Raw genomic sequence first — 72,089 nt, forward strand, 5'->3', positions numbered from 1 at the left:
GGGAGATAAGAACAAACACCATGGAAGTCCAGAAAATCATCAGAGACTACTTTGAGAATGTATATTCAATAAATTCAAAAATCTTACAGAAATGAACAGATTTCTAGACACATACGATCACCCAAAAATGAACAAAGAGGAAATTAATCACCTGAATAGAGCTATAAAACAAAATGAAATTGAAGCAGCAATGAAGATTCTCCCTAAAAAGAAAAGTCCAGGACCTGATGGATTCTCTGCTGAATTCTATCAGAACTTTAAAGAAGAACTGATACCAACCCTCCTTAAACTGTTCCATGAAATAGAAAGGGAAGGAAAACTGCCTAATACATTTTATGAATCCAGTATTACATTTATCCCCAAACCAGGCAAAGACACCTCCAAAAAGGGGAACTATAGGCCAATCTCCTTAATGAACATTGATACAAAAATCCTCAACAAAATAATGGCAAACCAAATTCAACAATACATCAGAAAGATTATTCACCACAACAAAGTAGGCTTCATCCCAGGAATGCTGGGTTAGTTCAACATACAAAAATCAATAAACGTAATAAACCGCATTAACAGAAGCAAAGACAAAAACCACTTGATCATCTCAATAGATGCAGAAAAAGCCTTTGATAAGATCCAACACCATTTCATGATAAAAGCTCTAAGAAAACTAGGAATAGAAGGAAAGTACCTCAACATTATAAAAGCTATATATGTCAAACCTACAGCCAGCATTATACTTAACAGAAAAAACTGAAACCATTCCCTCTAAAATCAGGAACTAGACAAGGATGCCCACTATCTCCACTCCTATTCAACATAGTACTGGAATTCCTAGCCAGAGCAATTAGGCAAGAAAAAGGAATAAAAGGAATAAAAATAGATAAAGAAACTGTGAAAATATTCCTTTTTGCAGATGGCATGATCCTATACCTTAAAGACCTAAAAAACTCTACTCAGAAGCTTCTAGACATCATCAATAGCTACAGCAAGGTAGCAGGATATAAAATCAACATAGAAAAATCATTAGCATTTCTATACACTAATAATGAACAAACTGAGAAAGAATATATGAAAACAATTCCATTTACAGTAGCCTCAAAAAAAAATCAAACACCTAGGTGTAAACCTAAGAGAAGATGTGAGTGACCTCTACAAGGAAAACTATAAAATTCTGAAGAGGTTGAGGAAGACTATAGAAAGTGTAGAATCAACATAGTAAAAATGTCTATACTCCCAAAAGTAATCTACATGTTTAATGCAATTCCCATCAAAATTCCAATGACATTCATTAAAGAGATTGGAAAATCTACCGTGAAATTTATATGGAAACACAAGAGGCCACGAATAGCCAAGGCAATACTCAGTCAAAAGAACAATGCTGGAGGTATCACGATACCTGACTTCAAACTATATTACAAAGCAATAACAATAAAAACATCATGGTACTGGCACAAAAACAGACATGAAGACAAGTGGAGCAGAATAGAAGACCCAGATATGAAGCCACACAACTATAACCAACTTGTTTTTGACAAAGGCACTAAAAATATACAATGGAGAAAAAGCAGCCTCTTCAACAAAAACTGCTAGCAAAACTGGTTAGCAGTCTGCAAAAAACTGAAACTAGATCCATGTATATCACCCTATACCAATATTAACTCCAAATGGATCAAGGATCTTAATATCAGACCACAAACTCTAAAGTTGATACAGGAAAGAGTAGGAAATACTCTGGAGTTAGTAGGTATAGGTAAGAACTTTCTCAATGGAACTTCAGCAGCACAGCAACTAAGAGATAGCATAGATAAATGGGACTTCATAAAACTAAAAAGCTTCTGTTCATCAAAAGAAATGGTCTCTAAACTGAAGAGAACACCCACAGAGTGGGAGAAAATATTTGCCAGCTATACATCAGACAAAGGACTGATAACCAGAATATATAGGGAACTTAAAAAACTAAATTCTCCCAAAACTAATGAACCAATAAAGAAATGGGCAAGTGAACTAAACAGAACTTTCTCAAAAGAAGAAATTCAAAATTCATGTGGCCAAAAAACACATGAAAAAATGCTCACCATCTCTAGCAATAAAATAAATGCAAATTAAAACCACACTGAGATTCCACCTCACCCCTGTTAGAATAGCCATCATTAGCAACACCATCACCAACAGGTATTGGTGAGGATGTGGAGAAAAAGAAACCCTCTTAAACTGTTGGTGGGAATGTAAACTAGTACAACCACTCTGGAAAAAAATTGGAGGCTACTTAAAAAGCTAAACATTGATCTACCATTTGATCCAGCAATACCACTCTTGGGGATGTACCCAAAAGAATGTGACACATGTTACTCCAGAGGCACCTGCACACCCATGTTTATTGCGGCACTATTCACAATAGCCAAGTTATGGAAACAGCCAAGATGCCCCACCAGTGACGAATGGATTAAGAAAATGTGGTATCTATACACAATGGAATTTTATGCAGCCATGAAGAAGAACGAAATGTTATCATTCGCTGGTAAATGGATGGAATTGGAGAACATCATTCTGAGAGGTTAGCCTTGCCCAAAAGACCAAAAATTGTATGTTCTCCCTCATATGTGGACATTAGATCTAGGGCAAACACTATAAGGGGATTGGACTTTGATCACATGATAAAAGCGAGAGCACACAAGGGAGGGGTGAGGATAGGTAAGACACCTAAAAACTTAGCTAGCATTTGTTGCCCTCAACGCAGAGAAACTAAAGCAGATACCTTAAAAGCAACCGAGGCCAATAGGAGAAGGGGACTAGGAACTAGAGAAAAGGTTAGATCAAAAAGAATTAACCTAGAAGGTAACACACATGCACAGGAAATCAATGCGAGTCAACTCCCTGTATAGCTATCCTTATCTCAACTAGCAAAAACCCTTGTTCCTTCCATTATTGCTTATACTCTCTCTTTAGCAAAATTAAAGGTAAGGGCAAAATAGTTTCTGCCTGGTATCAAGGGGGTTTTGGGGAGAGGGAGGAGGCAGAGTGGGTGGTAACGGAGGGAGTGGGGGCAGGGGGGAGAAATGACCCAAGCATTGTATGCACATATGAAAAATAAAACAATAAAAAAAAGCAAATGTTGCAAAAGCACCAAGCAGGTGACCAAGGGCATGTTTTGTAGCTTCCTCTGTGTGGGCTGTGGCAAAGAGGACACCAGAGTATGTGTTCACTGTCACATGAACATATTTTAAGGTGCCAAACTGGGGACTATGAGTGACATCAGTTTGCCAGATATGGTTTGCTTTAAGACCATGAAGGTTGATGCCAGTATTAGGGCCCAAAGGTAGAAGAGTACTGCAGGTGGGGCAGCCCCTAATTATATGCCTGCATTGGTCTCAAGTCAAGGTTGGGGATTGTTTGTGTAACATGTTAGTACTCTGAGGTAATAAAGAGTGGCTTTGTAAGGCCTGTTAAAAAATGGAAGAAGGATTTTGTCAGTTCTCAACAGCAGCGAAGGAGATGAGCTGATCTACTGCTTGATTTCCCTCATCCATAGGGCCAGGCAGGCCTGTATGTGAACAGATATGAGTAATAAAAAATGGAGAAGTACAAGCCTAAATGACCTTTTGGGCCTGTGTGAATAACTGAAAAATGGTAGAATTAGGATCTACCATTTTAGTCTGTTTTAATAGAGTTAGTGGCTTTAATTACATATTGGGAGTCTGAAACTATGTTGACTGGACCAGGGAGAGCTTGCAGGGCTATAAAAACCACTAAGATTTTAGCATGTTGTGCAGTTGCTCCTGGAGTTACAATGTTTATTTGTTCTGTACATGTCCCTGAAGGGGAGTAAATGATATAACCTGCCCTCCCTTTATTGGTACCCTCAGTATGTACTGTGATTGTATTGGCTAGGTGTTTGGTGGTTGTGATGTGAGGTAGAATCCAGGCCTGAGAAGTTAAAAATTTTATGGTGGGGTCTTTGGAATAGTGATTGTCAAATTGTCCTGAGTAATTACTAATTGCAATTTGCCATAAATAGTTTTGTTGATGAAGATAGTCTATCAGTGAAGGGAGTAACTGAGTGACAGATCATTGCCAGACAACTGTTTGCATCTTTTCCTTCCCTTCATAATAAGACATATTATCTCTTGTATATAGGGAATAATAGTCTTAATGAGTATGTTATGGGTACAGAGCATCTCTATCATTTTATTTGGCCATTGTATTATAGCTCCTGTTGGAGTATTTGGAGTACCCCATGTGATTAGCTGGAGGGGCTGGCTGGGGTTTATCCTGTTGATGAAACTATGTTGAAGATTGGTTTCAACAAGTTGTATAGCTTGTTGTGCTTCTGGAGTTAATTTTCTTGATGAGTTCAATTGTGAGTCTCCTTTTAATAGTTCAAATACAGGTTTTAAAGAGTCTGAGGGAATCTTAAGAAAAAGCTGAATCCAAATAATGTTTCCTAAAAGAGTCTGTAATTCATTTAATGTCATAACCTCTTTTATATTTAATTTTAGTTTAGGAGGTTTGATTATATTATTAACTATATTGTGTCTCAAATATTTGAATGGTGGATAGAGCTTTGTTTTGTTAGGAGGTAAGCTTAAACTTCCTTTGGTTATGCATCTTTCTAAGTCTCTGAGGGCCTGCTGTAATAGTGTAAATGAGGGATGAGCAACTGAAAGATCATCCATATAATGAAAACATTTAATTTGTGGCCATTTTTTGTAGAAGAGTATAAGAGCAGCATGGACATAGGCCTGACATATGGTGGGACTATTTTTCATGCCTTAAGTTAATACTTTCCATTGATATCGTTGAGCTGGTTTTTCATTATTAATGGATGGCAATGTAAAGGCAAATTTTTCCTTACTATTGTCATGTAATGGGATAGTAAAAAAGAAATCTTTTAAATCCATAATTATAATTGCAAATCCTGCAGGAATCATGGTAGGAGAAGGGAGGCCAGACTGTAAAGCTCCCATGGTTTGCATAGCTTTATTAATGGCTCAATGGTCATTGATTAATCTATATTTTTCTTTGGTCTTTTTTTCTATTACAAAAATAAGACTATTCCATGGACTATTTAAAGACTCCACATGTCCAGCTTTTATTTGTTGTTTTACCAAAATATGAGACTGTTGTAATTTTTGTCCTGAAAGTGGCCACTGATCAACCCATATAGGCTCATTGATCAACCATTTAAGTGATATAGCTATGGGCTGAGACTTCATGTCAGTGGCCCCTAGGAGGGGGGGTGGTTACAAGAATAACCAAGGCCACAGCGACAGGAAGAACATTGGGAAAGGGCCTCCTCCCATGGTCTTATTGTCCTATCTTGTTGAGCCTGGGAAAGAGCCTCCTCCCAAGGTTAAGCTTTGTGCATGGTAAGAGTCATGCACAAATGTTGCATGATGTCTCTCCCCCATAAGCACAATTATAGTCCTGTAATTATGAAAGGTTGAAAAGTCCCTGAATTGCCTTTTTCATCCTCCCATTGGAGTATCTCTGTACTAATTTTGGCTAATTGTGGTCCCCCTATTCCTTGTACTGTGGTTCCTCTATTTATTCCCCAATGTTTAGGCCATAATGATTGAGGGATAACACTTTGATATGCTCCTGTGTCTCGGAGACCTCAAAAAGCTACTCCCCTAATATTGATAGTAGTTAAGGACCTTTAATCTAAAATCGGTTGAGTCCAATATATTTGAGGAGAGGTCTCAGATGGTAAAAGCAAAAATATTGTAATCTTTGCCTCTTTCTCTAATACTAACCATTGCCTAGAGCTAGAAACATAGACTATTGCTGGAGACTTGGATTGCAACACAGTATAATAAGGATGCACAGTTAGTCCTTGAAGAAGATACTTCTCATTCCCCATGATTATTCCTATTAATTCTTTTACAGAGTTGTAGAAATGACATGTTACAGGGACTGGTGTATTACCTGGAGAGATGGTTAGTGCCTCTAAGACCAGGAGATTAAATCCTGAACTCCAGGGGTTTTCCCACTGGACACAGGAAATTGTTCCTTCTTGGGGTGAGGCTGAAGGTTTCCCCCAGTCCTGTTTAAAGATCTCCCATCAGCATATTTGGATTTACAGTCTTTAGTCCAATGATAACCTTTATTGCATCGTGGGCACATTTTAGAAGGTTTTCCTTCTGGTGGGACAAGCTTTGGGTCCTGGTAACCTTTGCCCTCAGGGCAGTCCCTTTTCCAATGGCCTTTTTGTCCACATCCAAAGCATGTAGTGTGGAAGAGAGTAGGACTCCCTTTAGTTAGGGTGGCCGCAAGAGTGGTGGCCATATAGGTTTGGGTGCCAATATCCTGGGTAGCAGAAATCCAAGTAGAAAGATCTCCATTCTTTACAGGTCTGATAGCTTGTTTGCATTCTTTGGTAGCCCCCTTATATGCAATTTTGTGAACCAAGAAACTTTGTGCATCTGTATGTTGATTTTTGCGACTGATAGCATGTTGTACCTGGGCCAAGAATTCAGCCCATGGCTCATTGGCCTTTTGCTTTAGTTGTAAGAAACTTTCAGTTGATTCTTTGCCAGAGTCAGGGAGGATACTCCAAGCTCTCTTGGCACAAAGTCTTACCTGATCAAAATGCTGAAGGGCATTGGCAAATGGGCCAACACCCTGCAGTTGGTCCTCAGTTAAAGGCACCCCTACATCTCTATTTTTTTGTGCCTGTTTATCACATTCATCATAATAATTTGCTTTCTATATAAGGAAATCACCAGGGCTAAGGCAAACTCTGGCTAACTGCTTGTAGTCCCATGGTGTACAAATTTCTCAACTCAGATTTTCCAACAGAGTAAGAGTGTAGGGACCATTAGCCCCTTTCTCCCTGACTGAATCTCTAAATCTTCTAAATACCTCAAGAGAAATGGGCTCATGCCTTCGTTGTCCCTGAGACCCCAGGGTGACTGGAAGGGCCAGAGTGTTCTCTGAAAATGAAGGAGCCAAAGGCAGAGGAGAAGGGTCATTATTCCCATCCTCCAATAAGAGTTGCCTGAAAGTTGTTTCTAGGGAAACTTCTTCATTTTCCTCTTTCCATTTTGTTTTTGCCTTAGGTATGGTACTGGTCTGAGGATCAACCTGAAGTGGGGCCAATGATGGATAAAGCCCAGTATAAGGTGGTGCAGAATCCTCCATAGAGGAAAACCTAAATTTTACATGTTTTTGTGGGGGAGGCTTTTCTTCCTCCTTATTGTCCTTCTTATTATCCTTCTTATGGTCTTCCTTATTGTTCTCTGGAAGACTTGATTAATGAGCCTCTTTAGAAGGATCTGCTAGAGGTCCCAAGCAACAATGAATAGAGGACCACATGCCAAAAAAAAAAAAAATAAATAGGAATATTTTCCCTCTTTGGTGAGCTCTTTTTACATTTTCTCCTATCTGCTTCCAGCTATCAGGATCCAAATTTCAATGCTCAGGAAACCAAGGATTAAATCTGATAACTATTGCTATAAAATCTTCAATTTGTCCTTGGGTGTAAGATATACCCTTAGTTTTTAGCAAACAGTGCAGTAGCTGTAAGAAATGGCTATGTTCTGAATTCAGTGAGTTCCCCATTCCGTCCCTGAACTTTTGGCTCACAACACCTTGGGTTGGGGCTCCACAGTGAGCCTTCTCTCCTTGAATATACTGCCAAGACGTTCAGAGCGGATCTGAGTCATGGCACCACTTGCCTCAGTCCAGCTGCAGCAGGGGCTCCAACTCTGGCCTTGGGTGCTCGAGCGGTGAATAACAACATGAACTCAGAGTTGTGATGGGCAGCAATGGCATAGTTTATTTTCTAAAGAGAGTATTTAATCAGTGCAGACAAGCAGGAAGAAATACGTGGCAGTCCCCAGGTTTCCCTTGACCTCTGTACTGGGATTGGCTGTCATGTTGCTATGGCTACCAGCCCAAGTGCCGGAACATCAGGTTCTGGGCAGAGTTTTCCCAGTCCCATGCAGAGAGAGAACAGGGTTGTTCAGCAACTATCCTTTTGGACTGTTGCAATCTCTCTTAGGGCTTTTGCACAAAAGCTACAGTGACTCCGCCCCTTTCCAAGAGGCTTTGGGGGTCCTGAGGTTTTTCCCACATTTAAAATCAAGCATTCCAGATAGAACATGGGAAAAGTACTGGAAGAAACACAGTCTTGCCCAGAAGAGTATACACACATGACAAGACACAAATGAAGAGAGGTTGAACATCATTAACCAAGAGTAAGTTCACAGTTAATATTACCATGAGAGACACTAAGGGGCGAAGAGGGTGGGACTAGGCTGCACATAGAACATATGAAGACGCCATAACAAAACCCACCAAATAATGTTTGAAAGAAGGAGGATAAAAGAGGGAGAATGAGAATATTAACAGAGGAGTGAACTTGCTCAAGATATACTGTACACAAGTATGTAACTACCTTTAAATTATTCCTTTAAATTATTAATATTAATATTAATTTATATTAATTAAATTAATTAATATTAATATTCCTTTAAATGATATCCCTTTAAATTATTAATGAAGGATAAATCAAACATAAAATTATCATGTCACTACATACTTATTAGAATGGCTTAAAAAACGAAGCATCAAATGCTGGCAAAAATACTGAGAAACTGGATCAATGGCTTTTTACTGGTGGGAATATAAAAACGATACAACACTGTGGAAAACAGTTTTTTGTCTTCTTATAAGACTAAATATGCACTTCACAGATTACCAACAATTGCCCTCGCAAGCATTTATTCCAGAAAATTGCCCATAAATCTCACACAAAAATTGTACATTGCTATTCAGAATAGCTTTCTTCATGATGAAAATAACTGAAAACAACTTTGATGGCCTTCAATAAGGTAATGGTTTGATAAAACTATGGTATGCCCATCCCATAGACTACTAATCAATAGTATTAAAGGAGAAAACTATTGACATACACAAAAACCTAGACAGATCTTTACAGAATTCTGTTGAATAAAAAATATACAAATTCTTAAAGGTTATATACAACATGATTGCATTGCTACAACATTCATGAAGTTAGAAAATTTTAAATATGGAAATAATATTAATGGTTGTTCAGCAATGGGAATGCAGGCATGGGAGGGTGTCTGGTATGATTACAAATGGTTATATGAGAGATCTCTGAGGTAATGGAATTGTTCAACATTTTGATTATGGCGATTGCTACAGTAACATACATATGTAGGACTAACAGTAACACACATGTGTGGGAAAAGTGGGTAGGTCTAACACACACAAAAAACCCCATGAAACTAAAATCTGAGAAATTCTGGATAATATTAGAGGATTATGTCAGTACCAATATCCTGGTTGGGATAATGAAGTATAATTTTGAAAAATATTACCTTTGGGCAAAAAAGAGAAAAGATTGGATCACTTTGCATAATTCTTACAACTATGTGTGAATATTTAAATTTTGATTAAAAGTAAACTGCTTACTAAGACTAGAAACTAAAAAACAGAAAAAGGCAAACAGATAATAGATTTCTGAAGACATTTCCTAATGTTCCAGCTTAGTTCTATAAATTATTTCCCAAAGCTCTTAGATCCCCTATGATGTAGCTCTTCATAAAGGCCACCATGACTTATCCTGATGTCAACCAGGCACTGCAACATTTTCTCTAACATCTCTGTTCATTGCATTTGCATTCATATGTTTGAATACGATATTTACAATGCATAAGTATAAACAAAGAAGAATTTGTATACCATATACACACAATTCCATATCCATATGCTAAAAAAGTAATATTAATATAAACAAAATACGGGAAAAGTAATACAGAACATTGGCTGACCACATGAGCAAATATATTAACAATTGTCCAAACTAATAATTGGGAAAAAATTAAAGCCATAATAGTATACTGTTAAACACCAATAAACCTGGAAATTTGAGCGTATACTATGAGAAATATTTGAAGTAATAGAAACAGGAATTAAAATGTAGGACTCAATGAGACTTAATAATTTAAATATATCCCCCCTTATAAAACATGACTCTGAAAGCTATGCTCTCACTTTTATTGTGAAAAAATAATAAACTCTTCTTATAGAAGAGTTTCACAAGTAAGCTTGATTCTTAATAACTTGACACTTATTAGGGGGAGAAAATTTCCCTTGAGAAATAACCAAGAGTTGGCCATTACCATGATTTGAAATCAATATTTAATAACTCATGATACAAATGTGGTCTCAAAAACAGAAGCCAAGAATTTGCATACAGAAGTTCCTAGGTGTCATAGCTATACATAACTGGCAGAAGCAAACCAAAAGCTATAAGAATTCAACTTCAAACAGATTTCATGGAATTTCAACTGATAAGTTATTAAGGAAAATGTATGACTAAATGACTCTGAACACCAAGAACAAAATAATTTGGAACTAATAGTAGAGGCAGATAAAGAAAAATATTTTAGTTATTGATATAATCAGATGCACATTGTGAATCAAAAATACCTAAAGTGTTTGAGGAAGTAAAAAGTAAATATATGAATTAGTTCAAGCAAATTTGAGAAAAAGTCAAACTCATTATCAGGAATGGAAAAATATACTAATTGCAGTTAAAAAATCTCAGTAAGTGAAACAAAGAACACATTAGATTCAGTCCAGAATTTGTAAACTGGAAGGTAGGGAGAAGTAGTCATCAAGATTTGGGGGCAGAAATAAAAGAGATAAAATATATATTTATGTTTAAGTGACAGGAGCTAGAACAAATATTCTAACATTTATTTAATCAAACTTTTAAAAAGAGAAAACAATGTGAAAAAATAAGGCAATATTTGAAAACATACTGAAAGAGATCTGTCTAAAAATCTTCAAGGGAATAATCTTTAAATCAAGGAAGACCATTTAATTACCCCAGAAATAAATTTTAAAAAGCCCCCGACATTAACATAATATAGTGAAACTTCAGAACAGAGAAAATTCTTTAGAGCTGGAGAGAAAGATACGATACACACTACAATATTGGTAACCGTAGGATATAAAATGGTAAGAGAGAGAAAAAAATTAACTGATGGAATGTTGAATAAGCATCCAAAGAAAGGCTTTGGAATATATAACTTCCAAATAAGTAGAATAGAAAAATAAGAAGGTCTTGTGTTTATCCTCAGAAGCAAATAGTCAACAGATTGTTTCCAGCTCTTCCCTTCCTTGGAGGTTGCTTCTACAGCAGGGAGCCATCTCTCTTGGGGTTACACCCTTTTCTTCTTAACTCACTTGGTAAAGGAATAAGGTGGAACAAAAAACCCCACAATGTTGTCCTGACACAGAATTCTCTGATGGACAAAATTTACATGATTCTAGCATCTGGCACCAGAGAATTCTATTGATGAAAAAAACAAAACAGTAATAAGATAGCCTTTTGAAACCAGATCACTCTTCACCAAGCTGACGTTGATGATCCATCACTGGTGATGGCTGAAGGTTAAAGAGGTCTGACACAAAGTTATAGTTCATTGTTAAAGTTTCACTGGTGGTGGAATGAGGGGGTGTCCTGGTGTAAGGGAATGTACTAACTGGTGCAATATTTGCAAAGAAAATTGAATTTGGATGACTATTGCTAAGCATCATTGTTGCTGTAGAAAATTATAGTGAAGATTTTCAATTTTACCAAAGGCCAGAGAGTATTCCTTGTCATATATAAAGAAGCATCTATGTCCTGTACCATAAGGTCAGAGAAACTCAAGGACCAATGTCATAAATTAGTAATTTCAGTGTCTGACTTATGGTTAAACTTTCAAATGAGGCTGATCTGTTATCAGGTCTTGATTGGGAAAAGCTGGAACTTTGATAAATGAAATAGGGACATGAAGTAGTAGGGTCTCAAGATTTTGAAGCCTCAGAAATTTTTTGAGTCTCTTTAAATGGCCAGGGTCCTTTCTATTAGGACCTAACATTCTCCTATTTTTCCACTCCCCAACTAAAGGGAAGTAGTGCAGATATCACTCTATGTCATTAGGCAACATGTGTCTGCCTCAGGACTTGCCACCACTTTTCTTTCTGGCTGTTAGACCTATAAATAAGATTGAGTCCTAGCTGGAGATGGACTGACACTGATAAAAGAGTCCTAAATAGCTTAATGAAGTGAACATGCTGGAATAGATAAGACACACCAAATGATTGTTTCAAAGGAAGACTGAGAACTCATACTAGTCACCAAAGCCAAAAGGGATGTACTAGTAAGAGCAACAAGAACATCACCAAAATTTTCATCAGCATGTATTAAAAAAAAAAAAAACTTAACTTATTCATAGCAATGAGTTCAAGAAGATCCTGAAATTGTAAAGGTAAGGTAGTGACACAAAAAAATCAGAATCCAGGGTCACAATTACTTAATGAGCAGCAAGGTCAGAGTGGCAGCCAAAGATGACCGACCCACAGAAATTCTTGGAGATAGTTAATAGAATACATCATCCCAGAGAGCAAAAAAGACAACTAGAATACTGAGAGTTGTAAATAAAAGGTCATAATTTATTACTCAGTTTCCAAACTTGAACCAGTTTTCAGAGCTCAAATTGGAAAAGGTGGCTGGGTCCTGAGGAAAAGGGGCTTTGCACCATACCAAATGCCTATGGTCGTGATTCTCTAGTCTTTGTTCAAGGGGTCCTTAGTTCATTTAGTTCGAAAGCTGTACATTTGAAAAGTGTTCTCATGACCCTTATTATTGTGGAAGTATATGAGGACCACGCAGTAAATGGAATCCTTGCCAAAGTCCAGTTACAGTGGCTCCCCAGGGTCTGCAGGCATACCTGCTGGTCATCTACCTAGTCTTAAAATGAATGCTTGAGAGTAACATAATCAACCACTTACACAAACTTCAAATTAGTTCTTTGTTTTCTAAAATAATAGCTATTATGAGGGGGGAAGACAAAATAGAAATGTCTGAAACAAGCACCTCTAGTCAACATAGTAAATAAAAAAACTGTATCACTGCCTGGTCTGGCATGAGATGCCAAGTATCAGTGCCACCCTGAAGAATCTATAAAGTGCAGAGGTGAAGGCCTCCTTTATATCACCAGGTAGTCACCAGCATGACCCCTGAAAAAACTTGATGGTCCTGAAAAAGATAACTGCAAACTACTGCATGTATTACAAATTGAACTGTGTCTTGAAACAAGAAATGTCAACTTCCTGATCCCTCAGAATCATATACCCTCATATACCTCAGAATATGACCTTATTTGGAAACAGGCTCATTATAGAAAAAATTAGTTAAATTATGATGAGGTCATACTAGAATAAGGAAGTCTTTTATTAAAGTATTGTTGAACTTATAAGACAAGGAAAAGAGACAGACACAGAAGAAGGCTGGCCATACAGACACAGGAGGAGAGAACTACATGTGATGGTGGAGACAGAAATCGAATTTCTGCATTCAGACAACAATTACCATAGATTGCTGACAAAATACCAGAAGTTAGGAAGGAAAATGGAAGGGCTCTACTAAAAGTTTCAGAATGAGCATGGCCCCATGACACCTTAGTTTCTGTCTTCTAGCTCCAGAACTGGAAAAGAATAAATTTATCTTGTTTTAAACAACCAGGTTTATGGTATTTTGTGGTAGCCTGAGAAAATGAAAATAATAAGCTTAAGCAAGAAATAACCCATATCACAGCTGCTGTAGTAGATATTGGCTCATAAAATATGGCCAATGATTATAAAAATAATTTCTTTTTTATACCAATAAAATATAGAGTAAGAACAGTTCATATCTGCATGGATGAGACCCAGTATAGAATTAACATTTCCCCCCAAAAGTGTAATAACTCTTTTGTCCTCTGTCATAATACAGAATAAAGAAATAGAAAGAGCAGTTTCTTATATGTATAATACATGGGATTCTGACTAAATTGACCAGGTTGGAAGGGCAAGAAATCACTGGTATGCTTGAGTAGGTAAGACACATGTTGTTTTAAGTGTAAAAGATAAACCCCATGCTGGTTCAGGGGCCTGCTAAATCTATAACATGTAGAATTTAAGTTGTAGTGGAATAGGGGATATTCTTTCCCAAGTAAAAAGTAGACCATTCATCATGTATCTCCTATCATGAAAAAAAACCACATTTTATGGTAGGCTTATTCAGGCTTTGTGGCTATAATCTTTTACCTACACTTGAGGATGCTGCATTGGTTTATATAGAAGAAAATGTGAAGTGAAGATATGCCAGTTAGGAATGGTACCCAAAGCAAATAAAAGCTATGCATCAAACAGGCTACCATCAAATATTCTTCCTGCTTGATCCCAAAAATCCATCCATACTCTATAGTGTTGAGGATAGAAGAGTTGATAAATTAACATATCAGTTTTTAGGGAGTATATAATTGGAGAATCTTAACCCAGGCCAAAGGTCAGTAGAAACAAACTATGCCATGTGCAGTAATGAACTATATGCACATTGAAAAAAACCCACAACTTTTAGCATACTAATAGGCACTGGTAAAAATGAATTTCAATCATAAGATTTTATGTTCAGAATAGCCCATCATAGGCTGGGTCCTGTCAGTCCCAACAATTTAAAAGGTCAGATCAAGAAACAATCCATTGTATTATTGAGCATAAGGAGGATTAGAAGGCACAAGCAAGACACCCATAACCTCAGCACCACTGCCTCTTTCTCAGCTCATGTCTGTGAGTATATGAGAATCTACTACAACTGATGGAATAAAAGGGAAATGATCTAGTTTTGTCTGTCTTTAATTTGTCTTTTATTTAATTACCTTAGTACAAGTTGAAAATGAATGATGGCTGCACCTAAGATCTACTCAAAGGTGGCTTTCAAGAGTGGCAAGGAGGAGGTTTTTTCTCAATTGGGCAATACACCTTATCACCCAGCTTGTCTGAGAAGAAAAGTAGCATGCACACACATATGCATTATATATGTGTGTATTATTTTTTCTCATGAGACATGACAAATGGGTTGGCTATTTGTCAGGGATCTGAAAGGAAGAAGATCAGGAGTTAACAAATAACACAGCAGCAGTAGAGCCATGGGCTTAGATATTGAGTGTCCACCAAAGGCCCATATGTTAGAGGTGTGGTTCCAGTTTGACTCTATTGGGAGGTGGTGAAAACTTTAAGAGGTGAGGCCTAACAAGAGATCTTTCAGTCACTAGGGATGTAGCCTTGTAGAACTGGAACCCTAGGTCTTTTCTGGTTCCTCTATCTTTTGCTGTCTAACCACAGAGTGAGTGGCACATGCTTCTGCCATGAAGTGTCATCACAGGACAAAAGCAATAGGGTCATCCAATAGTGGGCTTAAATCTCCCAAGGTGAACCAAATTAAAACTTTTCTATTTATAAGTTAATTATCTAAGATATTTGTTATAGTAACAGAAGGCTGATTAACAGAAACTATGTGGAATGATACATGGGATTGGGAAGAAAGTGTGGTCTTTTAACAGTATATGTACACTTCCTGAAGCTAAAATGAAATTGGCACTAAATAACCAAGTAAACAACATGTCGGGTCTGTTGGCCAGTGCCTGTCATAGACCACTCCCAATAGTCCCAAGGAGTCTCCAGAGGTTTCTCACATGCATAGCAGCATGGACTTCTGCTATTAAGGCTGATTTAATCATAGATGTTGTGAATTTCTAAACTGCCATCACCAATGCTGAAAACTTAATATGGCACCTAGCTCAATGAGACCTATGTAAACTTGGGAACAAACTTACTACACTATGCATTTTCCATGATGGAGATGTCAATAATATATTCTCATATAGACAAAGTCTCTGTTTGTATTTTCTGTTCCTGCACATTGGGCTTCAGTAGCACTAATATCTGAGAGCATAGAGATATTTCATCTACTCATAACTGTTATAACAGTAGCACTGCATTGGATCAGAATGTCCATCATTCAGTGCCAAGGGGATGTGGGCGTGAATCCATGACTATGGACATGAAACAATCAGTATTGTATCATACTAAAAATGATAAAAATTCTAACATCCTACTGAAGGAACTGCTTGAAGCAGTAGTTCAGAAGAAAAACTGCAAGTAGAGACTTCCATTTTTCAGGATGCAGTATATGATTAAAACAAATATGTTTACATACAGCTGCCCACAGTATGAAGAGAACCAAGAGTGGAAACCAATGTGGCACCATTTGCTTCTAGGTTCAAACTATGCTTACCCACAACTCTGGGATCAAATAACTCAGAAGTCTGGTTAAAAGAGGAGTCACTAGGAAACACAATAGGAATTCTATTGAATAATAAGCTACGCTGCTATCTGAGCACCTTGAGCTCCTGTGTCCAGACACCATCAGGTGCTTGACTATGATCATTAGGTATAATATTAGAATCCATTTGGAAAAGAGACAAGTATAGAAGAAAATGAGTTTATGCATTTGGGAACCTCTTACCACTGTCTTACTCACTGGTGACTATAAATGGAAAAGTGCAACAACAGTGAGAAGGACATGGTAATCAGGATTTTCTAAATCTCAGAAATGGGGGTCTGAGCTACTCGACCAGGTCAGCCCTTGAGGTCAACAGAAGTAGTAGCAGAGGGTGTGGCAGAATCTAGAATAGATAGTGAAGAAAAGGGGCCATGAGTATCCATTGCAGTCTAAAAAGCAGATTAATTGAAGCTATGAAAGCTAAAATTCATCCCACTCACCTCCTTTTCCTAAATTTCTCCTTAGGAAGAAATCACTGCTGGAGTCTTAGAGACATATGGAGAAGTAGAACTCTTTTAATCTTTATATCAAACCTAGGGGAATGCCATTTTTATATCCAACTCATGAATGGTAAAATACTGAGGAGGGGAGCACAGGTGCAAAATACAGGAGCCAGGATTCAAAGTCTGCTTTGTCTCCAAAATGGGTGTTCCTAGGAAACTGTAGACATATCACTTCTTAGAAAAAGGTTAATTTTATTTGTTTTGCTGCCTCTTCATGGATACAATCACTGATCCATGGAATATATATGTATATAATTCAACACTGGTGACTATTTTAGTTCCTGAATTTTCAGTTATGCTCCATTTTATGCAGCTGACTGGTATGTGTGTGAAATGTGCAAATAATAAATTCCATCAGCCATATCTGAATTTATTTTTATTTTACTTTTTGAAAGTCTTTGTCTTTGCCATGTAATCAAAAATTTACAAAATTGACACAGGAATATATTGAACATATTGAATTAACCAGGATGATTTCTTTTTCATGTGTAGATGAAGCTAATATAATTATAAATTCCTGAGCATGGCAAAGTCCTGGTTATAGCAACCAACTTTCCTGTATTTCATTCATGTCTTACTTTCTTAGGCACTTTCATTTCACATCAAATTAGACTAATTTGTGTATTTGTGCATAGAATTCCATTTTATCATTTGTGAATATCTTTCTAACCAGGTCACAGACGAAAGAGAAGAACTTAAAAGCCTCATTTTATAACTTGATAGAAAATTTGAGGGACAACTTAATAGAGTTGACTATTCAAACACTCTGACATTCTATTTTTGAATTGCTAGTGAATATTAATAAGGGTTTAAATGATTTTTCAGAAAAACTAGAAAAAGGCAACAGATTGCAGCATCATGGATATGTAGTTTAAAATAAAATTAGTTTATCTTCATATTCAAGTATAAACAGGACTGAAGTACTATCTACTATATTGATTTTTAAAATTCAAACTAAGAAGGCTTAAAATAAAACCTATGAATTTTCATTAAGTGGGGTTTGGGGCTCAATTTTCCAAGACGCATACATATAACATACACAAACATATTTTTAAGTTGCTAAAAATTTTAGGGGTTAAATAGCTTCAATGTGTTTTTTTTTTATTATTGTTAGCCATTGATTCACGTGTGTACATTGTTTGGGTCATTTCTCCCCCCTCCCCTCCCCCACTGTTTTCTCCCCTCCCCTACTGTTTTCTCCCCTCCCCTCTCACTTCCAGGCAGAACCTGTTCTGCCCTTATCTCTAATTTTACTGAAGAGAAGATATAAGCATAATGAGGAAGACAAAGCATTTTCTAGTTGAGTTAAGGATAGCTGTACAGAGAGATTCTTAGCATTGCTTTCATGTACAAATGTGTTACAACCCAGGTTGATTCATCTCTAACTGATCTTTACACTGGTTCCTGATCGATCCCCTTCTCACGTTGACCTCTGTCATTTTAAGGTTTCTATATTAGTTCCTCTGTGCTCTCCCCTTGTCATGTGGTTTTAATTTTGAAATTCACATAATATGAACCCAAATCCCTTTTCTTTCATTCTCTTTCACAGGTTCTTGCTCCTCTCCTGTCTTAGAATTTCCTTCTCTCCCACTGAGGCTCTATGTATATGATCTCAAGATAGTTACCAGCAAATCAGCAATACCACACTTCTTTGTGCAAGTTCATATGGGGAAGGAAAAAAATCTATTTCCTTATAGTTTAACTTAAGTGACTTTAATTGAATCTAAATAATTTTGAATGACCTATTTTGGGTCTTGTGTTCATGTCTGAATATATGGCTGTGGCCCAAAAGGTAACATAAGTTGACTAACTTAAGTAAGCTAGGTCAAATCATGGCACTAGGAGTGAAATCAATTCCACTCATGTGCTTGCCCAGCAAATTAATAGTTCTGCTAGCAAGAAGAAAGGGAAATGAGTAATAAAAAATGCAAAGATTAAATGACCATTGAAATATTCATGTAAAAAATCAAGTAAAGTATTGAGAAATAAAAACTATTAGCTGGGTCCATCCACAGTGGGGAAAAACTATGATCAGGTCTCTGAAGGTGGCACAGAGGAACAGTGTTAGGACACTGTTTGGTAGTCACAATGCCCTCCTCAGAGACCAGGGTTAGTCTCCTAGCTTCACATGAATCAACTTTTTGTCTTGAATTTAGCTCAACTACATGTAAATAGTCTTTTTATCCCTTTTTTTAACTAGTGAACTTATTTGAAATAAATTTTAATTTTTTATTCCTAGAATCTTTACTGGATTCTCTGGTTAAAAACCTAGTGATAAAGTAAAAATGGGCTCATTTTAGACCAGGTTGAATCAGCTGTATAATCTATGAAGGATAAAAATACATTAATAAAAATTAATGCTGGCATTCATTCTGTATGTGCCCCAGTGTTAAGTAAAGAGAAAAATCAGGCAATTGGTGCTCCTTATGAAACTGCCATGTGTGAAATTCTTCCCGTTCTTAATGAACCCCCTTATACTCCAATGAAGGAGATAGATTGTCCAAAAAATTTAATGCAAAAATAGCATACTGACACAATTATTTTTTAAGCTAGTATAGGACAAAATACATCACCCATTTTGGAAAATATCTTAGAAACTGGGCAATTATGATATAGAATTAATTTATTATAAATGAAAAATAACAGCCAATCTCTCTTTCTGGACAAGAGTGGATCTCAAAAATTTCCTTCTCTATTTCATTTACTTACTCAGTAGTTAATTGGTTTTGGTTCTGTTTTTAGTTTTGGTTTTGGGAATATGGAGATGGAACAGAATAATGAACACATTCACCATTGAAGTTGGATAACTCTTTTAAAGCAATTCGAAATTCTAGGCAAGTAATATTTTTCAAGGTAGTGGCAATTGTACTTCTCTATCAGTTTTCTGAAACTTATTTATGATAAAATCAATAATACTAAAATTCTGAACCATGGACTTAAAATGTTTGATGCTGCATTTCTTCTCACCCTACTTCACACATGAGATTCAACAAGTTCTTTAATCTTTACAACTAATAATTTTCTCTTTTAGAAATAAAAAATAAAACTACTTCACTAAGGGTTTTCAATTAAATGAAATCTAATATAGATAAAAGGTTGAGCAGAATCTATACAAAAGAGTATGTTCAATAAACATCAGAGATAATATTTATGATTATAGTTATTAATTTTATTATGGTTATTTTTATGTATCAATTTGCCTGGATTAAGTGATGCCCAGATATCTGGCAAAACATTATTTCCAGGTGTGTCTGACACTGTTTCCTGAAGAGATTATCACTTTAAATGGTGAATTAAACATAGCAGATGATCTTCCTCAACGTGGGCAGGTTTCATAAAATCCATTGAGGGCCTGAATAGGACAGAAAGGTAAAGGAAGAGTGAATTTCCTTTCTGTGATCGGTTTGAGTTGAGACAGCCATTGTCTCCTCTTCTTAAACATCTGAGAGGTCTCTTTTTGGTATTTTGTGCTCACAAAGAACTACACTTGTATTCTCAAGCATTTGGACTGAGACTTTCCTGTATCTCCAGCTTGAAGATGGAAGACTGTGGGCCTTTTCAGTTTCTAAAACTGCATGAAGCAATACTCTGTTGATCCTGTTTTTCTGGAAAGCCTGAGTAATACAAGTTATTGTAATTAATAGCATCAATATTTTCCATGATTACCTGTGCATATAGAACAACTGAATTTTAGGTACTGTTTCTGTTATCACTGACTATAACATTAAACTTGTTGTATCTAAATATTTAGTTTAATATTTTATGAATCAAAATATTATGCATCAAAAGATTATCTTGGGAAAAGTTTTCATAGAAAACTAAAGGAATTTGGCTTGCCTATTCTTCTGCATATTTTTCTAATTTACTAGATGGGTAGAGAATGGCATACATAGGTTACATAATATTGGTCATACCCAGGATTACTTTTGATAAATTATACTAGATATAGTTCCCCTGGCCATGATTTAAAATCAGTGTAAACAATGACAATCTGAATCTTGTAATTATATATCTGTTTAGAATGTGTCATATATGATAGTCACTATAACAAAATGTCCACTTTATGATAAGTGTCAGAAAAGAGTCCATCTTATTTACTTCCAAGAAAACCTGTCTTTCCTCTGAACAATTATGTGTGTTTTTATTTTGTGGGCCCTTGCAACTGTGCAGCTGACTATTTTTCCCTCTTGTCAAAAGTGTAGATGAAAATTTCATTCACCTATAAGCAAAAATGTAGGTCATTAATGACAAATCAAGTGTTATATGTCTCCCTTTCTGTTCCCATCACAGAGCCAGCCAATCAGATGCCACACAATTACCATGAAAAGTAGCATGAATAGTCCTTTCAACATATCCTTTGGCAGCTACTACTGATCAATGAGAGACAAAATAATGGCTGAAACAGATTTGGAATTCTTAGAACAAACCATCATGGTTTGAATTTTAAGCCCCATTTCTGGCAATATTTTTATGTTTTCCTGTTTCTCCTCTGTATATCATTATTACATTGGGCTTTTCTTGTCTTTCACACTTGCAACTTATTTGTCAAGACTTTAAATTCTGTCTCAACAAATGTTGTGGAAATCAATCAAGGCATACCTAATCTATACCCTTAAGGAGTTTGTAATATTTTGGGAAATGAGATATGTAAATAGGCAAATTATTAAAACATCAAAATATTCATGATAAAATAAAGTAGAGGCTAGTAGTGGATAGTAAAGTGATATTACAAGAGGCATGAACTCCTTTAATATTTCATGAAATGGAGTTAAAAGAACACTTAGTGGAGGAAATTATGACATGAGTCTATATGGACAAACAGATATGAAAATGTTTGGCAAAAAATCATTTTGAATAAGTTGAGTGACCTACTACAGGGCCTAGCATTGCCAAATTTAAGTGGTGCCTTTGCATCAAAGATTGAAGCAGTGTTTTGTTAATATTGGTACATGAATAACAGTGGAATGATTTTAGAAACCATCATTAGGGTTCTCTTTCTTTCATCCTCTCTTCCTTCCTCCTTTCCTCCCTTCCTTTCTTCCTTCCTTTCTGCAATACTAGGGGTTGAACTCAGGGCTTCACACTTGCTAGGCAGGCACTCTACTGCTTGAGCCACACCTCCAGGTCCAATTCAAAATGGATAAAACAAAAAAGGAGCAGGTGGGTCATATCTCTGTTAAGTCCAGAGCTATCCAGTTCTCATGTATAGATAGATTAGTGAGTTCTGTTTCTGAGATGCTGTTTTATTTAGTGAAGCTGACTACTGGCTATCAATAGTGAAGTAAATTTATCAGACTTAGAATCTGTAGACGTTTGTTTTGTAGGACCTGCCAAATGGTATGGATTCATTGCCCCATTGCTCAGATCTATTTCCTGACTCCCTCTATCCTTATTACCTACAAAACTCACAGTACTGATTTTCTATGGTCTTAAAAAACAAAAACAACAACTTTTAGAGTTATAAAATATAATTCAGAATGGATCAAAAAATACACCCTAGGTAAAGCTTGTAACATTGCATAAGTGTCCATAGAATATTGTCACTTCTCTGTAACAAAGAAAGTAAAATTTGAAGAGATAGCTAACGGTCCTCTCCTTATACATACCAGAGTCCAAAGCCAAGAAATGAAGAGCAGGCATCTGCTTTTCTACAGACTCCCTGTAATGAAATACAGAAAGCTTACCTATGTATATTTCCAGGGATTTTATATATAACATACAAAAAGGCATGATCTAGTGAGGCATAACTTAATTGTACATTACATGTGGGCAAGGCATCTATTTACTTTTTACTACTCAGAGATTCCAATGTAAATCTCCTTAGAATATAAGATTCCAAGGACAAATTTTTGGCTTGAATCATAAACCATAGTATCTTCTCTCTTTAGAATGGACATTGGCAGGTGATACTTACTCAAAAATTTTGATACTAAATATGTATTAGAAAGGTAATTTTGGCTGCAAGTTACAGAAAACTCAACTGAGACAAGCTTAAACACTGTGAAAATTCATCAGCTCAAAAACCAAGAAATTAAGAGATAGGATGGTTCCAAGACTGAATGAGCCTGTAATTTCTTCATCAATTTTCCTGTTCATCTCTTAACAATGCCTTCTTTTTTATGATAGCTTCCCACTTTCTTTTGGCAAGACAACAGACGATGATCAAAAGAGGAGTGTAAAATTATTAATATTAAACCAGAAAATGTTTTTGGCTTCTGTCATGGTACATATAGATTTGCATAGCCTTATTCTTTTGAAAGTAGATGTGGTCATAAGACACACTTTTGTTAGTGAAATGTGAATGGAACTCATATGAGTCTCTTGTGGGTAAGGATATTAAAGTCCACTTTCCTCTGCTTTGAGGATGAGCAATGTTCTAAATAGTGGCCTATGTCATCAGTTGAGGATAGCACAGAGGAAAACACTCATCTTACTTTTGATGAAAATTGATGTGAAATATATGTAAACCTTTGTTACCCAAACCAATACAAGGATTTTTCTCAATGTTCTCCTAGGAAAGCAAGGAAGGCCTTGATATGAATCCCCCCAAATCTTCTCCTTATAACTCATTGGTGTGAATTCCTATTACAGAGCCAATCATCATCAAAGAGGATCATTGCCCTAAGCAATCAAGCTGATCCCTAGATCTTAGATGTTGTATCCAAGTTCCTTTGACATGAGATATGTATGTGAGTATATAAAATACTGAAAAAACCCCCAAGATTTTGTTAGATAACAGCAAGTAAATGTAGAAGTGTCTTTCTTTATATTTCCCATAATCTTAAGCTAGATCTTTCACAACAGAAACTCATTATCTCAAATTATGTGTTTTTATGATTTCTCCTCCTTATTTTGGGACAAGAAATAGGGGACAGACAATAGAGGAGCAAAATTTACTGTTTATTAGCAAGGCATAAGTAAGATAGTAAATTTCTCTTAATAAATTTCAGGTAACTGAGGAGCTGTTTTCCCATTAGTGAAGAATATCAGCATGTGAAGGTAATCAATGACGTTATGGTTTATAAAACTTTAAATTATTATTTTTCTCTATGATCATTCTTCTAGCTCCATTTTAATAACTAAAAGAAAATATAGAAAATATTACTTTGTTCAAAAGCAAAAATTTCTCTGAAATATGAATTATTATAAATGTAATTTTTTCTTCGAGCATGATATGAGAGCTATCTTATGTTTTAACATTAGAATGAGTTACATTAGAAGCAATTAACTATAGTTAATCCTAAAACCTTATAAATTAGATAGGCTAGTAACCTATGTAATTATTGTTCTCAAGTCCAAAATGAAAAAGACATGAGAAAATATGCTAAATACTTTTTGAGGTTGTAAGAATGTTTTTCAAATAAATTTATGTAGAATGATTAAGATAGAATGTTTGCTGGCAAGGATATGGGGGAAAAAGGAACACTCATACATAGTTGGTGGGAATGTAAGTTAGTGCAACCACTTTGGAAAACATTATGGAGGCTCCTTAAAAAACTGAACATAGATCTGCCATATGATCCAGCAATACCACTCCTAGGGATATACCAAAAGGAATGCAATTCAAGTTATTATAAAAGCACCTGCACACCCATGTTTATTGTAGCACTATTTACAATAGCCAAGCTATAGAAATAGCCAAGATGCCCCAGAACCCACAAATGGATCAAGAAAATGTGATATTTATACACAATGGAATTTTACTCAGCCACAAAGAATGAAATTTTGTCATTCACAAGTAAATGGATAGAACTAGAGAACGTCATCTTAAGCAAAGTTAGCCATGTTCAGAAGGCCAAAAATTGTATGTTTTCCCTCATATGTGGATTATAGACCCAAAACAAATGCAGTAATATTATTGAACATGGGTTACACACTAAGAGGAGAACACACACGAGAGAAATAGGGAAAGGAAAGGAAACCCAAAACTTGAATGTGGGTGATGTGCTCCCTGTTGAGGAGACAATAAGTAATCTTAAATTGGCAGAGACCACTATGGGAAGGGGACCAGGAAGTGGTGAAAGGGTCTGGTAGAAATGAACCAACAATACACAAGTGCATGGAAGTAGCACTAGGAATCTCTATGTATAGCTATCTTTATCCCTAACTAGCAAAAACAGTATGTCTTTCTTATTATGTCTTATGTTTTCTGTTCAACAAAATCGGAGAAGAGGGAGGAGCAGATTTTGCCTGGAGGTGGAGCTTGGGGGGGAGATGGCACAAACAATGTATACATATGTAAGTAAGTATAAAAACTATAAAATAAAAGGAGAGGAAAAAAAGAATGCTATCCTTGATTCTGATTTATGAGAAGTAACATTCCAGTTATACACAGTGAATTTGAAACTACTGAAAAGGAGTACTGAAACAAGACTGAAGTCCTAAATATGACTCACAACTCAGAGATTGCTAAGGTTTTGTTCCCCATGCCTACCTTTTAGCTGACAGAAAATGTTCAAGATTGTTACATCAACCATGTATCTCTAGTGATTTGTTAATTTAGTCATATGTGAACTCATTTGGAGAGGCAGAAAAAGAGAACAGAGTGCCCTGGTTGTGAAACTAGTTAACTGAATAAGCACTACCATGCCCAAATGTGTATAATGAGGTCTTTGGAAATGGTATGTCCTGAATTATTATGACTTTGAGTAATGATGCTCATTTTATTCCTATAAGATATTTTCAAAATGAATCAGCAGTTCTGAAAGGTAAAACTACCTGCAGACATGCAGCAATCTTTGTGCCTGGCATCAACATATATAAAAACTCAGGGCAGTGACAAATAATTCATTTCTTAACTCATTTCATCCCATGTCTTATAGTAAGAAATAAAGGATCTTAACATTTAGAAATACCATCCACATCTACCAAGAAAGAATGGAAATGATTTTTAATTCTATTTTTTACTAAACTTATAGTCCAAAAAATTGATTAATTTTATTCTAAGTTAAGACTCAACTTTTCAAACTCATTTTATATGCCTCAGGAAAAAAACACACAACACTTATTGCTTTAAAACATATTATTAATTTAAAACTTATTATTACTTAAACTTTATTTTAGTTGCCAAAATACTAGAATAGATAGAAAGCAAAAACTAGGAGAAATGCAAAACCAATCATAAGTTATCTAGAATATATCTATATCTAAATGAATAAAATACAAGTTTATATCTATTTATGTTGTGACATATCATGACATTTATTTTAACGAGGGATTTGTAAAATAAATAATATGAAAATAGCATAATGCACTCCATGAAAATCTCTTAAAAGGAGGGGGAGAAGAGAGAGAAGTTAAAAAAGAGTAATACAGGTGGGGTGAATTTGATCAAAGTAGATTACACGCACGTTGCAAATATCACAGTGGAACCTTTTTGGACCATGTTTAGACAATCCAATGATCAGGAATAGTACTCGAACTTCGGTTAATCAAGACTCTTATTCAACCAAGAGGAACGTTGAAATAAGTTGAGAATCAGAACAAATTCTAGACATCATTTAGTCTAACTACTTGGAACACAGTGGTCTCTCTGTAACAATTTTATCCCTAGTCATCTTAACTCACTTCCTAATATTGTCTATTCCACTCTTATGTATTTAAATTATTATGTATTGAGTTTGAGATGAAATTTTCTTTCATCTAACTCAGCTGTAGTTTTCATTAGCAAGTGACAAAGAGTAAGTCTTCTATTTCTCAAATTAATATGGCACTAAATTTAGATTGAGGTGAAGAAAGTCATTAAAATGAAATAGAAATCAATTATTTTAAAAAATACATTAATTTTGTTGGGGATATTCTGTAATACATCCATGCTTCAAATCTTTTAGATCTCAAATCTTCATCCTTGTACACCTAAGGTAGGAATATTAAAAAAATCAAGTCATGCCATTCGTCTGTTTTAAATCCTTCAGAGGATCTTTATCTTACCTATGGATCATGTCTAAACTTACCCCATGATTTATAAAGCCCTGTAGTCTCTGGCTTCATGATTCTCCTCTAGTCTTCTTAATTTTCTTGCCTACCTAGAAATCAGCAATCAATTCATACAAACATATTTTAGTACTGGAAACCAGATTCACCTTTCTCCTCTCTCTCCCACATACCTTCTGAAATTCTGACTGTTCTTTCTGTTGAGAACATTCCTTCATGCTTCTGGCCCTGCATAACTAGTTCTGATCTCATTTTAAACACCTTCTGTCAGGAAGTCTTCTCTGATGATCAAAATTTGTATTTGGTTTCTCCCACAAATTCTTAAGCACCCTACAGTTTCACTAACATAATCCTGGGTATACTGTATTGTAAGTTACTCACTGGAACTGTAAGTTACACTAGAAGACATACTCATCTCAATTCTGTTTTACATTCTTTTATAATGCCTCAAATGCAGTTAATGCTTGATAAGTATTTGTTGGATTTAGGCATAAATAAATGATCAAATGTAAATAATAAATGTAAGCCAATGAAATCACTCATCAAGGAATAATGGAATTATTTTCAATTTATCTTTCTTACTAAAGTTGAAAGTAAACCAATGTATTTTGAAATGTTTCCAATAACAAAATATGAGAGGAAAAAAAAGATTTGCAGCTAATTTAGCTGTGAGATTCTGATTGTTAAAATCTATATCTTGTATACAATTTTGACATTGTTTGGCATAGTACATTTGTTCAATTACACCTTCGTTGGTGGACTTAAGTCTTCTTATGTAATGATTAAATTATGTATACATGTTTATAAAAACATAAGAGTTCCATGACAATTTTTAATAATAACTTTAACAGTTTCTATACAGAGTTAACTACTATTCCCAATACCAGAATGAGAAAATGACTCCAAATCAGTGCTTAACTTCCTTTGACAATGCATGAATTGGTTTGATAAGAAGGTTTTCAAATCCCAAGCCATCAGTCGCTAAATGTTACCTCTTATAGGGTAAGATGATAAGAAAGGAATTAACAAAATGAGTAAATAGATTATCAAGCAATATATGATTTTCCTTGTAAACCTTAAGCATATATGTAGTTTTCCTTATTACCTGCCCTGCATGGACCTACAAAACAGTAAGTCACAAAAGAAGCCTGCAACTGCATTTTATGTAATCAATGCCATGAGTTACTGCCTGGCCCTTTGCACAAAGGCTGTTTCAACCTTGACTGTGGCCTTTTGTTAGAATGTATTACCATATGCTCCCAAATTGTTATGCGAAGACAGATTGTTCCACAGTCTCCTATTAATATTTTCCCCGAGCATAATGTTCAATTTTATTTTTCTAAAATGCTCCAAATTGCCAAGTGATTTAAAAAGTAGTTGTGAAATTTCATAAGTAGAATCTGCTATCCCATGACTGAATTGCACAGTTGAATGACATGAAAGCATCATGATCTGAGTTATGTGGCATAGTAAAAGATAGCTAACAATTGTCACTTTTTAGCTGAAGGGACTGGGACTAAAATTCAGGACAGCAGGCTTCAAATGTAATTTTTTTCTTCTTTCCATTGCTCCACTGTTCACATTCAGCTCATTAGTCTTGAAATAACACAGTAGAATGATCTTTTAGGGAATTTAAATCACTTGAACAATACTCATTTCAGAGTTCTGAAAAGGGTAACATATGTCCCTGGTAAAATCTTTAATATTAATGGTTCTAATTCTTCCTTTGTTTTCTTCAAGGACACAACTGGTTTGACTTCAGATCTCAAATGGTACGAAGGAGTCAGTTTGGAGAAGAGGTCTCCATCCTCCTTCTCCCAATGCCAGCCTGCATGTCCCCTTTCATGCTACTCTGCTCCAAAAAGCGACACCCAGACACGTATGGCAATTATGATCTCCTCTTGGCAAAATATGAGATCAGGACACATTCTACATCAAAATGATATTACCCCTAATCCTTCTGTATTGGTTTAGTATAGTGTTGAAAATACTGTTTACGTATGGCTTCCCTCTAAGACTCTCCTCAAGGAATACAAAGATTGGTTATTATTTATGTTCCTGTGTATCCTGAAGACAGAAAGCATGGTAATTAAAACATGAAGGATAATGGGTACCAAAATACAGCTAGATAGAAATTATAAGTTTTAGTATTCTATACCACAGCAGGGAGACTCCAGCTCACAATAACCTATTATACAATTTATGAACAATTAGAAAAGAGGAACCCAAAGGGTTAAAATATAAAGTAGTGATAAGGGAATGGAAACATTAATTACCATGATGTCAGTATATACTGTGAACATGTACCAAAATATCATATTGTACTTCATGAATATGTATTGTTATTACATGTAAATCAAAATGTTAAGGAAGTGGAAAATTCTAACTATGCTAAATTAACAATTGCACATTGCATCTATATGTATCAAATTATCACACTGTACTCCGTAATTAAATTAAATAATAACAATAAATCTTTAAAAACATGAATTTAAGAATCAGTCACACTTGAGTATGAACTTGCTACATTCTTAAGAGAGTTACATAATGGCACCTACTTCTTAAGGGTGAAATGACATTGTTTTCACATCAAAGGTGTAGCTCTTTGTTATACTTTGCATGCAATAAGAGTTTAGCCATGGTGGTGATATGATGATAGGCTATTTTGATTCATGAACACATTGGTAGATACTTGAGGATATTTTCTTTTTTTTTCTCCAAATAAAAAAAATTGGCCTTATGTGATCAGGTGTCTAATATGGGACAGAGTTTAGATGTAAAGCAAGATCTATCTGATTTTATAGTTCATGTTCTTGACTTTTCTGCTATGTTGACACCATTGCCCTGTGTACACTGGGGAAATGAGTGAATCTCTCAGGGTAATTTGAAAAACCCTCTTTGTAGATCTCTACCCCAGACCCTGACACCATTGTTTGGAGTGAATATATTTTATTGCCAAATTCTAACCATGTGATCTTCAGCATTGTTCACTTTGTTTTTTCTGATGGAAAATGATCATAATAACATGAATAGCTATTCTATAGGGTTGTTAAGAAGATTAAATAAGTTAATAACCTGAAAGCACTTAGATCCTTGCTATATTATAGTAGCAAACACTATGTAAATTAGTCTATTTTACTAATGTTAGTATGTTGTTATTGTTACTTAAATCATGTAACTGAAAGCATTAGGTACTTAGCTCAGAGTAACAGAAATCCAACTGGAAGTGAGTTAAGAAAATAGCAAAAGAGTTTTTTCTTATGTACCAAGGAGTCTGGACATGCATAGATCCTGGCTGTGGCTCTGTGGTTCAATGGCCAAAGGTTCAGAGGCCAGAGTTCTTTCTATCTTTTTATTTAACATTTAGCCTGCTGCTTTTTTTATTTTCATAGTCTCAGGATATTTGCCTTTGCATTACCCACCTTTGCATTTGAGCCAAGAAGACGAGAGAGGATAGGAAAAAAGATGTAGTATAAGCAATAACTGTCTTTTTCATAAAACTAATTTCCTCAGAAGGTGATTTCTGCACTCCCACAAGACATCCACTTAAGTTTCTTGATAAAACTATGTCCAATGCACCCACAGTAGGCTGAAAAAGCTTAATCTTTTATAGGTTACATATACAGATAATAAAGAAATAGAGCTGGAAATATATGTTGGATTGTGCAACAAAATCTGCCCACTGGATTTGCACAGAGAAATTTAGAAGTCCTGAAATATGAAATAAATTAATGGCAGAAGTTTTATCAGAATTCACCCAAATTTAGATTTTTATTTCAAAAGTATTGAATGAAATATAGGAAAATTCTATTTAACTAAAATAGAGTACTGATTTTTGGTAACATGTTCAAATCAGCAGTGAAAATTAGATATTCCTTTGTTCTGGGAACTTACCTATATTGACCAGCCCTAAAGCCATCTTTGGAAGGAAGTCATGATTGCAATACATAGAATCCTGAAAAAAAAAAAAAAAAAAGCAAAACTCACTTGATTCCACTTGACACATAAACCCAGTCATAAAATTGATCTTGAAATCCTGAAAAGTCATAAAGACCAAACTGAACCCAGAAAACTGAATCTCACCAGACTTGTTTACAGAATAATAAAAGAGAGCAGTGGATGGGGTAAATTCAAGTATGTTGTATTTGATACAGTGTAAGAACCTCGGTGAATGCTACAATGTACCGCCACTCAGTACAACAATTTAAAAAAAATGTAACTTGATATGTCAAAAATTTGATAAATAAAAACCACACTACAATTCCACCTCATTCTTGTTAGAATAGGAGCATCAAAAACACCACCAACAAATGTTGCTGAGGACACAGGGAAAAAGGAACCCTCATACACTGCTGGTGGGAATGCAAGCTGGTGCAACCACTATGGAAAACAATTTGGGGGATTCTTAAAAATCTAAACATAGACATGTTATATGATCCAGCAATCCCACTCCTGGGGATATACCCAAAGAAATGCAACACAGGTTACTCCAGAGGCACCTGCACACCTATCTTTATTGCAGCTCTATTCACAATAGCCAAACTATGGAAAGAACCAAGATGCCCCACTACTGATGAAAGGATCAAGAAAACGTGGTACTTGTACACAACGGAATTGTACTCAGCCATGAAGATGAATGAAATCTTATCATTTGCAGGTAAATGGATGGAACTGAAGAACATCATTCCAAGCGAGATTTGCCAGGCTCAGAAGATCAAAAATCGTATGTTCTCCCTCATATGTGGACTTTAAATCTAGGGCAAATGCAGCAATGTGGTTCGACTTGGATCACATGACAAGGGGAGAGCACATACAGGAGATATAGGAATAGGTAGAAAGCCCAAAACATGAAAGCATTTGATGTCCCCACTCCAGAGGAACTAATACAGAAACCTTAAAGTGACAGAGGTTAACATGAGAAGGGGATCAGTAACCAGTGTAAAGATCAGTTAGCGATGAATCAACATGGGTTGTAACACAGATGTACAAGAAAGCAATGCTAGGAACATTTCTGTATAGCTATCCTTAACTCAACTAGCAAAAATGTTTTGTCTACCTTATTATGCTTATGTCTTCTCTTCAACAAAATTAGAGATAAGGGCAGAACGGGTTCTGCTTGGAAGTGGGGGGGGAAGGGGGGAGATGGAGGGGGAAGGGAGCAGGGGTGACATATGACCCAAACAATATATGGACATGTGAACAAATTAATAATTAAAAAATAAACAAAAAAAGAAAATACACAACACATGCACACACACACACACACACACAAAACCTAAATATAGATCTGCCATATAATCCAGCAATCCCACTCCTATACCCAAAGGAATGTAATTCAGGTTACTCCATAGGCACCTGCACACCCATGTTTATTGCAGCACTATTCACAATAGCCAAGTTATGGAAACAGCCAAGATGCCCCAGTACTGATGAATGGATTAAGAAAATGTGGTATTTATACACAATGGAATTTTACTCTGCCCTGAAGAAGAATGAAATCTTGTCATTTGCAAGTAAATGGATGGAACTGCAGAACATCATCTTAAACGAAGTTAGCCAGGCTCAGAAGGCTAAAATTCCTATGTTCTCCCTCATATGCGGACTTTAAACCTAAAACTATTGCATTAATATTATATGACATGGGTCACACGCTAAGGAGATGACACATACAGGAGGAATAGCAAAAGGGAAGGAAACCTTAAACTTGAAAGTGTTTGATGTGCCCACTGTAGAGGACATATTAAAGTAATCTTAAATTGACAGAGGTCACTATGGGAAGGTGACTGGGAAGTAGTGAAGAGTCTGGTAGAGATAAACCAGTTCGGGCTGTAATACACGTGTGCCTGGAAGCAATGCTAGGAATCTCTCTGTATAGTTATTTTTATCTCAAGCTAGCAAAAACACTATGTCTTTCTTATTATTGCTTATGTCTTCTCTTCAACAAAATTAGAGAAGAGGGGAGAACAGGTTCTGCCTGGAAGCAAGAGGGTGGAAGGAGGGGGAGGGGCCGTGGCAGTGGGGAGAGATGGTCCAAACAACGTATGCACATATGAATAAATGAATAAACAACTAAAAAGTTGATAAATAAAAGGACACTTGAAAATTGTTTTGAGTTGATAAATTTAAGCATTTATGGGACCCTTTTCCATTATATGCACTCTTTGATTTATGGATTTAATAGTTCTATTATTGCTTTTGTCAAAAAAAGCCCCTGCAATCTGAAACAACCTATAATGCTGTGTTTTAGATAGGCAAACATATTTTGAAAGGCTTAAGTCTAACACAGCTCTCTATAGGCAGTCACTTGCTTAGTATTTGAAACTAAATTTTAATAACAAGAAAAATCATATTTTTGAACAGAGATAATATGGGTGAGTAACCAAAACTACAGAGAAGATATAAAATATTTTGAAAAGAAAGGTGAGAAAAATTAATTATGTCGTCCTTAACTGTTTTTATCTGCATTGTGCTTATTTGTGATAAAACTCCATCACTATTTTCTTAAGTTACTCCAAGTTGAATTTCTATTATTCATTACTGAAGCATTCCTTTCAGGAGCAACCACAACACAGATGAAGGTATCTAGGTAAGTGCTCTACCACTTGGGCCACCCTCCAGGCCCAGATGAACATATCTAATACAACTTCATACACTAGTGTGTGTGCAACTGGCTGTTGGTGAAGAAAGAGCCACAAGTGGCTTACTCAGGGTCTCATGGAGAGGCCCATCTGAGTTTGAATTCTGGTTTGGCTACTTTCCACCTGTAAGACTTCACAGATCACTTTTTCCTCATAAGTAAGTTAAGAAAAATGATTGTCCTATTATGTGGTCAATAGAATTGAAATGTGGACATATTGACAAAAGTCTTCATAATTCATGCTATAGAAAAGGGTCCCTACATGTTTCCCTAAAAAATAAAAAGCAGGAATTTGGTGTCACAGCCCATCTTTAACTGCCATAGATTATTAATAGCTATTACTTTCTCTGTATTTAATTTTTCATTTGTAAAGAAGAGATAAAAATAGTACTTCCTTAGAAAATTTTGGGGGTGAGTGATGGGCACACCTGTGGTGGTTAATTGTATGTGTCAACATGAAAGGTGTTTTCAGGTGAGATTAACATTTAAATTGGTGAACTTTGGCTAGAGAACATTACTCATCCTAATTTTGGTGGGACTCAAGCAATATGGTTAAGGAATTAGGAAGAGTGAAGCATTGGCCTCCCCAAGCAAGGGGCATTCATTATTTAGCAAACTGACTCCACACCTCATCTGCACTATCAGTTTGCTGGGTCCCCTGCCCTTGGTCTTTTGACTAGAACTACTGGCTCTCCTGGATCTGCAGCAGGCTGGCTCACATTGCAGATTTAGAACTTTCGGCCTCCATGATTGCAGGAACTAATTCCTTAAAATTAATATGCAAACCAACATACATACATGTGACCTATTAATTCTGCTTCTCAGAGAATCCTCATTAAAACAACATCCAAGGGTGATCCCATGATTTCCTCCCTCTACTAACTTTCTAAAGCAGCAGTCTCTTTCTCTTTTTTTCATTTTCTTCTTCTTTCCCTTTCTCTTTATTTTTCTTATAAGCTAGCTTTGAAGAAGTAAGTTACTAGAAATTCCAAAGCCCTAAGGAAATGAATTCTGACAACAACCTGTAGGAGCTTAGAAGCAGATCATTCCCTATTTGAAGCTCCAGCCCAACAGAGACCATGATTCCAACCCTTGTGAGACACACTCAGAGGATCCAGCTAAAACAAGCCTGATCTTCTTATCTCTGGAAACTGTGTAGTGAGGCATGTATGTTGCTTTAGACTCTAAACTTGTGATGATTTTCAATGTAGTAATAGGAAACTGGTACGCTCTTGTCATTATAAAGCAGAATAATTTTCTAGCAAGTTTTTCACATTTTCCCTGCAACTTTGGTCTCTACCAGTTCAATGGGTTGAATTGTCAAAGGTTTGGTTGAACTTAACATGCTGAATTTCTGATTAGATGGTAAAAGAAACATGGAATGAAAAGTGAAAGAAGATACAAATAGGAATCATGTGACTAGTTCAGATACAAGAACTGCAATAGTTTTGGGAATTTTTGTTTTTCTTTGATATTAATATATTTGTATATATTTAGAAATTCTTTTTACTTTTCCTCTCAGTGATATACTATTTAATATAAATTTTGCAATCATACTTCAGTGTGTAAATAATGGAATATTAAAGCAGAAGTGGAACCCAGATAGATGAATAATGAACATATCTCTAGTGATGGATCAAATCTATGAAATTTATGCTTCCTTTTTTTGGAAGACATTCATTTGCTTTCAGTTTTATTCCAAATACATTCAGTTTATGTGGGATAGTGGCATCATATGAAGCAGAAGTAAAATATTGTTATTTTATTTGGAACCTAAGTATGAGTGAGGAGTGGTGAATAAAGATACAAATGTGACTGTGCCAGAATGCGTTCTGTTATCACTATTGCCAACTTCATTTACTAGTCAGGATTCTCCAGCGATATAGAGCCAACAGGAAAGAGCCTTATTATGAGGTACTGGCTAAGATATTATGGAACCTGAGACATCTTATGATTTACCATCAGAAAGTTGGAGGCCCAGAAAAGTCTGTAGAGCAGTTCCACTCCAAACCTGGAGGCCTAAGAACCAGGGAGTCAAAGATGTAGGACTCAGTCTGAGTACAAAGGCCAGAGAACTAGGACCATTGATGTCTAAGGGCAGAGGAAGATGGATGCCCAACTCAGACAGAAAGGGAGGAGATGGAAGGAGAAGGGAGGAGAAGAAAAGAGATAAGAGGGTAGGAGATGAGAGGAGAAGAGAGGGGAGAAGAAGAAAGGAGAGACAGAGACAGATAGAGACAGAGACAGAGACACAGACAGAGGCTGATGCTTTCATGGGGTATTATGAGAAGAAGGAAAATTCTCTTACCTTTTTGTTCCATTTAGGTCTAAATTCATTGGCTGATGCCTGCCTACATTGGTAAGTGCAATCTTCTACACTCCAGACACTGATTAAAAAGTTCATCTTTTTTGGAAACACCCTCACATATACACAAAGAAGTAATATTTTTCCAGCTATTTGGTCATCTTTTATCCCAGTCACATTGAGACATAAATTTAAACATCGCACCTTATAAGACTGAACTCTGTATTTCCCAAAATACCCTGGCCATACACCCTGGTTTCTAACTTTCTCTTGTGAAAGAGTCATGTGTAATTTGGAAGGAAAGCAGAAGCTACTATTCTTTAGAAGGGTGCGACAGTCAGAAGTTGTAGGTTTCCGGATCCCTTCACAAGCACTCTTTCATGTTCATAGTGCTAAGCAGATTTACTTGTGACTAGTGACACTGTTCCCAAATCCAGTGCTCAAAGCTGTGTAGTGATCATCTCTCTAACTCTTCAGATGTGGTCTTCCATGTCTTCACTCCCCCCAGAACTGTCCACATTCATGTGAACTCTAACTCCTATACTGACCTCTTATTTCTGTAATACTTGCAGTGGCTTTTTTTTTTTCTGATGAAGTCCAGTCAGATGCAATAAGCAAAGTATAGGAGATGCCATATTATTATTTGTGAGTGTTATATCTTTGGTTAGAATGTACCTCAACTTACATATGTTCCAAGAACAAACATGCCTTATGCAACAAAATACCAACCTGTATACCAGAAAGAGCTTTCTTTTCCTATTAGAGGCCAGATAATTAATGAAAGTTGTGATTTGGCTTCAGTAAACCTTCTGACAAGATGATTTGTTGTTCATGAGTATAATGGAATGTCATCCACAGAAAAAGCAGACAGACATTTTGAGTGACAGGTGAAGATTTTTCAAAATGAAGTTTCTGTTCTGTGATAAATCACTTTGGAGCATGAGAAAAGTTTGTGCTCATTTATTTTATTCTAGTCAAGTTGGCTCAATAGAAAGAGAGTTCAGAGACAGAAAAAACATCTCCAAGGGGGCAAGTATAACAGGGGCCCTTGAAAAGTTCTTGTTTGGCAGGCTAAGGCCACCAACATTTGCCAGAACAGTCCCTCCACTTATCTATAGGTGCTCTTGAGGATAGAGTCCTTGGAAAGCAGAATATTGCAAGACTTGTGCCATTCTATTGTCCCATGACAATTTAAGTAAGCCAAAACGGGTTTGGAAAGAAAATACGATGTATATTTACATTTGCCTTGCATCATGAGAATTTTTGCACTGGATACTATTGTTATTAGAAAAGAAAGGTATCTTATTTCTGAGTTCCTCAAGTTACCATTTTACAAATTAGGTTAACCCTAAGAACAGCCATCTAGTAGTGTTCTTGTATATGTGACTTCTTTGTTAACATTATTTTTTTTATTCATTTATTCACATGTGCATACATTGTTTGGGCCACTTCTCTTCCCTGCCCTTTGCCCTCTCCTTTTACCCCCCAAACCCCTTGCTTCTAAGCAGAACCTGTTCTGCCCTTTTCTCCAATTTTGTTGAACAGTAGACATAAGCAATAATAAGAAAGACAGCATTTTTGCTAGTTTGAGATAAAAATAGCTATACAGAGAGACTCCTAGCATTGCTCCCATGCACAAGTATATTACAACCTGAATGGATTCATCTCTACCTGACCTCTTCACTACTTCCCGGTCACCTTCCCATAGTGACTACTGTCATTTTAAGGTTACTGCATTAGCTCCTCTACAGTGGGGTCATCAAATACTTTCAAGTTTTGAGTTTCCTATCTCTCCCCATTCCTCCCGTATGTGTTCTCCTCTTAGCATGTGACCCAAGTCCAACAACATTGCTGCATTTGCCCTAGATCTAAAGTCCACATATGAGGGAAAACATACTGGTCTTCTGAGCCTGGCTAACCTCGCTCAGGATGATATTCTCTAGTTCCATCCATTTACTTGCGAATGATAAGATTTCATTTTTCTTCATGGCTGTGTAAAGCTCCATTGTGTATAAATACCACATTTTCTTAATCCATTCATCAATAGTGGGGCATCTTGGCTGTTACCATAGCTTGGCTATTGTAAATAGCGCTGCAACAAACATGGGTGTGCAGGTGCCTTTATCAACGTTGTTCCTGTTAATAATAGTTCATTTTAAAAAATAATATGTAAGTCTATTGTATATTATTTATCCATTTTAATGTTTATGAATAGCTGGGTTGTTTATAATTTGTGTTATTGTAAATAGTATCCCTGCCCTAAATAGTTATAATTTAGTGGTAGACTGCTGAGCATAGCTGAAACTACTGAAAGGTATTTTGCAGGGCTCAACTTCAGGGAGAATACAGGTGTTTCCTTTTACTCAGGGAGGACCTCATGTCCCTCAGAAAAGGCCACATAGCTTCTCATAAAAGAGCTTCCATGTATTCATTGTTAACTTTACTTTTTGTCTTTGTTAGCAAAACAACAGGCAACCCAATGGTCCCATTTATATGCAATTAGAAAACTTGCCTCACAAGGAGAAAATATACATTTTTATTCATCATGTAATCTTATCACAGGTCAATAAAAGTCCCTTTTTATTTATTAATTCATGGGTCTATTTTAATAATATAATAAGCAACTATAAAGCTATTATCTGGCACAAAAGGTAAAATATTAATAATAAGTTGCATCTACAAATAAGTCCTATCCCACGAAGATTGAAACCTTGGTTTGCCTATGTGAGTTAACCACTATCCTGTCTTGTGTTTCTTAACTATTTTTTGATGTAATTTACTCAACATGTTGGTGCCAAAAAGATTTTTCTAACTCTTCATAAAAATATACTGGATGTATTTATATCTCAGAACTGATACTGAATGTAACACTGTTAGAAGCAAAGCTTCTGACCATGAGGAGTATGTAGTACTAGACCAGTCTTTCTGCCATCAATACCAAGTACTCTTTAAAAGCATTTGAGAAAGCTGTGTTCAAGCTTTTGAAGGGTAGCACAGGACAGCAACTTCTGAGAGACAAAAAATAGTCCAAAGTTCCTCTTTTATCTCATCTTTCTTTCAAGGAGCAGTTTTATGAATGTTGTAGAGGGAGGTAGAACACAGCCAAGGTAGGTCCAGCAAACAGAACACAGACAACAGAGGTCCAGATGCTAAAATACCCTGTGTAGCAGGGTCCTTGGAAGGAGGGAGTTGCACAGAGGCAAAAACCTAGCTGTTTGAGAAAGGAAGGATTCAAGACAATTGTGTGACTGAGGGCTAGCTTCATTATGTCAAGACTTTTGAATCTTATCAGGGAGTGACTATTATTGGGTTAGGTACATACTGAAGATAAAACAAAGAAAATAATCCTGGAAGATAATGTAGTTCTTGGCCATATCAAATAGACTTGATTAACACTCTAGCCATCTAGCTGAGATACCAAAAATACCACACAGTAGAACTAGAGTAAGTCTACTCCAGATCTGTATTAATATAGACCAAAATCAAGGCTAAATAAGAAAATCCTGGTCAGCAGAATTTAGAGTTGGTTCTTGTCAAGTTAAAGGAGTTTGATCAATGCCTTGGGCCACCAGGAATGTATGTGAAATACTTACAAGATAATTGGAATAAACACAGTATATGTAGTCTTAGTATCCCTTATAAATACACGGATGAATTGAAATGTACATTGGATAGATGGTTGGTATAATGGGTGTTTGTTGCCTCATTTTCCATTATGAATTTGCATTGTTATAGTAGAAGTCTCCTAACATTCTTTTGAATCAATTAAAAAATTGGTGAGTTCAATTTTGACAGGATCACCAAATAAGATATCCTGTGTAATTATTAAGTATTTGACATTCCATCTAAGTGAATTTATTTGAATTATTTCTTCCCTGTGACCTTGAAACTCGAGTGAAATTGGTACAGAAAGCAATTGCAGTCAATCCATGTCAACATTAATAACCTAATATTATAGTCCATTAATTCCTGTAGCATATGCCTCCAAAAGTGACATAAATATCTTATTATTTTGTTCTGCATCTAGTAAAGATTTAAGATATCTTGTATGTTTGTTGCAAGTTTCTTTTAAAAATTTCTTGTACAATTAACAAATGTTAATAAAAATAAAATCAAAAAAAGGAAAAATCTCATGCAGCACTGATCCAATTTCTGTTGCTTATAACTATAAGGCTAATGAGATCCAGTGATAGCAGAAGTCGTCTGAGTTCACTGCTAAGCATTCAATCATTATGGGATTTCAGCATTATATCTCAACTATTAAGGTTACCTCTCTCTCCATTTGCCTTGCTTCCAAGTTGGTGAGCTAGTTGGTATGTAATAGGATTTGGATTAAGTCCAACTGAACATGAGGGAAAGGCTGCTTCAGATCACCCAAAAATCTCTTAGCAACTGATTCTATTTTGTTTCCTATTTGCCTTTGGGTAGACTTCTCAGTCTGCCCCAGTCTCAGCAAGAAAATGTAACAGTGGGTGTAGACATTGATTTCATGTAGCTTCAAAGGTGGATTAAGAGGATTACTCTGTTACATAAGCATTCCTCATTCATAGATTAAAAGTAAACCCTAATTACAATTCCTTGGTGTTCCAAAAACTCCAGATTAGAAAGCATTTTTTACAAGCAACAGAGCAACAAGATAATGAGATCACTTTCAGTTTCTGCTAGAATGTAAGAATTCTCAATTACATGAACCATTCTGGGCCCCAGATAGGGCAAGTGCACTTAGCACCAGCCAAATTCCTTTTATGGACTATTGACTTTCCAGGAAAGTTTTTACTTTCTTTTGCTTTCCTCAGGGCAGAACTTGTTGGTCCTTAGCTTTATATACTCCTGCTTTATTTTGACATACATATGTGTAATATGTATGTATTATATATGTATACATTAATGCCTTCAAAGCAGAATGGGCAAAAAAACATGATTTTTCATAAAGGAAGCTTTCAGCATTTCTACACAATATTAGTTCTCCACTGGGCCAGAAACAGTCTATGTTTTGGCTGAGGTACAGAAATATGCTATATATAACCTCAGGAAAAATGGGTATAATCTTTTAGTACTGTCTCTTCCTGTAAGGGTGTAAAAATCACATAAGAAATCTCAGATTCTATTCCAGGGATTAGCCTATACGTCACCCAAACATCATGGTTGCCTATAATGACCGTGGGTTTTAAAATATTTTCTTTCACTTTCTCTTTTATACCATATGTGGGAAATGAGAACATAATCTATTGTCTGTCTCTGACTTTTATTATTTTTATTTCAGGTTATGATACTAGAACACAACCCAATTTAAATGCTTGGTGTACATAAATATGGTTGAACTAATTACTGTCCAGTAAACATGATTGTTGGGACCTGCCTAAATCTATGCCAGCTTAATGCAGCCCATATAAATTAGGCTAATGAAGGCAAAGAGAGGGCAAGCTTAAAAGGAATGGTTTTAGTATTTCACAGACGAGTCTTGCAGTTAACAAAAACATAGTATTAGTTCGCATCTACATTTATCAAACTTTCTGATGGTTGCCTTGTTCTATACTTTATACAAACTATAAAAACTTTATGCAAACTTTATAGTTTAAACTTTATAGTTTATAGTTTAAAGTTTGTATAAAGTATAGAACAACTCTGTATATAACTAAGTTACAGACCAAGCATTTATTTTCAATGACTCAAAAAACCTTATTATGACTTCCTTCTCAAAAGTCTACTATATTTAGATTGTTTGAGAGAATATGCATGCTTTTTCTAAAGCATAAAGCTAACAAAATCTTGAGTGCAGGCAAATTACTAAATCTACAGTTTTTTTATAAATTAATTCCTCTAGTAATTTATTATAATGATGTGCCTTGTAGTGCAAAAGTTCATATATTCATGTTATAGATAGGTCAAGTTTATCCACATACCTGGTGCTATATCCAATCAATGCTTTTTTAGGGGTTGTAGTTTCCAACAAGTTATTTGCCTTCTACATGAGAAAGTTTTGAGTGTCAATAGTGAGTTTCTATCATTCCAGTGACTCACTGAAATACTACTTTAATAATTTACTGTTGTCATGGTAATGTTTTATCATCATAGTACTGTTCATTTGCTAATATTTTGGAAAAGAGAAATATTTTCAGATAGACTATCCAGTGGACTACTGTGATTGTTTCACTGTTGATTATGTGCTGGAGAACAACCCAAGTATTTTCACAGGTAATGGGATGAAGCCCTAAAAATATACATGATAATTTTTGTAATTTGAGTATTTATTTCTGATTAATTCTGGTACATGATAAGGCTAGTATAAATCCAGTTGGAATAGTTCAATTACATGCAAAACAATCTCATAGAGATATTGAGTGGCAAAGCATTCAAATGCTATGTATTGATGAATATGAGTGTTTTTGAAAATAACATCTAATGTTTTGAGCATATATACTGTTTGTCATTTACTCTTCCAAGTTTTTTTGAACTAATTTAATCTTAAAAATTCTCTATGAAATATATACTACTTCATTTAAATTTTATAGGTGAGGAAAAAGCAAGAGATTAAGTAATTTGCCCAAGGTCCTATCACAGGAAAACTGGTAGAGCCAGGTACCAAACTGACTCCGGAGTCTGCACTCCTGTGTTCTCCTCATTGTTTGTACTTTATCACACAAAATGTCTTGATATAATGCAAACCAGAGTGGTATGTTACCTTATAACATACAAGGACCTTCTGATCATCAGAGCAGAGGAAAAACTGTTACTGGGGAGATATTTAGAAGGAAATGAGGGTCACTAATTCCTTGCTTTACTCTAAACATGATTTTTTTTTTTAATCGAATAGGGAATGTCTTTGCTTTTTTTTTTTTTCTTTTAAAATTTAATCTACCCAAAAGGCTGAATCTAAGTGCAGTAGAGTTAGTCTTTCTTCTTTGGGTGAAAACTAAGGTTATGATTAGCTTCTGAAATATTATCTACAATTAAGAAATAAGTGGAGTACCTATCTGCTACTCACTCCTAGAGTACTGACTTGCTTTAAGATAGCTTTAAGTCTAAAGTGTTTGCTAGTGATAAATTAACTGCATTAGAAATTTCTTTAGTGAATTGTCTCAGGCTGGGAAAAGGAGTGAGAAAGGAAGAGAATGTTTGGTTCATTAAGAAAATTCTCCAGGATCCGGGGCTTTTCCAAGATGACAGCAACAGGGAGGAAGCAGAAAGCATGCCTCTTATAGTGAAATCTTGGAGAGACACTGGAGACACACCTTGCAGGCAAAACCACCGAGAAGATGCAAAACTTTGACCCCTCCACACCTCCAGCTGGTGTAGAGTATCTCCAATTCACATTAATGAAGAAACCAGGAGGGCAACCAGGCCACCAGTCGCCCGCGCCCAGAAGGCTTGGGAAGACGCGGACAAGGTGAGCTTAGTGGTACGCAGTACTCCTACAGACAAGCCTGGGCCAGATCAGCATAGCCTCCTGGACAGACAGACCTCCACCCAGGGAAAAATGAGAAACTGAGTAATAAGCAATAAGAACAATAAAGATACATGGGAAAGAGGGTGGGGCACCGTGGGCGCCAAAGATTGGGGGAAAGGAATCCTTCTCAGAACTGTAAATTAACAAGCCAGGCAGGCCAGAAAGGCTCTGGTGGGAGCCGGGCGTACGCCCAGCAACCAGGAGTGGGAAAGCTTGTGAGAGTGGCGGAGGGAGGAAAACTCCACAGGAGAGAGGGGAAGACCCACTTCCACGTGAACTGTAAACAAACACTGCTGCTGGCAGGAGCAGCAACACCGCCCAGTAATCAGGAGTGGGAAATCTTATAAAAGTGGCGGTGGGAGGAAAACTCCTCAGGAGAGTGGGGAAGACCCACTTCCCATGGGAGCTGTAAACAAACACACAGGCCTGAGAAAGCAGGTGCAGTGTCAACTCCCCCAGCACAGGAGAACTCTGATTAAATAAAGCCTGTGGGGCCAGGTGAATGCTAAGCTCACCCCTGAGATCTGCATAAATAACACCTCCAGCAACAGCAGGCTGACAGCAGCAGGCAGGCAAATCACAGCTGCAGATACCATTCACAGTACTGTCTCCAGACTCTTTTTTTTTTCCTCTCTCCCTACCTCTGATGAGAAAACAACGAAACTACACCAGCATGCTGAAAAATTACTGAAACTGTATTGCATTTGAACTTGGGACACTTTGTGGGTTTTTGTTTTTTGGTTTTTGGTTTTTTTTTTTTTGTACAGTTTTGTTCTATTTTATGTGTCCCCTTTGATGAGACAACGACAGAACAACATCTGAAGCACCATCTCCAGGACTGGAGACTGAGACGGACACCAAAATTATTAAGACTGAAACTTCATTGCATTTGAACTTGGAGGGTTTTTTATTTTATTTTTTTATTATCTATTTTTCATTTTGTTTCTTTTATATATATATATTTCTTTCATTTACTTATTTTTTATTTTTATTCTTATCTTTATTCTTTTTATTTTTTATTTTCTCTAATGCCTGTTCAGCTTACTGTCAATTAGTACACTAATGCTCCCTGTTTATATCTTTGTAACTTTCTTGTTTGGTTCCTTGTTTCATTTTCTCCTACTTGTCTGTTTATTTGTTTTTCCCTTTTCTTCCACTTCTTGCTTTCCATCTCCTCTCATCCTTCCATTCTAAATATTACCATTGTTATTATTACAAGCTAGAAAATACTTAATTGCACACAGTACAGGGGCAGCAACAACACCAAGGACAATGACAGGAAGACAGAAAAAAAAGGGAAACCAGTTGCCCCACAGCAAAAAATTAGTACAGGAACCAGAGAGAAATGAAGAAAACAGATAGTCAGATCCAGACTCCAACAAAATGAAGATAAACTATGCCAAAGAACCCAATGAAGCCCACAAGAATAATTTAGAAGAAGACATACTACAGGTACTCAATGAGAATTTTATAGAGATGATACTGGATATGGTCAACCAAAATATACAGGAGACACTCAAGAAATTCCAAGACAACAAAAATGGAGAATTTGAAAAAGCAAAAGAAGAAATAAAGGAAACCATAGAAGCACTGTATAAACACCAAAGTGAAACAGAGAACACAATTAATAAACAGATAAATGAACTCAGGACAAAAATAGACAACATTAAAGAGGAAACCACCCAGGATATGGATAACCTCAGAAAAAAGAACGAAACAGAACTGCAAAACAAAACAGAAGGCCAATCCAGCAGATAGAACAAAAGAAGACAGAATCTCAGAACTTGAAGATGAAATGGTAATCAAAGGAGAAACCTAACAACTATTAATTAAACAACTCAAGACCTGTGAAAAGAAAATGCAAGAACTCACCGACTCCATCAAAAGACCAAACTTGAGAATCATGGGCATCGAAAAAGGAAAAGAGGAGCAAGCAAAGGGAATGCGTAATATATTCAACAAAATAATAACAGAAAATTTCCCAACTCTAGAGAAAGATATTCCCATACAGATGCAAGAGGCCTCCAGGACAAAAAACAGACCAGATCAAAATAGAACTACCCCACGACATACCATCATTAAAACAACAACTTCAGAAATTAGGGAAAGAATATTGAAGGCTGTAAGAGAGAAAAAACAAATAACACACAAAGGTAAACCCATCAAAATCACAGCGGACTTCTCAACAGAAACATTAAAAGCAAGAAGAGCGTGGGGTGAGATCTTCCCGGCACTGAATGAAAATAACTTCAATCCCAGGATACTCTACCCAGCAAAACTATCATTCAAAACAGATGGAGCAATAAAAGTCTTCCATGATAAGCAGAAACTAAAACAATATGTGACCACAAAGCCACCACTACAAAAGATTCTTCAAGGGATTCTGCACACAGAAAGTGAAACCCAACTTAACCATGAAAAGACAGGCAGCATCAAACCACAGGAAAAGAAAAAGCAAGAAAGTAGAGAGTAACCTCAACTTAGGTACACACAATCAAACCTTCAAGCAATTAAGCCAACTACATGACAGGAATCACCACATACCTATCAGTACTAACACTTAATGTTAAAGGACTTAATTCACCCATCAAAAGGCACCATTTGACAAAATGGTTTAAAAAGGAAGATCCAACAATTTGTTGCTTACAGGAGACCCATCTCACTGACAGAAATAAGCATAGGCTTAGTATGAAAGGTTGGAAGAAGATTTACCAAGCCAATGGCCCCCGAAAACAGGCAGGAGTAGCAATACTTATCTCTGACAAAGTAGACTTCAAACCTACATTGATCAAATGAGATAAAGAAGGACATTCTGTACTAATAAAAGGGGAAATAGACCAAAAGGAAATAATAATCATCAACCTGTATGCACCCAATGTCAACGCACCCAATTTCATCAAACATACCCTGAAAGACCTAAAAGCATACATTAATGCCAACACAGTGGTTGTGGGAAACTTTAACACCCCATTATCATCAATAGATAGGTCATCCAAACAAAAAATCAATAAAGAAATCCAAGATCTAAAATATACAATAGATCAAATGGACCTACTTGATGTCTACAAAACATTTCATCCAACTGCTACACAATATACATTCTTCGCAGCAGCCCATGGAACCTTCTCTAAAATAGACCATATCCTAGGGCACAAAGCAAGCCTCAACAAATATAAGAAAATAGAAATTATACCGTGTATACTATCTGATCACAATGCAGTAAAACTAGAACTCAACAACAAAAGTAAAGACAAAAAACGTGCAAACAGCTGGAAACTAAATAACTCATTACTTAATGAACAATGGATCATCGATGAAATAAAAGAGGAAATTAAATGTTTCCTGGAAGTCAAAGAAAATGAAAACACAACCTACCGATACCTATGGGACACAGCTAAGGCAGTCCTGAGAGGAAACTTTATAGCCATGAGTGCATATATTAAAAAGGGTGAAAGATCCCAAATCAATGACCTAATGATACATCTCAAACTCCTAGAAAAACAAGAACAAGCAAATCCCCAAACAAATAGAAGGAGAGAAATAATAAAAATAAGAGCTGAAATCAATGAAATAGAAACCAATAAACCATACAAAGAATTAATGAAACAAAAAATTGGTTCTTTGAAAAAATAAACAAGATGGATAGACCCCTGGCAAACTTGACTAAAATGAGGAGAGAAAAAACCCAAATTAGTAGAATCAGAAATGCAAAAGGGGAGATAATAACAAACACCATGGAAGTCCAGGAAAGCATCAGAGACTACTTCGAGAACCTATGTTCAAATAATTTTGGAAATCTTAAAGAAATGGACAGATTTCTAGATACATATGAACATCCAAAACTGAACCAAGAGAAAATTAATCACCTGAGTAGATCTATAACACAAAATGAAATTGAAGCAGCAATCAAGAGTCTCCCCAAAAAGAAAAGTCCAGGACCTCATGGATTCTCTGCTGAATTCTAGCAGACCTTTAAAGAAGAATTGATACCAACCCTCCTTAAACTGTTCCATGAAATAGAAAGGGAAGGAAAACTGCCAAACACATTTTATGAAGCCAGTATTACACTTATCCCAAAACCAGGCAAAGACACCTCCAAAAAGGAGAACTATAGGCCAATCTCCTTAATGAACATTGATGCAAAAATCCTCAACAAAATAATGGCAAACCTAATTCAACAATACATCAAAAAGATTATTCACCATGACCAAGTAGGCTTCATCCCAGGGATGCAAGGGTGGTTCAACATACAAAAATCAATAAACGTAATAAACCACATTAACAGAAGCAAAGACAAAAACCACTTGATCATCTCAATAGATGCAGAAAAAGCCTTTCATAAGATCCAACACTATTTCATGATAAAAGCTCTAAGAAAACTAGGAATATAAGAAAAGTACCTCAACATTATAAAAGCTATATATGACAAACCTACAGCCAGCATTATATTTAACAGAGAAAAACTGAAACCATTTCCTCTAAAATCATGAACCAGACAAGGATGCCCACTATCTCCACTCCTATTCAACATAATACTGGAATTCCTAGCCAGAACAATTAGGCAAGAAGAAGGAATAAAAGGAATACAAATAGGTAAAGAAACTGTCAAAATATCCCTATTTGCAGATGACATGATCCTATACCGTAAAGACCAAAAAAACTCAACTCAGAAGTTTCTAGACATCATCAATAGCTACAGCAAAGTAGCAGGATATAAAATCAACATAGAAAAATCATTAGCACTTCTATAAACTAACAATAAACAAACTGAAAAAGAATGTATGAAAACAATTCAATTTACAATAACCTCAAAAAAAATCAAATACTTAGATGAAAACCTAACAAAAGATGTGAGTGACCTCTACAAGGAAAATTATACACTTCTGAAGAAAGAGATTGAGGAAGACTATAGAAAGTGGAGAGATCTCCCATGCTCATGGATTGGTAGAATCAACATAGTAAAAATGTCTATACTCCCAAAAGTAATCTACATGTTTAATGCAATTCCCATCAAAATTCCAATGACATTCATTAAAGAGATTGAAAAATCTACCCTGAAATTTGTATGGAAACAAAAGAGGCCATGAATAGCCAAGGATATACTCAGTCAAATGAACAATGCTGGAGGTATCACGATACCTGACTTCAAACTATATTACAAAGCAACAATGATAAAAACAGCATGGTACTGACACAAAAACAGACATGAAGACCAGTGGAACAGAATAGAGGACCCAGATATGAAGCCACACAACTATAACCAACTTGTCTTTGACAAAGGAGCTAAAAATATACGATGGAGAAATAGCAGCCTCTTCAACAAAAACTGCTGGGAAAAACAGTCTGCACAAAACTGAAACTAGATCCATGTATATCACCCTATACCAAGATTAACTCAAAATGGATCAAGGATCTTAATATCAGACCCCAAACTCTAAAGTTAATACAGGAAAGAGTATGAAATACTCTGGAGTTAGTAGGTAGATGTAAGAACTTTCTCAACGAAACCCCAGCAGCACAGGAACTAAGAGATAACATAGATAAATGTGACCTCATAAAACTACAAAGCTTCTGTTCATCAAAAGAAGTGGTCTCTAAACTGAAGAGAATACCCTTAGATTGGGAGAAAATATTTGCCAGCTATACATCAGACAAAGGACTGATAACCAGAATATATAGGGAACTTAAAAAACTAAATTCTCCCAAAACTAATGAACCAATAAAGAAATGAGCAAGTGAACTAAACAGAAATTTCTCAAAAGAAGAAATTCAAATGGCCAAAAAACACATGAAAAAATGATCACCATCTCTAGCAATAAAGGAAATGCAAATTAAAACCACACTAAATTCCACCTCACCCCTGTTAGAATAGCCATCATTAGCAACACCACGAACAACAAGTGTTGGCAAGGATGCGGGGAAAAAGGAACCCTCTTACACTGTTGTTGGGAATGTAAACTAGTACAACCACTCTGGAAAACAATTTGGAGGCTATTTAAAAAGCTAGACATTGATCTACCATTTGATCCAGCAATACCACTCTTGGGGATGTACCCAAAAGAATGTGACACAGGTTACTCCAGAGGCACCTGCACACCCATGTTTATTGCAGCACTATTCACAATATGCAAGTTATGGAAACAGCCAAGATGCCCCAGCACTGACGAATGGATTAAGAAAATGTGGTATCTATACACAATGGAATTTTATGCAGCCATGAAGAAGAACGAAATGTTATCATTCCCTGATAAATGGATGGAATTGGAGAACATCATTCTGAGTGAGGTTAGCCTTGCCCCAAAGACCAAAAATTGTATGTTCTCCCTCATATGTGGACATTAGATCAATGGCAAACACTACAATGGGATTGGACTTTGAGCACATGATAAAAGCAAGAGCACACAAGGGAGGGGTGAGGATAGGTAAGACACCTAAAAAACTAGCTGGCGTTTCTTGCCCTTAATGCAGAGAAACTAAAGCAGATACCTTAAAAGCAACTGAGGCCAATAGGAAAAATGGACCAGGAACTAGAGAAAAGGTTAGATCAAAAAGAATTAACCTAGAAGGTAACACACACGCACAGGAAATTAATGTGAGTCAACTCCCTGTATAGCTATCCTTATCTCAACCAGGAACATTTGTTCCTCCCTATTATTGCTTATACTCTCTCTTCAACAAAATTAGAGATAAGGGCAAAATAGTTTCTGCCGGGTGTCCAGGAGGTGGGGGGGAGAGGGAGGGGGTGGAGTGGGTGATAAGGGAGGGGGTGGGGGCAGGGGGGAGAAATGAATGCACATATGAATAATAAAACAATAAAAAAACAAAGAAAATTCTCCGGAATCTTCATCTTTCCAGCTACCTTTCTTTGGTTATATGTACAAAATTCTGAAGAAAGCTTCATCTGTTTTCTTTTTTAGAATTGTCCTTTTAAAAAACTCCGTATAACTAGTGAATTCATACAATAGGATTAGTGTAATAGAAAATGTTTGTAACTATATTTTTCACATTTAATTATAGTGTTTCTCTAAAGTGGCACTGGGAAGACACTAAAACATTAAAATAAATTTCACCCTCAGTATAAACCTCTGTCTCTTCCTCCATGCAATCAGTAACTTCCCAGGCCTGGGGATGTAGGTCAGTGTTAGAGTGTTTGCTCAGCATGCACAAAGACCTGAGGCCAATCCTCAGCACATCCCCATCCAAAAAACAAAAAAAAAAGCAGAAATAAATAAAAAAGAAAACTCCTATACCCCAGGTCCAAATGGTTCATAATATATCCAAGGATTTCAAGAAGTTTTCTTTCTTTCTTTTTTGTTTTTTTCTTGCTTTGCTAAAACCTCCAGGTAAGGCAGTCCATCTTTTTTGTAGTCCTGCTATACTCTTGAAATATTTTTCTTCTCTGTTATTTCTGAATTGTTCTTGAATCAAAAATTTCAAACATATCAACAAAGTCCTTATTTCACTGGAAAAATTTAACATTTTAGTGTTATTAAAAAAGTCTAACATGAGTTGTTCTTTTCCTTAGCTTTTTACATCTACTTATTTCCTGTATGCTTTTATTTTGTTCAATTATGTTTAATTGTAAAATAAATCTCAGTGAACTTTAAAAAGGAATTAGGCACATATATGAAATATATGTGATGCATAAAATGTGTCTCTTAGAATGATTCTTTTCAACCAGAAGGGAATATGTGAAATCTTCTTAAGCATATTTATTGCACATTTATGAATGTATTTAATTAAGATTCAGTTCATACTTTTTCTTATCCACTGAAAAAATTAATAAATTTCTATCTATGCATTCATTCTTTAATAAACATCTATCAGTGTTTATATAAACATTTCTGTAGAATGGTGTTAAGTGTTTTACCCTAATTTATAGAATATTCACATGCTAGAGAAAGTGTCTTTAATTTATTCCTAGGCAGTAAAATTAGCTTTTCAAAAAATAAGTATATTCAAATTTCCTCTACAGTGATAGCAATCTCACTAGATTCTGATTTCTGAGAATGGAAATCAAGTCTTCTCTCAGTAAATTTTTCCAAACTTCCCAAATTCTATATTCAAGGACTTAGCAATTTCTTAATGTGACAGACACTCTGACAATTTGTGGAAGAATTTATATATTAGTGGAATAGAGAAACTATTATTGGAACTGTTAGTAAGATAATGGCAGTGTTACTAACAGGATGAAAAGACACAGTGTATATGGCAATTAAGTGAGAATTATTTGCATTCAGATGAATCTGGCCTTAAATCTCATCTCCCATCACTTGCTATGTGTATCCTTAGGCAAGTTGGTCAATCTCTGTGATCCTCAGTTTCCTAACCTATAAAATATGAATAAAAACAGAACTTAGTTCATAGGGATTTAATTGTGATTAATTAACATAACGTTTGGGCAAAACTTTTCATATCCTTGGCTCAAAATGCTAATTAACATTGTTTTAATCACTATTGCTATTAATAGATTATTTTCATTAATTACCTGTCAGATAACTATGGTGCTTATATGCTTTAACTATTTCCTTATTTACTCATTTACTTATTTATTTATTTAAAATGATCTTTTTAATTAGCACACAATCAGAGCTTGTTCACTTTAGAAATGTTGAAAATAAAGACAAGCAACATTGTTAAAATCAATAACAGCAATAATAAAAACTTGACATATCTACTACTCCTGATCACTAGTAATATCTTCAGCTGATATATTTTTGGATTGTTTTTCTATAGAATATGCTCATGTATATGCATGTTCACATATACAATTTTTTAAATTATTCATTTATTTACACAGGCACATGTGAATATGCACATATTAAGGAAGTGAAAAATCACTGTTTTACAGCCTCCATTTTATCAGTTAATTTCAACATTTTCATTTCAGAAAGTTTTGTCTCTTTGCTCTTCAGTTAACAACCTATTTCTCCTTCTTGGCTTTAGATATTGCTTATAACTTATTTATCTCAATTAGTATTTAATCTAAGACTATACAATACATCTGGTATGCCCTCAATCACTTTCCACTCAAATAGTAGCTTTTTTAAAATGACATTGACTTATTACAGTGGCAGATAATAATTTGATTTTTCCTATTATTTTATCCTTTTATAAAACAGCTTGGTTTAGTAGACAGTCTCAAATTTTACCTAACAAAAAGAGAGGGAAAGCAGCACTATCTCAATACACCATTCTCAAAGAACATAATTTATCTATTTCCACTTCTTTAAAAATCTTAAATGATAATATTGGTTATATAATATGTCATAATATTGGAGTAAACAGAGACTTTGCTTAGCTATGACTCAGCTACAAACACTTTCATCAAGTTTTATAATAATCCCACTTTCAGTCTTTTACGCAAATATGTCATGGTCTGTACATCTCAGTCCCTCTTAAATTAATGTATGGTGTTAAGGTAGAAACTTCGTGATATCCAAGTTTCTTGTCTTGTGTTAGATTTCCATGTTGGCCAGGACCAGACACTCAATAATCTCTAACTACGTTAAAAATCCTAAATTACCCAGATGCTTAGGGGTATGCTAATGGGAATTCACTTTTTTCCAGCAATATGTATATTCATGTAGGCCTAAAGTTTTCAGCTAAGATTATATCAGCCTTAAAAACTATAACACAATTGAAAGTCAGATGTGTAGAGTAGATATTGCAATATATATCCATTACAGGAAGAGATGACATCCCATAATGGAGAGGGCCAACAACCCTTTCCTATGTCTCTGAACTTTGTTCAGAGTTATTTTTAACTATTATAAAGGGCAGAAAATTCAGTGATGGTTTAGTCTGTTTTGTGTGTTACTATAACAAAATATCTGAAGCTGAGAAATGTGTAGAGATCAGAGGTTTGTTTTGGCTTACAATTCTGGAGGCAAGATCAGGCAATGGCATCTGTTGAGGACCTCATGCTGTGTCACAATGTAGTAGATGACATCACACAGCAAGAGCAAGCTGGGAATCATCAATTGTAGAAGAGGTGCTCAGGTGGAGGTGCCATGCTCACTTGTAACAATCCTCACTCTGGACTTCTAATCTAGTTCCTCGAGAGCTAGAACGCCCAGGAAATAGCATTAATTTCTTCCAGAGGTGGAATCTCCAATCACCTCTTGTTAAAGTCCCCTAACTCTTAAAAAAATTCCACTTCTGAACACCACCATACAAGGGATTTAGCTTCCCACATGCGAACCTTTTGGGTACAAACCATACCCAAACCACTGAGAGTGACTAATGTCAAGATGTGAATGGCTGATTATACAGTACCTCAGGAGGTGCTGTGATTCTCTAGAGCAGTATCCTGTCAATGGTCCAAGGGCAAGAACTAAAATTGACATATATACCAGGATGAAATTAAAACAAATCAAGTGGTCTTTGAGAGGCAGCCATGTCACTGTTTTAAGAGCTCAGCAGACTAGTAGTGTGTCATATCTTAGTGACTTCTCAGTATTCTTGAATCAGTCCCAACATTCCTCCAAAACTAACTTTCCATCATTCTTAATTCTGCTGAACGACATTGCTAATTTAATCACAAGTGTATCAGTAAGCACATATGAAACTGATACATATAGAAAGAGAACAACCGCACAAATCTCTGTAGCAAAACTATATCTGTATGACACAGCAATTCTATGGTTAATTGTGTACTCAACAGCAATGACTACATATGCTCATTAAAGGATACTGCTCAACGATCTCCACGGCAGCACTAATACAAATAATTTTGTAGACTTCAAACTGGAAATCACTCAAATGACATTCAATGGTAAAATATAAGCAAATATGAATATATTTAAATAATGATGATATATTTAATAATGAAATATATTAAAACCACAAGAACAAAGTATAACTACACAAGTATTTATGAGATTCCTAAACTTGTTATTGAGTAAAAGTACTCTGACACAAAAGGATGCATATTATTTTCTTCCATTTATATAAAGTATAAAACAGGAAAGCCAATATATCTTATTAAAGTCAGGATATTAATAGTCACTGTACTGTGCAACAGAATTTCTAACCACTAAGAAATGATAAATGTCTATGGTGATGGATATGTTAATTACCCATATTTGATCATTACACGATGTATGCATGTATCAAAACATAACATTTGACCCCATAAATGTGTACAATTATTATATATTAGTCAAAGCAAAATAAAACAAGAAAAATATGGCAGGGTACTTTATTCTCAAGGGAAAGAAGTATTTGAATGGAGCAAAAGAGATTATGCAGGACTAGTATTATTCTGCTTGACCAGAGTGCTGGTAACATGGGTGTATGAAAGCTTACTGAGCTGTATCTTTGTGGTTTGTGCATTTCTTCATATATCTACATATGTGTGTGTATACACATATATTTATAGTATACACATGTATAATAATTTGATAAAAATGAAAAAGAACATACTTTTGTGTTTTCTCATCCCTTACAATTCCAGGTTTTTTTCTTCATCTACATAAGAAGCAGTCTGCTACAATGGGAAGGAACACACTTGAATTCAAGAGATCCAGATTTTTAACCTTGAGTACATAATCTCCTTGAACTTCAGACTTTTAATCTGTAAAATAGAACAAATACTTATAAAGTAATCATGAAAATTAAATGAGATAACTCATGGTAAAGTTTTTGGTAACTTATAAAATATATAAACATGCAAATGCATTGGGCTAATATAGGAAAAGATACCCAAGAAATATTTTTTCAGATGGATTTAATGATATTTGACATAATTATAGGTATAAAGAAAACACCTGCTTTTCTTTTGAGCAACTGATAAGCACTGCTAAATTTTGTAGTATTGCAGAGGTACTAAGTTCATAGAGGTTATGGACATGAAATTCCAAGTTATCCATTAAATCTTTTATTTATCATTTAGCAAATATTTATTCTGAGTTCATTGCATGACAATCAGCCTTCTAAGAACAGAAGAAAATAGTCTTTTGCACTCCTGGTTCATTCTATAGAGGAGGGAGTTAATATTTGTGTTCACATTTCTCCTCTGATGTTTACTGCCCATGTAATTTTGTACGTAGTACTTCTCTAAGCATCAGATCATGTACACATGATCATGTACAGTGAAATTATAAGAATGGACATCACAAAAGCCATCTGAGTGTTCTAAGAACTAATGCCGGTAATGTTACCTGTACACAATTTATCACAAATAAATGAATGCTAACAGTTGTTACTATGACCATGGTCCTGGCTTCCATGGAATTACAGGGGGATAGTCCCATTATTGTTATAAAATGACGTGTCTTCTAAATCTTCTCTTAATAAGACATAGTGGCTATCTTGATTTGGATTTGCATAAATTAAAAATGATTTAATTCAAAATCTACTAAAAATGTATTGACTTTCTAACAATCATGAAATTTCCAAAATTTCCAATCTTGGCAATATTTGACTAATTTACATGTGATAATTAGAAAAGTACGCATGACATGCATCACCAATACTGCTTCCCAGCTGTCTTCTTGCCTCCATTTCATTACCTGTCAATTATTTTGAATATTTTGTGTCATAGTGATAGAACTCAAAAGGTAAACTTTCATCTTCCTCTTCAAAATTCCCTATTTCCTACAAGTCAAAGTTCTAGATCCTTATGACAACAAATGTCCAGTGTCAATCATGATCTGACTGCCTCTGAGCTGTCCAACTACATCTTCCAATTCATGTTCCCAACTCCATACTTGATACTCCATTCGCTAAGAATTACTTACAACCCAATGGGCACTCCACCACATTTCTGCTAATGTGTCTTTGCCAGGTGGTCCTACCTGCCTCACCCATCCATTGCATGCTAATCAGTCTTCTAAGAACTGCTTCTTCTTCCTGCTTCTATTCCACCAGCTCAGAGGAACTTGTCTTTCCTCTTTAGATAAAAAGAAAACCTTCATTACTAGCCTAGTTTGCTCACCTTTGCTCCTTTCCCTTTTCCTCAGTTTTTTACAGTGAAATCATATACAAACTAATATATGGTATAGATAAGGACAGAAGCCAGAGTTTGCTTCTTGACATTTCCTTCATTTCCGGGAGGTTTCAGACCCACACTAATCAGGGTGAGCAACTATTTCTGATTTAACTCTGCTCTTTTAGAGCAAAATTTACTACAGGCAATATGTGAGCAATTGGACATGACTGTCTTCCAATAAAATTTTATTTATAACAATAGGTCGTAGTCCAGACTCAGTCTGCTCTTATGGCTTGCTGATCTTTGGTTTAAACGACAGTACAAGGATGACAATGATGGTACTAAAGTAGTTCCTCATTGAGTGTTTACCATATGGAAGGAATTGTGCCGAATTATTGACATAATGCTATAATACATGTTGCCATTTTACAGATAGAAATACTAAACATAAGGAAAGTTCATGTCCTGCAACTGGACAGTGTCTGATTTCACCTTTTAAATCTTTGCTTCTCCTTACTGACTAGAAAATTTCCTAAAGCCCTTCAATTTGTAATGCTATGTCAATCGTTGACAGCTACTGAAGGAGTATGTTTATAGCAAATACTCTCTTCACTTGTACATCGGCAAGTACTCACCCTGTCATAGGGCTCTGAATGCCTTTACAAACATTCAGAGCCATGTGTGGACTCTTGCTCAAATTCCAGAACCTTCTCACTTTTCCAGTGCTGACTTTCGCAGACACTAAGTAGAACGTTTTATAATCTCCAAAGCACAATGAACCATTTAATGCATTTAGTTGCATGGAAAAAATATCATTGAATCTTTAAGAAAGTGGGACCTAGTCCATTTTTGACCAAGTATTGAGGCCATATGATGAAAAATGCTTTTGAAAATCACTCTTAGCCAAATGTTTCAGATGTGGATAAGATACAAAGTCTCCCTCAGTTTTTCCCAGTAAGACTAGTAATAAATAACAGGAGTGTTTAGTGATTGTAACACTCCTTGACACTGACTGATTAAGAGGCAGGGTCTGACTTGGATTTTTCTTCAGTCAATGTCAAGAGAGAATAAAGATAATGATTCCCAGTGCTCAAGTTTCTCTCAGAGTGATGAATCCAGCCGATTGAAGCCATATCCGAGGACAACAATATCACCACAATGCTGCAACTTGAGGCTAGTTTATTAGCTTCCTCTATTTCATTCATGAAGTAATGGGTTTTGTTGAAAGTCAGCTTTCAGATTCACTCAATTCTGTGGAAACGATTCAGAGAAATTATGTCATCAATAACTGATAGGACACTGGTAATTAAGTGCACTTCTAAACTGAATACTCACATTCTCCAGAAATATGACCATTTTCTAGATTCACAAAAAAGGTGATGAAAACTGGGTTACTTAACTCCCCTTTACTAATCTCATTAAAACAATTCAAAGTTCCCTCACCAGGTACCATCTTTCTCTCCTGTATTGATGTCATGTACTGAGTACTCCGTTAAATTGTATATTCCCCTCCTGATGGTGATAGTACTATCCAAGCTTGGTGATTAAGTACATAGCCTTTGAGTTTAGAGAACTGGCTTGTGTCTGGTTTCGTCTCTTACTAACTAGATGACTTTGGGTATATTATGCATGGAAAGTGTTTAGCACAGTACCTGGAATAGACAGAGGAAGCAACTAATAAATGTTTTTTGCATTATCATGAAATAAGATATTTACATAAAAACAGTTACCCTGGCATGCGCTCAACAAATTATATATCCATGTATCTTTTGTGTTTCATGGGCCACCTGCAACACATAACCATGTAAAACAAAAGATGTAGGAATATTTCCAATATCATGAGATTACCAACAATCCTGTAACTGGATACTCTATTTCTATTACGATTTTGACCTTTTGTTATAACTCCTCTGTAATATCCCTGAAAACCAAGACCATTTACCTGCCTATAAAATAGAATAGTGTTAGATGTGCCAGCTATGTTGGTATACACGGTTTCCCACTTCACCCATTGAATGCTATGTAGAGCAAGGATAAACCATCCTCAACCCAAAATAAGGCCATGACTACAAGTTAAATTAGTCCATCCAATTGAAACTAAAGTCTTTGCTTCTTAAAAATTATATAATGATCTTGCATAAATATAGGACAAGAGACTTCAGTGATAGTCTGATTAGCTTATGAATTTATTTGTCATCCATTGTTCATATATTAAGTGTTTACCACCTGGCAAGTAGTGAAAATGAAAACAAAGAGATGCCTTCATAAAGCTTAAAATACAGTAGGAAACACAGTTAGAATGTTACATAAAATAAGCATGAAAGTAGTGACATGGCACACATCGGCAGCTTTGAAAGCTAATAATATGGAGATACCAACTGGAGGTAGGATAATGTCTTGGACATGGCAGAATTTTCTTTTCCATGTTGCATGCGGCTGGGCAGCTGTGTTCTCATTGCCTCAAGGATAGGATGTTCCCACAGAGCACAGAAGAGAAGGCAGATTTTCCTGTCTTTTGAGATTCAAATACCCATGCCCTAAGAAAACAGAAAAAAAAGATCCAGAATAATTCATCATGAGAAAGAACAAGGCCTCCTCCTGCCAGACAAGAAAGTCATTTATTTGATAAAGGAGAAAAGCAGAATGAATCGAAGACATAAGCAAGTAAAATCTCTGAGTGAAGAATGAAATCCTACAATCTATTTCATAGGACAAAATCCTAAGTAGAACAAAGAGGACATGACTCTTCATTGCTTCTGCACAAACATAAATTTAGATTCACAGTTAGTTATTTACTTCATTGTGATGCTAACGCCAACTTATTCCCATGAAGCCCAAAATGGCATGGAAACAGAAAAAAAGAAGAACTACTAAACCTAAAGTGAGCGTTTAGATGATTGCAAGAGACATCTCCTTTGTGGCCTATGAAGATGATTAACCTCAGACCAGATGGCATGGTGGGCTATTTGCTAAATATCAGTGTAGACAGATAACATTAATTTCCAGATGCACAAAACCCTTCCACATTAATGTCTGGGCAATATATAGTAGAGTGATTAAATGAAGTCTCTAAATCCAGAGTAACTGGGTTTATAGCCTAACCAAATAAAAGTTATTTAACTCTCTTTAACTTATATTTCTCAAAAATAAAATGCAGATAACTCTAATATTTATCTCCAAGGATTGTTATGAGGATCAAAGACGTGGATGATGATGATGATGATGAAAATCTTCTTCAAGGAAAGGGTTGAAGCTCAAATAGACCTAAATTAAATTTTATTACAACTTCAGAAAGGAGATTAAAAACAGAAAATAACCAAGTTATTTGAAGAAACTCATATGTCTTGTATGTTTTATTTATGTATTAATATTTTTACTGAGTCACCAGCCTGGGAAGTAGATAAGGAGTTTCAAGGAATGCCTTCTGAAAGAGAGGATATTTAAATTCAGAGATTTAATGAATAAACACTTTAAATTTTTTGTTAAAATTAATAAAGACAACATGTATTAGTTAGGAATGATATTGTATGAAGGTTTAAAGCCAGAGAGAACATGGCATATGCCATAATGTGAACAAATTTTGATACAGCTAGAGTGAGGTTTATAAATCTAAGCGACAGAGAAGAAAGAAGAAATGAAAGGGGTTACCTTTGCAATCCACTCAATTGTACATCAAACATATGGATAGATAGGATATATGCATACATGCATTCATACATATAAACAGAGGTAAGAATACATAACATGCATTTATATATCCTCAGGACATGTCAACATGGATAAATAACCGAGGTGAAAATTTTTCAGATCCAGGAAGATGGTTAGGGAAAAAAAAATGGATCTTTGATTCATCTCATATGCATGGGTTTAAGTGTCAATGATTACACCTAGTCTTTCCATGGATCCTACATAACACTTAGCAGCCATGGAAATTCAGAAAGACTTGTGAATTACTTGACTTTTAGTATCAGAGGCATATCTGTCAATCCTCTATTTTAGTTCAGATTTTTCAAAGTATAAAACCAGCAAGAATGTAGGTGATCACTCTGCTGAGTTTCTACACAAAGTGAAACAATTCAAACTTACCAAAAAGAGGTGGCATGGTGTGTTTTTTTCATTAATGAGTTATCGATTAGGCATAACTTTAAGCTAAAGAAACCCAAGGGAGAGGAAAAAACAAGTCTTTCCCAAAGCACTTTTAAGAAATGACTGTGCAGCAGTAAAGACGGAGAAGCAGCAGTAAAGACTGAGAAGTAGCAGTAACAATTGTGTGTGTGGTGGATTGCCAGTCTATAAATCAAAACCACCTCAAATAAATCTATATGTCATATATTATATGTGGATCAGTAGCAAGAACCAGTTTGGATGACTTGTCACCACTTAGTGGCTAGAGACATAGAAGACAATACCAGTCTGCTATTACAATGCATTATTTATATCTCTTCTCTGAGCAACAGATATCATCCTTTAGCAGATAAAGCTGGAGTTTTTCTCAATACTCAGACTTTAAATGATAAAAACATGAGTATTTAAGTTAAAAAGTTAAGGTACATTCTGGATACTTGAGTTATTATATTAGAATATGCGCGATGATATATTCATGTATAGGAAAAAGAAAATATTATGTAATGTAAAATATTTTTGGTGTAACTAATTTAAAACACGTCAGGGTTTGTTATGTTTGAATAACGAAAGAACTTCTTTATAAGGTTTTCTGAACTAAAAGATTAATTCAGATTATAAAATGAATTAAGCTTTTGTTTAAAAATTAATATATCATCCTGCTAACTTGAAAATATCACAAAATAATAAATGACTGTAGATGGCTTTAGAGATAGAAAGCTAGCAAAGCATTATTCCTACCAGATTAGACTATGGAATTGACAGAGATCAAATGTCACATACTGAGTACTAATTGTATTTGACCATCACAATCAGAATATACCTGATAACCATGAGTAAGATGAACATTATTTAGGAAGAAAACACCAAAATGAGAGTTAAATACTTTCAAAATATTAATGATAGTATTTTATTTAACAGTAATTATATGTGAAGTGGTATCATTGAAAATATTAAATGCCAGAAATATTTATACAAATGTCTTTTAAAATGAACTATTCACTAGAGGAGGTGAAACAGAAGTGTTTCTGTTCAAAAAAAAAAGCTAAAATTTGTGAATTCATAATCTGTGTAAATCACATAGAATTATCTGAGAAGATCAAAATGTGGGAGATGTTTCTTTAAGTAAATACATCTGGAAAGATACATTATAAAGTTTGCTTCTTTGAAAATTACATTTTAGATAATGTGAATTATAATGGGTGATTTTGAATAAATCCATGCTTTATTTATTTATATAACTATTTTCAAATAACAAATGTTTCTTAAATAAACAAATAGTGAATTGTGAATGAACACATTCTGAAAAATAAATACAAGAAAAGTACTCACAGAAAACAGGCATATTCTAACATGGAGAGAGGCTCATATGATAATATCGATAACAACCACCTTTTGTATTTGTGTGGCTGGCAGGACAGAACTTGTAAGCCATCTTTCCAACAAAGAGAGTGAGAGACATGGAGGTAGGACGAGTTCCCTAAAGTCACACAGTTAACATGTAACAGGTCTGGTTCTTAAAGGTGTATCTACCAACAGAGAGAGAAAGACTCAAAGATAATGTGTTTATTAAGAAATAATCAGAACATTTGCAAACAGGAATACTCATGCCACAATAAATTATGAATATGTTCAAGAGGAGAAAGGGAGATCAGATTTTTTTAAAATAAAATGAGGAGTGCTTATAAGATGTTTTGAGCTGATAGCATGGGTTGCAGAGACTCAGAGTAGCAGTTGACATTATTTCATTAGAGAAGACAGTACATCCAGCATGTTTTCTGTGCATCCAGCTAGTTGTCTCTGTGACCATGCTGCAAGCTGCTGTTGACCTCCTAGGTCTGTACAACCAGCAGGTATCAGAGAGTCTGTCTTTAGGAATAGTGGAACTATTGAAGGAGTAAGTCTGGACAGCGATGGGCCCTGAAATTCACAAAAAGTGACTTACATTTCTTCTCTTTCCACACCAAATATATTTATATATTCTTATTATAAGAATATATATATATATTCTTATCTTAGATTTTTATACTAATTAGGCCTCATTTCTAGCAAGCTGTTCAAATCCTAGTGTTTTTCAAATATTTCATGTATCTGTGGGAGAGAAAAAGGGAAAAAACTATCTTACAAGTGTTCTGGAAGGGAAGATGAAAGCAGAGACTCAGTGAATTTTCCTAATGTTTGAGCATCTATTGGAAAAGAACACATGTTTTGGTAATATCTAAACAAAGTTGTAATTCAACTTTAATTTAATTATAATGATGCAAGAGATATTAAAGGACATTTAAAGAGCATGTTTTCATGCATTTGTGTTTTCCAATTTGATTTTTATAAACTACCCTAAGGTAAAAAATGAGTGTTTTATCACCTAATTAACATGACATCCACAGAGGTGGACTGCCTTTCACTGTAATGTAATCCAGATCTACTGGTACTTTACTAGTCTTTCTACCACTCTTCCGCTTCCCTAAAGATGCTTACTCTCACCCTCTCTCCAAAGTAGTCTACTATGACTATGGGTGGTCCTTAGGGAGCCTCAAGGTCCAGCATGGAATGACACAAAGTGGTGTTGTACTTAGTGGCTTCTATTCAGAGATAATTGCCATATCACTGCTCCACTGACATCAATACTTTTCTGGATCTTATGGTTTTCTTCTGATCCACTCATATTTTTAAAATTTTCAGATTGTTTGGGCTATCCAGATTAGCTATTTAACTTTGGCATTTACTAGAGATAAAAAATATGGTTCTTTGGGCTTTGTGTTTATTTGCTTCCAATGAGCTATTGAAATGATTGTCTAGTACCTAATGACTGGTGTTCAAGGTCAAGAGGGAATTTTACAGCACAGTCACCATCTAGTGGAAATGGACATCAACTATCCTGCATGCCTGTGTCTCTCCAGAAACTGTCATGGCTTGCTTCTCACAGTCCTCTATTTCCCATGTGCATAACCAAAATCCTCTTTAGCTAGAAAAAACATACCAAGTGACTTAAGTTTGCATCTTCCTCAACTAAGCTTAAAACTAGACTACACTAGGCTGAGCTAGTAGAGAGTATCCATTCACGAGGCTGCCCAGAATATAGTTACACCAGCCATTTTCTGCTTGAAATATTCCTTTCTTTATATTTTGATTTATGTCCTTTGCAAAATGAGATTAGAGTGTTTCTCAGTAATTCAGTTTTATTACTAACTTGAAACAACAATGTAAACATGAGAAAAAGAGATGAGGGAACAGGCAATCAAGTCTTAGCCAACTAAGCTGAATTTCACAGCCAGGAGAGAGTGAACAAATCCCATCTTGCATGGTATTCAGTAAGATACATATAGTCAAGTGTACAAACATACATATATAATTATCACAACATCACCATGTACAAGTCAATAGGTGTGTGAGACAAAAATGCAGATGAATGGCATTTTCACCTCCTTGTAGTTAAAAACTACATTAAAATACAGTCAAGTGTGAAATATATTTTCACATGTGTATAATATTTCTCTGGATTTCTACAAAGGGCAAAATTGATGTTTTTATAGCAGATATACTCTTAAGTCTAAGTCACACAAAGGGTTAAGTTGTGCATTGGGCAGTAGATATACTCCAACTATGTTTGAAAAAACTTTCAGGTATTCTAGGCTAAGAGGCTTTTGTCAGGTTAGGGAGCAGATAAATATTACTTTTATAATACTTATATAATAAGTTTATATGCAGTTATAATTTATAACAGTAATATATCATTTATATAATACATTTATATAATAAAGGCAAAGGATCACAATGGTTCTTTTCCTTTGTTTTATAGTCTCTGATCCAATTTGTCCTCAATCTTGGGTCTAACTTGAAGATCTGTCTCTCTGTCTTTTTCTCACAGGGACGTCTGCTTCAGCCACCCTTTTATGAATGATCATACTGTTCAATGATGTTCAACTAGCTATTTAACAATTCTAACTTATCCAACTTATAAATATTTACTAATTAAAGAGCATTTCAACCATATATTTGCTAAGACACAGACACAAGGCTTCCTGATTTTCTCAAAGGAAATGTGAGCTTCTAGAATTTGTCTGGTTGCCCTTAAGAATTAAATGGAAAGCATCAATTCAAGTTTACACAAATTATTCACCATCACGAAGGCGAGAATTGTTCTGGATGCCAGGGAAATTTAAAATGCATTCAATTGAGAGGCAGAAGAGAGACATTTAATAAATCTTGATCTTTTCCAAATGCAAAAATAAGACTATCTTCACAAAAGGGAACCTATGTCATGAGTGCAACCACATTCATGTCTGTTTTCATGACAGATATCATTAATTCATTAGGGCACACTTTATTTCTGAGCACAGGTAGACTTGTGATATCTGTCAGTAAAGCATTATATGCATCCTCTGCCAGTTAAATTCTGTAAACACATGGGTTGAAACCTATTTGCCATCCTTAACATTGGAACCATAATTTTCAAATACTGTGTATTTTATACAATCTAACTTCATCACCAGCTTATCTGAATAAACATTGAATGTTTATTTAATAAATGCATAAATTCAACATCCTTTATCCTCCAAAAGTTTATGCACTATAGAACTCCCTAAAATTCCATAAGTTACAAAATTGTCAGTCAAAACATTTCAATCATCTTCTTCTACCTTCCTCAGTGAATGCAGAGTGATTACTATTGGAGTTATCCTTTCCTCTACCTAATGATTTTCTTGTACTTTTATTGCTAAACTTCTTTGTGGAAGATGAAGTTGGAGCAGCTGGAAGTGCCATATCCATTATAAAAAGCTGCTTAAATAATATCCCATAAACCACTTGCATTGGACACCTCGGGAGTGTTTTTTATTATTTACTAATTAATTAGCATACACTAATAAGTTGAGGGGAGGTCATTCTCATTCTTTCTCCAGAGATGACCTGCTTTCTATTGCAAGTTATTCCTTTCTTAAACTTTACTATCGCTTTTGCTGAAGAAAAAATAATACCAGAGGATTTCCTTGTGATGATTCCAAATATACATGCAGTGTACTTTGAACAAGTTCCCACCACAGACCTAGCAGACAAAAGTCTTAAGAGAGGACTGCTGAGAAAAACTTTCTACAAGATCCAACACCACTTCATGATAAAAACTCTAAGAAATCTAGGAATAAAAGGAAAGTACTTCAATATTATAAAGAATATATATGACAAAACTATAGCCAACATCATACTTAATGGTCAAAAACTGAAACCATTTCCCCTAAAATCAGTAATGAGATAAGGGTGCCCACTATCCCTACCCTTATTCAACATAGTACTGGAATTCCTAGCCAGAGTAATTAGGCAAGAAGAAGAAATAAAAGGAATACAAACAGGTAAAGAAACTGTCAAAATATCTCTATTTGCAGATGATATGATCCTATACCTTAAAGACCAAAAAAACTCTACCCAAAAACTCCTAGACACCATAAACAGCTACAGCAAGGTGGCAGGATACAAAAGCAACATACAAAAAGCATTAGCTTACAACCAAACTGAGAAAGAATATATGGAAACATTTGCATTTACGATAGCCTCAAAAAAATCAAATACCTAGGAGTAAACTTAACAAAGCATGTGAAGAAAGAGATCAAGGAAGACTACAGAAGGTGGAGTGATCTCACGTGCTCATGGATTAATAGAATCAACATAGCAAAAATGGCTATACTTCCAAAAGCAATCTACATGTTTAATGCAATTCCCATCAAAATCCCAATGACATTCATCATGGAGATTGAAAACTCTACCCTAAAATTCATTTGGAAACACAAGAGACCACAAATAGGCAAGGCAATACTCAGCAAAAAGAGCAATGCTGGAGGTATCACAATGCCTGACTTCAAACTATATTACAAAGCAATAGCAATAAAAACTGCATGATACTGGCACAAAAACAGACATGAAGACCAGTGGAACAGAATACAGGACCCAGATATGAATCCATACAACTATACCCACCTTATTTTTGACAAAGGTGCCAAAAATATATGATGGAGAAAAGACAGCCTCTTCAACAAATGTTGTTGAGAAAAGTGGTTATCCATCTGCAAAAAACTGAAAGTAGATCCATGTTTATCACCCTGCACTAGTATCAACTCAAAATGGATCAGACCCAACCTTAATATCAGACCCAAAACTCTGAAGTTGGTACAGGAAAGAGCAGGAAACACTCTGCAAGTAATAGGTATAGGCAAGGACTTCCTCAATAGAACCCCAGCAGCTCACCAACTAAGAGAAAGGATGGACAAATGGGACTTCATGAGACTAAAAAGCTTCTTCACAACAAAAGAAATGGTCTCTAAACTGAAGAGACCACCCACAGAATGGGAGAAAATACTTGCCAGCTATACATTAGACAGAGGACTGATAACCAGAATATACAGGGAACTCAAAAAACTAAACTCTCCCAAAATCAATGAACTAAACAGAACTTTCTCCAAAGAAGAAATTCAAATGGCCAAAAAACACATGAAAAAAATGCTCACCATCTCTAGCCATAAAGGAAATGCAAATAAAACCACGCTAAGATTCCACCTCACCCCTGTTAGAATAGCCATCATTAGCAACACCACAAACAACAGGTGTTGGCGAGGATGTGGGAAAAAAGGAACCCTTGTACACTGCTGGTGGAAATGCAAGCTAGTGCAACCACCCTGAAAAAAAAAATTGGAGGCTTCCTAAAAATCTAAACATAGATCTGCCATATGATCCAGCAATCCCACTCCTGGGGATATACCCAGAGGAATGTGACACAGGTTACTCCAAAGGCACCTAAACATCCATGTTTTTTGCAGCACTATTCACAATAGCCAAGTTACAGAAACAGCCAAGATGCCCCACTACTTACAACTGGATTAAGAAAATGTGGTATTTATACACAATGGAATTTTACTTAGCCATGAAGAAGAATGAAATCTTATCATTCTCAAATAAATGAATGGAACTGGAGAACACCATTCTGAGTGAGGTTAGCCAGGCTCAGAAGACCAAAAATCATATATTCTCCCTCATATGTGGTCTTTAGATTTAGGGCAAATGCAGCAATGTGGTTGGACATGGGTCACATGACAAGGGAAGAGCACATACGGGAGGTATGGGGATAGGTAAGAAATCCAAAATGTGATAGCATTTGATGTTCCCACTGCAGAGGAACTAATATAGAAGCCTTAAAGCAACAGAGATCAACATAAGAAGGGTATCAGGAACTAGTGAAAAGGTCAGTTAGAGATGAATCAACTTGGGATGTAACGCCTTTGTACATGGAAGCAAGGCTAGGAATCTCTGTATAGATATCCTTATCTCAACTATCAAAAACACTTTGTCTTTCTTATTATTGCTTGCAAAAATTAGAGATAAGGGAAGAACAGGTTCTGCCTGGAAGCGAGGGGGGGTTGCGTTGAGAGGGAGGGAGTGGGGGGTAAGGAGGAGAAATGGCCCAAACAATGTATGCACATATGAATAAATGAATTTTTAAAAAATGAGGACTGCTGAAATGTGTGTTTTCATGTGTGTGCATTCATATGTGTATGGAAAGATGAAAGGATTTTATAGTTTTTAAATTTTCCCATGTTATTCTAACATGGAATAAGAATTGCATATGACTGCTCATGCTCTGGTGTTGAAGATTTCATTGTTTTCTTCTCATTCCTCTCCAGAAACAGTTGAATCTGAGATAACTAATCATGAAATGGAAATCTTGCCTATATGTGTTTCTATTTCTGAATTTCCATTTCTTGCTTACTACCAAACCCACTGGTACTAAATAGTATTTTACTAGTAACAAGTTTTTCTTCCTCCTCTATTTCTTATCTTTTAGAAACACATGCTCTCTGTCTGATATGGAACTCTGTGCTTAGGGCATGGCATGCTATCAAGCAGAAAAAATGAAGCTCTCTACTGAAGATATTCTTAATAAACTTATGTCCATTGTTAAAAGTGAAAACTTTGACTTTAAAAGGACATGATCTCAAGTATAAGAATGTGAAATTCTCTTTCTCCATATCTAAGCAAATAATTCTGTCTTACACATAGTCTTACATGGATTGCTTCTGGCTTACCCACACCTCACAATAAAATAATATCAATAATTTATAAAGCTGCGTTCAAATGTGCGTGGACTTAGTGAATGTATGATAGATTTTAAAAGTACTTTCAAATAAAGATTTTGCCAGTATATCACATTTCTAGCCAAAAGGTTTTTTAATCTTATACTTCAACTGACTTATATGTTCATCTTCCTATTCATTGTAGGCATTTGAATTCATGACCTCCAGTTTCATAATAAATCCATTTGTCCTTTGATGACCATCTGAGAGCCTTTGTTGACATACATCAAGAAGTAATAATTTTAGGAGTCACAATTTAAGTCACTAAATAATATTTTGTTTCTCTATTTCTCTTTGCCTGTTTTGAACTTATATTCCAATTGGGGTCAAACCTAATTTTGCACAGTAAAATAGTCATGGTTCACACAAAAGCAACTGACACCACAAACATTTTTAGAATCGTGGATTAGGTGTTTCTTGGATATAATTTCTTCTTTTCATGCTTATCTTCTTCAGATGCCATTTAGTGGAAAAAAGGGGAAACTACTCTCAAATTATGATTTTGAAGGGAGAAATAGATATATTTGTTGGATAGAGTATAGATTGTTTTAATTTAGGGTATTCACTGAAGATTGGTTGTGGGAAAAAAGGTCTCATTTAAGACTCAGTCCCATGATCTTCAATAAATAATTACTAGAGAGTTATTTTAACCTGAATTCATCCAACAAAAAATCTATTGGGTATATGCTGTACATCAGATATTATTTTGAGTGATTAAAATGATCAATTTCATAGTGCAAGCTCCTTGTTCCCACTGAGTTGACTCCCTAGGCTCAAAGATAGGAAAAATTGAGGTTTTTTTAATGTAAAAGAACTGCAGATTCTGAGCTATAGTTTCAATGTTGACTTTTCAATGTTATTAGTACCAGCTATGTAATAGAATATATCTGTAGCTGACAAACATTTCAACCCACCTAGCAGTGGCTATGTCTCCAGTATATCTCTATGTTATGATCAAATTTTAAAATGTAGACATAAAGAAGAAAGAAAGGAAGGTAAAAATCCCAGGCACCGGGGAAGTGTTGCATAATCGCTTTTAATAAGAGCCTATGTTAATTTTAGAGTGGCTGATTTCTAGCATAATAAGATCTGTCAAATGCAAGTCATTTCACTCTCCCCACAATATGAATAGACATTCATATTATCTAGAATGTAACAGATAGATACTGCCATTATGGGAAAAAGAGAAAAGGTGACAGCAATGTCGCATTTCTTCTTGTGTTCTGGTCACATTTCATTTTAATGTGATTAGAGGCCATTTGACACTTTAATCAGGGTGATATCTCACATGCCTGGAACACTTAGCCTGGGACAGGAGACTGAGCAGTGACATTTGTAATTTCTCTAGGTTCAGTGGCTCACTATTGCTCTAAGCTGGAGGTTTCAGCAGGTATATGCAGAAGATTATGGATAAAATATTTTAGTGAGTTCTCCTTGGTCAAAAGCCAGATGACTAATACAGTAAATCATTTATAAATGTACTTCTTAATGATTAAGTTAATCCTACCTTCATTTCACACTGCTATTAGCTCAGGGCTGCCTTCCGGTATTGAAGCAAGTCCCCTGACTAAAATCCAGGTGGCATATGCTGTGTAAAATGCTAATCCTTCCATGTTCCAGGTCACTGAGGTCAATTTTGGCCAACATTAATTGATGATGCAGGCAGCAGGCTAATCTTTATGGGTGAAATATTATATTTAATCATTATTATTATACTTAGAGATGAGTATTTTTATTCTCATTTCTCAAATGAAGAAATGGAGACACAAAGACTTTGAACTGCTTACTTGAAGTAAAACGGCTTATGAATGGCATGGAAACTATACCTTTCATTGTGTGTACTAGATCACTGGGAAAAATTAAAGCAGCAATAAAAGAAAGTCCACAAACTCTGTTCACCACAGCTTCCCATCCTACTCCAACATCTGAAATCATGTTCCTGCCTTTCTGCCTGCAACCATAGAACAAAATATCAATGCTCCTTTGCAAAGCCATTCTGTCTGTTTGCATACTGAATTCTGCCAACTTCTCATCTACTGAAGAACAGCTCTGCAGAAATTGACCCTGTCTACATAATCTTCTTTTACTCACTATTGCATTAATCTCCTTGATATGCATACATGCTATTATTAATCCCATTTAACCAACTCCTCTCTTAATTTCTCTTGTCAGCTCTCAGTCATTCCTTGTTGTCTAAAAACTCTTAGAGAAACATGTCTGTGCTCATCACCTTTGATTACTCTCTTTTCCTCTCTTAAAACTACCCCTAACAGACTTTATTGAAACTACTTATATCAAGATCACATATGACTTCCATGTTGCTAAGTTCTATAGTGCATTCCCAGTCCTCCTCTAACTTGACATAGTAGCAGTATTTTATACATTTAGTTATTCACACCCTTTCAAATATTTTCTCTCAGTAAATTCACGAACCATACACTTCTTGGTTTTCCTCTTATTCTACTTGCCCTTTTCACAGATTCATATTCTGGTTCTTTTTTCTTAACCTCACAACTCAGAGGTCAGTCATTGACCTTCTTCACTTCTATGCTCACTTCCTTGTTATTCATCTGATCTCATACCATATTTCACTCCATATTGATGAGTCCAAAATTTGGATTTCCTGACTACTCCACTCTCAAATATTCTAGACCAGCATGGAAAATGCTTGCTCGATATTAGCATTTGAATGCTTAATAAGCATTGCAATTCAGTGTAATCAAAACAGTACCCCTGGACATCATGGGTGGTGATATTTGTTTCTCTCACTAACTGTCATAAATACTTAGAATAGAGCACCTAGGAAGTATTTAACAAATTCTTGTAGTATAAATGAAATAATGAATAAATGTCTGCTGCCTAGCATAGTTACCAAGACAAAGTTTAGAATTCTGTAAAGGCTTTTTGGATAAATGAATAAGTGAAAGAATGAAATAATGTCAGGACATGATTTGAATCTTGGTTCATTCCTTCTTCTTCAGGTTTCTCCTATTTAGAGGAAGATTCCTTACCACTAAATTTAAGTTAGTCAGTGGTCTCTCACTTCACACACCCAGCTACCCTTTATTGTAACTATTGAAATGTTTTTATAAAATTCTTAATATTTATAGTCATCTTGTTCCCTTATTTACTTGTTTATTTTTTCCAGGGTTTTCACTACATGTTCACCACTGCACAGATAGGAGAGCTAGTACTCAGTACATGCTCAATGTACTGTATTTATGAAATGAGTGAATCAATGTAATGAAGGGTAATATCTTTAAGAGTTAAATTAGATAAGTTGCACTATAAAGCCACAAGGGAAAAACAGGAGTTGGATTCACAAATTACTCTTCATAGAATAGGAATAACCTAACTCAGGGATGAAATGGTCATGTTTTTATAAAGAACAGCCTGCAGTATCATATAAAAAGGTTCAATTTCTCCACATGCCAATCTATTCCCATTGTCTTCTCTTTCTTTATCTTACCTACAAATGGGTACTTCAACATTTCTCAACACTTTTAAAATTAATCCTCACTAAGGACAATTTTTAGATTGTTTTTCTAGTTATACCCATGACATTTTAACTCCACAGACATACTATGTATCTGTTTATGTACTGTATGAACATATATGCTTTTCACATGAAAAGACTAAGGTTTTTCCTTCCTTGCCTATGACGAACTAATTTTCAATTCCTTGTGAGAGACACTGCTCCTATTATGAATGTGTTCTGTATAGCACTAGAGATTGCTAATTTCTTGTCTGTATTATGTTCTCTTATTTTAGACATCATAGTTCAGAGTAGATGCACTGATTTTTATCATTTCTTTTTTTTTTTTGCTTGTTTTTTATGCAGTGATTTTTCAACTAGTTGTCTGCAGAGGCCAAGTGATTATTTTGTGTATCTCATTTGTCCCTCCCTC

The 72,089-nt window shown here is 35.5% G+C and overlaps 1 long non-coding RNA gene across 1 annotated transcript; it reads right to left on the reverse strand.

Annotated features, from left to right (window-relative positions):
- Positions 1–22,294: 22,294 nt before the first annotated feature.
- Positions 22,295–58,478, reverse strand: LOC141423894 (uncharacterized). Its single transcript, XR_012448657.1, has 6 exons — positions 58,325–58,478; positions 56,581–57,196; positions 54,439–54,589; positions 30,517–30,577; positions 26,643–26,714; positions 22,295–22,348 (listed from the first exon to the last, which is right to left on the reverse strand). It is a non-coding gene; the product is annotated as an uncharacterized lncRNA (long non-coding RNA).
- Positions 58,479–72,089: the final 13,611 nt, after the last annotated feature.

Source organism: Castor canadensis, chromosome 6 (genome assembly GCF_047511655.1).
Source record: "Castor canadensis chromosome 6, mCasCan1.hap1v2, whole genome shotgun sequence".
Classification (NCBI taxonomy): domain Eukaryota; kingdom Metazoa; phylum Chordata; class Mammalia; order Rodentia; family Castoridae; genus Castor; species Castor canadensis.